General features: G+C 40.7%; 4 protein-coding genes across 4 annotated transcripts; all 4 read left to right on the top strand.

Moving 5' to 3' along the window:
• The first annotated feature begins 2725 nt into the window (after positions 1-2725).
• On the top strand, positions 2726-8862 carry LOC110487064 (galectin-3-binding protein A). Its single transcript, XM_036941838.1, has 6 exons — positions 2726-2889; positions 4354-4456; positions 5711-5920; positions 6617-6748; positions 6933-7221; positions 7514-8862. The coding sequence occupies exons 2-6, from the start codon at positions 4375-4377 to the stop codon at positions 8592-8594; spliced, it is 1794 nt and encodes a 597-aa protein (XP_036797733.1). The 5' UTR covers positions 2726-2889; positions 4354-4374; the 3' UTR covers positions 8595-8862.
• A 7102-nt stretch (positions 8863-15964) lies between these two features.
• LOC118938345 (metalloproteinase inhibitor 2-like) lies at positions 15965-20116 on the top strand. Its single transcript, XM_036941833.1, has 5 exons — positions 15965-16238; positions 17987-18057; positions 18871-18973; positions 19547-19671; positions 19818-20116. Exons 1-5 carry the CDS (start codon positions 16109-16111, stop codon positions 19989-19991), a joined length of 603 nt encoding a protein of 200 aa, XP_036797728.1. The 5' UTR covers positions 15965-16108; the 3' UTR covers positions 19992-20116.
• A 20614-nt stretch (positions 20117-40730) lies between these two features.
• LOC118938346 (metalloproteinase inhibitor 2-like) lies at positions 40731-44690 on the top strand. Its single transcript, XM_036941835.1, has 5 exons — positions 40731-40894; positions 41556-41626; positions 42207-42303; positions 44132-44253; positions 44430-44690. The coding sequence occupies exons 1-5, from the start codon at positions 40765-40767 to the stop codon at positions 44583-44585; spliced, it is 576 nt and encodes a 191-aa protein (XP_036797730.1). The 5' UTR covers positions 40731-40764; the 3' UTR covers positions 44586-44690.
• Positions 44691-55159: 10469 nt separating this feature from the next.
• LOC118936370 (metalloproteinase inhibitor 2-like) lies at positions 55160-59428 on the top strand. The gene is made up of 5 exons (XM_036941834.1): positions 55160-55475; positions 57296-57366; positions 58183-58285; positions 58859-58983; positions 59130-59428. The coding sequence occupies exons 1-5, from the start codon at positions 55346-55348 to the stop codon at positions 59301-59303; spliced, it is 603 nt and encodes a 200-aa protein (XP_036797729.1). The 5' UTR covers positions 55160-55345; the 3' UTR covers positions 59304-59428.
• Positions 59429-72089: the final 12661 nt, after the last annotated feature.

Raw genomic sequence — 72089 nt, 5'->3', positions numbered from 1 at the left:
GTATGTATGTATGTATGTATGTATGTATGTATGTATGTATGTATGTATGTATGTATGTATGTACTGTATGAACAGTTGAAGTCAGAAGTTTACATACACCTTTAGCCAAATACATTTAAACCCAGTTTTTCACAATTCCTGACATTAATTCTAGTGCAAATTCCCTGTCTTAGGTTAGTTAGTACCACCACTTTATTTTAAGAATGTGAAATGTCAGAATAATCGTAAAGATAATTATTTATTTCAGCTTTTATTTCTTTCAATCACATTCCCAGTGGGTCAGAAGTTTATACACACACTCAATTAGAATTTGGTAGCTTTGCCTTTAAAGTGTTTAACTTGGGTCAAATGTTTCGGGGAGCCTTCATCAAGCTTCCCACAATAAGTTGGGTGAATTTTGGCCCATTCCTCCTGACAGAGCTGGTGTAACTGAGTCAGGTTTGTAGGTCTCCTTGCTCGCACACACTTTATCAGTTCTGCCCACACATTTTCTATAGTATTGAGGTCAGGGCTTTGTGATGGCCACTCCAATACCTTGACTTTGTTTTCCTTAAGCCATTTTGCCACAACTTTGGAAGTATGCTTGGGGTCAATGTCCATTTGGAAGACCCAAGCTTTAACTTTCTGACTGATGTCTTGAGATGTTGCTTCAATATATCCACATAATTTTCCACTCCTCATGATGCCATCTACTTTGGGAAGTGCACCAGTCCCTCCTGCAGCAAAGCAACCCCAAAACATGATGCTGCCACCCCCGTGCTTCACTGTTGGGATGGTGTTCTTCGGCTTGCAAGCCTCCCCCTTTTTACTCCAAACGTTGCGTTTGGTGGTCATTATGGCCAAATTGTTTCATCAGACCAGAGGACATTTCTCCAAAAAGTATGATCTTTGTCCCCATGTGCAGTTGCAAACCATAGTCAGGCTTATTTTATGGCAGTTTTGGAGCAGTGGCTTCTTACTTGCTGAGTGGCCTTTCAGGTTATGTCAATCTAGGACTTGTTTAACTGTGGATATAGATACTTTTGTACCTGTTTCCTCCAGCATCTTCACAAGGTCCTTTGCTGTTGTTCTGGGATTGATTTGCACTTTTCGCACCAAAGTATGTTCATCTCTAGGAGACAGAACGCGTCTCCTTCCTGAGCGGTATGACGGCTGCGTGGTCCCATGGTGTTTATACTTGCTTACTATTGTTTGTACAGATGAACGTGGTACCTTCAGGCGTTTGGAAATTGCTCCGAAGGATGAACCAGACTTGTGGAGGTCTACTTTTTTTTCTGAGGTCTTGGCTGATTTATTTAGATTTTCCCATGATGTCAAGCAAAGAGGCACTGAGTTTGAAAGTAGGCCTTGAAATATATCCACCTCCAATTGATATAATTTTAGCATGGCACAATTTGTGGAATTGCTGGAAATGTGTTGTAAAATTGCAACATTTTCTCACTGACCCAAAATGTGTAGAACTGAAAAAAAAACTTGCTTTAAAGCTGCAATATGTAATTTTTGGGGCGAACCAATGAAATTCGCATAAAAATGTGTTATACATCTGTCATTCTCATTGGATGCAAGTTTAAGAGGCAGTAGATCTGCAATATGTCACTTTTTGGGCGACCTGACAAAATTCATTTAGAAATGTTTTACAGATACGTAATTCTAAATGAATGGAAGTTTAAGAGAAGGTAGATCTGTTCTATGTGCGTTATTTCTATGCTTTAGTTTTTGCGGCTTTTACTTTTGAAAATACAATATTTTTTCTTCTGGAAGACAATTCACCTTTAGGTTTAGATGGTAAAATGATTTTCTACACAATTGTTGGAGGAATTTAATTCCTATAAGTTCATTAACCAATTCAATTTTAACAAAGCAAAACACTTTGTCCGTTTCTAAGAATTTGTAAGTTTCTTATTTGCATAAAATAGACCAAGTTCAGTCTCAATATTAATCAATAGCATTTATTCCCGAGAGCTCTGGTCATAATACCATGTACATTGGTTCATATACCTCACATTTCGTCATAAATGTCCCTCCTCCTCTCAGATACAATGGCAATATAGTTCACAAGCCTTCTCACATTGTCTGCCACCTGTTAAACGATCTACGACAAGCCCAAGGTCTCTCCCCTCCCTGGGTGGGGACAGAATGTCCTGTAAGGAACACAGTATTCCAGCCGGTCTGACGATAGCTCCATTCGTTTTTACCAAGGAACAGAAAGTCCTTGTTCTAATTCTTGACTAAAACTACACACCTTATATTTAGCATTATGATTATAATAAGATTCATACATTCATACAGTAACAGAGTAGTATTCTGTTTAGTTATAATTCTAAGCTAAATGTATACATCATTTTGTCATTATTTATAAAAATCCCATAACAACAATACTCGCTTATTTTGTCACATGTTATATATACCTTGCTCACTCACACAACCTGTGCAACCAGTCCCTTTGTGATCAGGTTAACGTTAATTGTCATGAATCTTGCCCTCAAGGCAGAACTGAGCGATTTGCGCTAGATGTCCCTGCTGCAAAGTCCAAAGAGTTTGGCTATATCTAAAAATGAATGGAAAAAAGTGCTTTAAGGTTCGGCATTAAATTTAGCAGTGAGGTTAAGGTTAGGTTTACGGTTAGGGTTAGGTTTCAAATCTTTATTTTATGACTTTGTGGCTGTGCCAGCTAGTGTCCAGCTAGTGTCCAGCTGCCTCCAGGGCAAGATTCACGACAAGAAATGCTAACCAGACCCCCTTTGATTTCACAGGAAATGAAACATAGAGAATCCATTTGCAGAAGTGCAGTTTCCATTACATTAGCAACTACTTCCACCCCCGTGGCTCTATAAACTGTATAATTTCATAAGGGTTGTTAAAGAACCACGACACAGCAAGACACAAGAGGTAAGACGTTTGAGAATCAGAATGTCATCTCTGGAAACGCCTAATTAACTATTGTCCTCAGTGATGCATAAACAATACTGTTTGATTGTAATAGATATACTTGATAGTCTCTTGTACACATACATTTACTTTATGTATAGAAAATGGACTGCGTTAACAATCAACTAAATGTGATATGATTTCTTATCAATACAATGTATGGAGTGGAATAGCACAGTGCATTGTAGACTGTATGACTCAGTTGTCTTATTGAACGCAGGTATTTGACATGAAGCAGTAGATTTTTAGCAGATACAGCAATATAATTATGCTACTTTAGTACAAAAAAATGTATTGTAATTGTCATTCAGCTAAATGTATTGTATAAGCTAAAACTCAGCTAAACATGTATTGTATGAGCTAAAACTCAGCTAAACATGTATTGTATCAGCTAAAACTCAGCTAAACATGTATTGTATCAGCTAAAACTCAGCTAAACATGTATTGCATCAGCTAAAACTAATAATGGTGGTTGTTATTGTTGGGGAAGATGGTATAATATATAACGCTAACTTTAGACATTAAAGCTTTATGCCAATGGTGTTGCTCATGGACGTTGTGAGGTGGGCATATTTCACCATGAAACACTGAGAATCTCACTGCGGATAACAGTGGGAGGCCGCTCCTTCTCTTGCTAGAACAAAAGCGATACCTACCGTGTCGACCCGGTAGCGACGAACCTGACGTTTCTACTTGTCGAATCGCAATGATTGTCAGTCAGTGTCAAAACAACTTTTGCAAATCTCGTCAGTGTCAGACAACTTGACTTGGAGCCAATCAGAGAGTACGAACCCCTACGTGAGGGGACCAACAGAAGTGACAACAGGAAAAGGAGGGCATTTCTCCGTACATCCACGGTTAAATGTCATGATCCAGTCACACTTCATATACAGTGCTGTGAAAAAGCATTCTCTACTTTTGCATATATATTTTTTATAATCTTCAACTATAACCCAATATTAAATAAAGGGAAACTGAGTGAACAAGTAACCCAATAATTACATACTTATTTTATTTATTTAATAAACAAAAGCAATGCCCCTGTGTGGAAAAATAATAACTGGTTGTGCCACCTTTACATGCAATGACTCCAACCAAACGCTTCCTGTAGTTTTTGATCAGTCTCTCACGTTGCTGTGGAGGAATTTTGGCACGCTCTTTCCATGCAGAATTTATTTTAGATTTACTTAACCTTTATTTAACTGGGCAAGTGAGTTTTTAAGAACAAATTCTTATTTACAATGACGGCCTACACCGGCCAAACCCCGACGCCGCTGGGCCAATTGTGCGCCGCCCTATGGGACTCCCAATCACAGCAGGTTGGGATACAGCCAGGGATCGAACACTGTGATGCAGTGCCTTAGACCGCTGAGCCACTCAGGATGCCAAATGTTCCTATTGTTCTATTGCTTGTCTGTTTGTCAGTTTCCAAGCTGGTTGGTGAAAATGCAGAGTCGTGGAATCACTCTGTGGCTGCTGTTACTTCTCCATGTCCCTGGACTGGACTCTGCAACATGGAATCTATTCGGTGAGTTCCATTTAGCCTGGTTCGTACTGTGTTGTCAACTCCTACCGTCATTGTCATGCCAAAGGCCATGGTCACACAACACAAACAGATCTGGGACCAGGGTAAGTTCAGTTGGACAATGAAATCTGATATTCTCCCATCACTTCATCACAACTAAGTCATGTTAGTTTGAGAATGTCAATGACCTGATGTTTTTATAGTAGACTTTCCAATGAATCAGGCATCGGCCATTCAAGTAGTGTACTCCTCAAATTCCTGTCACAATTACTGCAACACACGTTTGTTTGTGAATGACATTGTTAGTAGGACAATGACCTGATGTTTTTATAGTAGACTTTCCAATGAATCAGGCATCGGCCATTCAAGTAGTGTACTCCTCAAATTCCTGTCACAATTACTGCAACACACGTTTGTTTGTGAATGACATTGTTAGTAGGACAATGACCTGATGTTTTTACAGTAGACTTTACAAGGAATCAGGAATAGTGTAGGGGTTGGGTCCCAAAGACCCTCCCCATTATTGATTAAGTGGACCTTAAGATTCCTATGTTTTGCTGCAGGCCTTATAATAGATACTGTTGCTATGTGTCTAAAAACTCTGTGCAAAAGCATCTATATTAGTCTTTGTGGTTAAGCCCTGGCTGTTGTGAGAGTGGGCTTGCAGGCTGGGTCTGAGCCAGACCGAAACTAGATAAAGAGAACTAACCACTGTCTGGTTTTGACATTTTGATCTTGTGTGACAGTGGACAATTCTAATAAATTCAGAGAAGCTACTGTACTAGGTTGCCTTATAAGGTAACCTCAGCTTATTGATACACACAGACATTGATGTAAGTGATCATACCACTAGGGAGTGATCACATGAATAAAATCAGCTGCGCCCTTAAGTGGGGTGCAGAACTTACTCTCAAACATGCGTGCTGTGTTTTCGTTGTCAACTTCTGTCTGCAATTGCATTAAATAAAGGTTTGATTGATTTACTTATAGAATATATTGTCTGACTGTTGAATTCACCAATAAGCCAAAGATTGACAAGGGACAAGGAACCTACCCCCCGAGACAATAGGCCAATCATGTAGCATTCTCCTCAAGTTCCTGTTTGCAAAACACAAACAAGTTGGTTCATGCTTTGTACTGCCGCCTAATAGAAATTTAAGCAAACAGCAAAGTTGCATAAATCCGTTGTCAGTTGAAGCTCATCAGTCCAATTTTTAAACTGACTAACTTAAATCCTCACCCTCTCTGTGCTCACAGGTAAGTCCTCGACAGAACCCACACAGGAGGGCGAGGTGAGGCTTGTTGGGGGTAAGCATGACTCAGAGGGTCGAGTGGAGGTGTACCACGAGGGGAAATGGGGGACCGTCTGTGATGATGGCTGGGACCTGGCCGAGGCTCAGGTGGTGTGCCGTCAGCTGAAGTTCCCTGGCGTTGTATCTGCTGTCACTGGAGGGACTTATGGAGAGGGTGAGTATCTTACAAGGGTCATGTTCATTAGGCACAACATGGAAGAAAATGGACTGAAACAGGGAGGGGATACCTGGGTCGTATTCACTAGGCACAACATGGAAGAAAATGGACTGAAGCAGGGAGAGAATACCTGGGTCGTATTCACTAGGCACAACATGGAAGAAAATGGACTGAAACAGGGAGAGAATACCTGGGTCGTATTCATTAGGCACCAAATGGAAGAAAATGGACTGAAACAGGGAGGGGATACCTGGGTCGTATTCATTAGGCACCAAATGGAAGAAAATGGACTGAAACAGGGAGGGGATACCTGGGTCGTATTCACTAGGCACAACATGGAAGAAAATGGACTGAAACAGGGAGAGAATACCTGGGTCGTATTCACTAGGCACAACATGGAAGAATAAAACAGTGCAACACAGAGTCAAATGGGTAGGCACTATCAGATCTTGTGCAATAAGGAACACTTTTGTAAAAGTATGAGAGGATTGAATAAGCGTTAGCAATATGACGACAAGGAATTTGGGATTCTTGGAGGGAGCAAGTTCAAATAGGTAGTGATTTGTGTGAATGGCAGGCAGCACCAGCAGAAAGAGTCAACTAACTTACTTTAATACACCACAATATAATATTTTTCTTATTTCTGCACATGATTCTGCTTGCTCCTTGTTTATCCTCTGTTGTGTATCCAAGGGTCGGGTTCAATCTGGTTGGATGATATGGACTGCAAAGGAACCGAGAAGTCCCTGTCCAGCTGTTCTTTCAAGGGCTGGGCGTTGACCGACTGTTCCCACAAGGAGGACGCAGGGGTCGTTTGTGAGAGAGGTACACTACTACACTGTGGGTGAATCTCAATAGTGTTTCCCCTGATTCCTTGGCTCCTCTCTTCTCGTCTCCTTCTGAAAAGTCATGTTGTTAAACTTCACCGAAACTAAAAGACACTATCAGCCCTACGTATTCCTACTCATCATGTACAGTCCTAATCACATGTATTCCTCATACTGTACAGGCACAGATTTGACCAGTGACACAGCACATTTCCTGGACCACAGTCTGGGCCTGTCAGATGACCTGGGCGAGCTGTTTGACCGTGGGGATGACTGTGACTTCCTCATCACAATCCAGAGCCCCACAGGAAACAGAGATGGGGAGGGGAAGTTGGAAGTGGAGGAGAGGAACATCTGCACCCACAAACTGATCCTCTCTCTCTACCCACACTTCAACATCACCAACGGGTCCAGTAACCTCTCCCTAGAGATGAGTCAAGCCTGCAGCCCCTGTGTCACCAGCTTCATCAGGTACTAGTCTGTGACCCTTAACAGGTGCTATTTAGATACACTTTATGTTTATTGGTTAAATACATACACGAGAATACAAATGTGTCAGATGATTTTAGACCTCAAATGTAGTCTGTCGAGATGAATCCACGTCTCCTTGCATCAATTGTGTAGATCCAGGGTGCCTTACTTAAAGCACAGTTTTTCTCTAGGTCCAACACCACTTGCTGAAGTTCCTTTTTAGCTATGGTATCTCCTAAACATGTTTGAATACAAGTGAATTTATTTAAATGTCCTTGCTCTGGTTCTCTAGGTACCTTTACACCCGCAAGATCGACGTGACCGTTTCCTCTGCCCAGTGCCTCCACAAGCTGGCCTCAAAGTTTGGGGTGAAACGGCTGATGCAGGACACCGGCAGGCTCTTCACCGTACTCCTCCCTGAGGACCCCTCCTTCTACACCCAGGTCTCCCTGTACCAGTACTCCGTCCAGACTGGGGACCTGCTGCTTCAGGAGAACTGCCTCCAGTACCTGGCCTGGAACTGCGAGGCTCTGATCAATTCCCCGGCCTGGAGCGACCTCTCCACAGACTTCCTAATGGCCCTCTTGGCGCGGTCTGACCTCGTGGTACCGGACGAGGGGTTCCTCCTGCAAGCTCTGGAGGGTTGGATCATAGAGAAGGGTGACTTGACCGGCACCGAGAGCCAGGCGACCCTGTTAGGCCACATCCGCTTCCCGATGATCCCTGCCGAGAAGCTCTACGATCTGCAGTTCACCTCAGAGCTCTACAGGAGCCACGAGAAGCTCTATCGTGTCAGCATGCTCAGAGGCTTCCAGTTCAACGCCTTGTCGTTCGACACTCTGAGGAAGCACAAAAGCAGTGAGAGTGAAGAAGAGCATGATTACCATCCCAGGATCTACACTGCTGAGCCATGGAGTGTCACCATCAACTCAACCAACAAAGAGCCACCACGCCAAGATATGCGATATGATTACAACAGGCGCTACAATAACTACCAACCTTATTACCCCACGCCAGAATATGGCAAGTCATTCACAACACCAAACCACAATAGTGTGATTTACCAGACCAAGGAAACCAACCCCATCAGTTGGTCAGCAAGAGTCTTTAAGAACCAACGAGAATGTTCCAGGTGTATTTCCTTCCCCACTGCCAGTCTCTCTCTCCAAAGCAGCCTCAGACAAAACCAGACCAACAGTGTTCACTTCAGCAACCGACTGCTCCTAACATGTGAGGGCAGGTATGTCTTTCACGTCCAGGACTTCAAGAACAACATGGCCCAGATCCCTACTAACAGCAGTCTGGCCCTGTCCTACCCCTGTCCTGAAGGCCAGTATGACTTTCGCTTTGTGGTGAGACCAGAATACATCTGATAGCACTGCCTGGCACAGATGCAACAACGCTCCTAACACACATCCACAAATCTAATAATGATGTCCCATTGCCAATCAATTGCTAATTTCTTTTATTCAAGAGTTTGAAATTATGGTAATGTGGTTTTAGAAATATGTGACTGATTTGATCATAACCCTTTGTTGATTTGCTGAAAGCATATCAACATGTAGCACTGCTCTTATGTAAGTATTAATCAAAAACTATAACATCTCTGCTTGCACTTGAATAAAGGCATTTGAACATGCAGGGATGTGGATGATGTTTTTTCCCCCAAATGGCGGCTAGTTCTTCCCATAGAAATAGCTAGAGGTCTCTTGTGCCCAAAAGCCAGTTTTGCCATGGCTAACGCCATTGAAGACTGTCACCATTTTGAAGTTGTCTACTGGGTGGGTGGGACTTAATATGGGTTAAGGAAGGATAACATAATTCCAATCGGGTCATCAGGAGGGATCATCCAATGAATTATAGTTCTGAGCAAAAATGTCCATAACTGCAGGTGGTAGTAAATCTCCAACCTTGCCTTTATACCTGTTCAAACCACACACTGCATGTGGCAGGATGCACCCTTTCAGTTTGTTTGCCAACTCATAGAAATAGTAGAAGAAGAAAATTGACTACTTCAAAATTGAGATGGCCTCAATGCTGCTGCCCATGCTCTCACAGACACCACAATAGGACAGATTCAAAGATCTGATGTCTATCTAGGTCTACTGTGTTTCTCTGTGTAGTACTTACCCTCCTCTAAAAGCCCTCATGAACCATGTCTATTATTCCTCCACTAGATGGGGTCGTTCCTTCAATCATATTCAGTTGTAAATACTCCATATGGAGGCTGAATTGGGTTAAACGGTATGAGTTCCTCTTTGGCCAAACTACTCTCTGACCTCTCTGAGACTTTACTCACTTTTTCAGGCAAGTGACCATAATCTTTGAGCAACCAATAAATACTGCTGACTTGGCCGATGGGAAAGTGCCTTTTAGACCTGAAAGTAAATATCTGGATAAGATATGACATAGTGATTAATCAGTTTTAAACTCCTGGAAAAACTCCTGGCCCTATAGGGAGGATGAAAACTCTGTCAAACTGCAGCAACATTCAAATCAAAGTTTATTTGGTCCTTTACACCGATTTGCAACGAAATGTATGTGTTTTCTAGCTCCAAAAGTGAAGTAATATCTATAAATTAAAAAACAACACACAAATAATCTAAAAAGTAAAACAATGAATAATTATCAGAACGAGCAATACCAGAGTCTGAAATATAGACAGTCTGGACAGTAAATGCATAGAAAAGGTGAGGAGAGCAGTAGCTATAGTAAAACCTTGTACTTGTTCATATGAATTATATTTTAAAAGGGGGTTCCGTTACACAGACAACTGTGATTAGACAATAGAATTAACAGGACTGAGCTTGCTTTAGGCAGGGTTGCATCATGTAGGCCCATGGATGGAAACAGCCAATGCCCCAAGTCCTTAAATTCCATCCCTGTGTAGGCCTATATACAGTTGTAATTAAGTGACAGGTCCATTTTGGATTAAAAAAGTTGATCACATTCACATTTTCTCATAAGACAAATACATTGTCTTAGGCTATAAATACATAACTTTCCTACTTTGTTTCCCCTGGCCAGATGCTTCTACACCTGCATTCCTTGATTTTTGGGTTTTCAGGTTGGGTTTCTGTACAGCACTTTGTGACATCAGCTGATGTAAGAAGGGCTTTATAAATACATTTGATTGATTGATTGATTGATGGGACAAGGCGTATAGAGGCCTACAGTTGATCAGACTGATACTGCAGGTCAGATCACTAATGTTAAGGTGTAGGCTGCTACAACATTTCTCTAAAGAGTTTTTGCTTGTGTCTTTCGGGAGTGAGTTATTTTCTGTTTGCTAAAATAATACCTTATGAAAGTGGAATGCGCACTCTGCTTTCTATAGACTTGTGCCATGCCTAATCTGCGATTTCTGGGAATCTGATTGGACACAGAGGTGGCAGTGGCCATTTTTTGACTCCTGATGGTAACCAGGTAACATTTTGGAACCTAGTTGTAGCAGGGGCCTTAACTCCTTAATCTGGTGAAAATTGGCCTGTATGGATTGAGAAACATTTTTATTTTGCCAACAGAAGAACTATTAAAAGCATATGCAAGACATGGTAGCAATTGGAAATGAACACCAAAGGTGAGGACAAACAGTTCACCTGACACAAGACTGAATCCAAACATTACACTGTTGAATTTATGTGCATTTTACATTTACTGCACTATTTACAGCATTTGTCAATAACGAAATCTGAAAATACTCTGTAAACGTTCAGTAACATAAATAAGAATATTCATTCACATTTTGGATTAGGGATGCTGGGTTCCCCTAAATGAAATGTATTTTTTGCCAAAATTATATAATTGCTCCTGTCTAAATAAAATAATTGAAAATACTTCACCAGAGACTATGACGTAACCATAGAGTATCATTAGCTTATTTATTTTTTAAAGAAGCTCTGTATTGTTTCAAATTACAAGTGTGTAGGCCAGGCCTATTTTATTGGGAAGCCCGAAATTGTGTTAGCACGCGTGGCAATATAAATACTTGATTATTGAGTTGTGACTGTCAGTGAAAAGCAACTAAAATATGTGTGAAGATAACGTGTTTTGAGTATAATTTAAAATATTGAGATGGAGAAGGGGAGGGGTGTGGCGGGGAGGGGTGTGTGGCGAGGATATGGCGCGTTTCAGTCCAGAATGCATGCACTCAGCTCTCTAGAATGTGCTCAGCTCTCCCAACAATTATTTCACATTCATTGTTTCATTGTGTAAATTGTTTGCCCTTTGTTAATTTTCATAAATTACCCATTACATATGTACCAGTAGGCCTAGTAATTGTACTGTTAATACCCATCGTTTGGTTACATAGATTTATGTTAATGCAGGTATTAATTACATTCATTTACCGTTCTCACTTTCCGAGTGGAAACATTATTTGCAGAGTTCAACCTGCTACACTTTATTTCATAACCATCATTTACGAGTTTTGTCATTTTCCCATTTACCTTTGTTTGGAGTGCCCGATGTGTGCAATGAGCATGTGTCTGGTTTCTCTCTCCTGATAATGTCGAGTGAGCGCGCACCTGAGCGTGCATAAAGTAAGCCGAACTGACCTGCTGTGGGCAAATGTAGGAAAGTGCCCATTAGGGGATTTCGGATTTCTGATTGTCTTAACTCATCACGTCCACCACTAACTAATAAGCTGAGCTTCTCAGTATTTGATTCTTCACCTCACACAGTAGACCTGAGTCAATGAAGTCTGCTTTATTTTAAAACATCCATTACAAATAATATTAGCTCCGCACAATATTTGAAAAATCTTTCCAACACCCGACAATCACCAAGCCTCGATGTGAAAATATCATGATCTGATGATCCAGCCATGGATGATCCCATATATCCAGTGCAAACGAAATGTAAAAACATCCGAGCTCACTGGTTCGGGATACTCTGAAGGCTCAGAATAAGCCTACTCTAGTTGATACAATGTTGCAAGTTCACTAGCAACAGCTTCAGCCCAAACCCAGTTGATTGATTTGGTAGCCTACAATGTTGCACTTCACCAGCGATGGCTCAAGTCAAGACAGATAGAAAGGGGGGCAGAGAGGCAGAGAAGATAGATTAATGTGATTGAAAGAACCTGCATTTTCATCAGGATATTTTCTTCTGTTTTTATTTGTTGGGTTTAGGACTATGTATTTGACTTAGTTGAAGATGGAAGTTACTGTATAGGCCTAATTTAGCATTGGCCTAAAGGCTATCTCTGAGTTCCATGCGTTAATTTATTTAGCCACCAATGAATGGATCACGGTGTATCAATGTGTCCATATGGCAGGGGCTAGTACTCTTGCATTAGGTGAATTTTAATTCAGATTTTTATGATTAACCAAGTAAAAAACATTTAGAAAAACAAAAAGGTTATTATTTAAATGAAACTGTTCCATGAAATGCTGTTATGAAAATAATCAACTGGTCGGCAGATCGGTAGTAATAGTAGGATAAGTTGTAAGCTTCCCCAAAATTGAAACTCACGAGCGGCCTATGGTCTTTACTCTTACACCCATTAAAAATGCGTGCCTGCATATAGAAATAAAATGCCTTTCCAACTGATTCCTTCTGGCGCTGGCCCTGCCACAACTTTATCCGAATGGTGCAGGATACCCAGCTAGCACGTTCTGAGAACCATATGTTTCTTAGGTGGAATTTCAGTACTTCCGCATAACGTTTCCTACGGGTTTGCTCATGGTTCTATGTAAAGTAATGTTCTCAAATTTTCCAGGGAACATTAAGAAACAACGTTCTTCTGTGGGAATTGCAGTACTTCAACATAACATTTTCGACAGGTATCCTTGTGGTTCTTTATAAAGTCATGTTCTCAGCACATTAAGAAAACATTCTATTAAAACCACAAGAAAACATTGGAAACGCTCAAAGAATGTTCTAAGAATGTTATTTAAAAACATATACATTCTGTTCTCAGCGTCAACAAAACTTCATCTATCCTGTTTGTGTCTTCAGGTGTGTTGCCCGTACCACACCTGATCTTAATGAGTGCTTTTTTCCTTTGAAATGGGGTCTGTTTGAACGGACTAAAATGAACAGCTTACGTATGAGTTAAAGATACATGGCATGCTAGCTCCATCCTGGTGGTGCAGTGGACTAATTCCATGGATAGAGAACAGAGCATGTGAGCGGAGCTGGAGCGGAGTTAGAGCGTTCTTAAATCTGACTGAAGCGCAGAGCATGTGAACGGAGCTGGAGCGGAGTTAGATCGTTCTTAAATCTGACTGAAGCGCAGAGCATGTGAGCGGAGCTGGAGCGGAGTTAGATCGTTCTTAAATCTGACTGAAGCGCAGAGCATGTGAGCGGAGCTGGAGCGGAATTAGAGCGTTCTTAAATCTGACTGAAGCGCAGAGCAAGTTGCCCAAAGGCTGGAGCATCGGTCTTCTCGACCGCCTCCAATATTTCTCCATTACCACTCCAGTAACGCTCACTTCACCAGCTCAGGGCATGCCCGGCCCAGCATGCATTTGTAGGCTACTTGTGTGCTGCTTTAGCCCCTTGCTTTAGCTACTGTCATGGAGTTCACTTAACATTTTCATAAAGACACTGATAAAACACACAGGTGTGAAATCAAGGTGACTTACAAAGATGAGGACCAAGAGAAAGAGAGGGAGTGCAGTGATGTAGTGTCCACAACTAAAGAATCATTGTGAAATCCGAAAAGACATCCCGAAAGCATGATGGTGTACTATGTGCACATTCTAACAGAAAGGAATGCGGTGGGTAGCTAGCTAAGTGTGTAATTATAGCAAAAATATTTATAAACTAAAAATAAGATCTCTTAAAAATGTATTTCATTTTTGTTCTATTATCTTTACTATAGGCTATAACTGGTTTTGGCCCAATAGACCTGACATGTTACCTCTTTCAATGAGCTTTCCATTTTGATATGGTTATTTTACCATAAAATCTTTAGGCCAACCTATAAAATAAAAATTTTAAAAATCTGCATCCCTGCCCAGCCTGGCAAGAGTGGCCCAAAAGGTGTTTAGCATCCTCATTGGCTCTGCAATGTCTGAGAGGGTATTCTCCACTGTTGGCCTGCTCTACCGGCACCATCACATGAGCCTGAAGCCACAGACTCTGGCCAAACTCGTGTTTCTAAAAGTTAATTCAAAGGCACTGTATACTGAGCCTAATAAGGCATTTTTTGTTTCATTTGTATTTAATTATAATAATACCTGTCTGGCTCCTGAAATATTTAATTGTTTTTGCGCTGTTTAATACTACATGTGGCCTATTTGAAATGATGAACGCTTCTTACAGTCACCTTTTCATGTTGTTTACTAGAATACTTTTCATTCCAATCATATGGTTTGGTTTTGATACGTCAAAACCAAATGGTAGGTCCAGGTAGTCACTAAAAATAGATGTGTTTTTGTGATTTTAATGAATGGAGCGAATTTAGAATTGAGGAGTGTTTTTTGGCACTCAATTCCACTCACATGCTCTGATAGAGAACAGAAGATGCCACATTGAAAAATAAATGTGTTTGTATGATTAATGCCTAAGCAAATTCATTTCCATGTGTCCTTTCTGTGTTTGGTTCAACAGTTAACCCAAACTAAGCTAGCAGTGATTTTAAAAATCGTATGGAAACATGTTCTCAGAATGTTCATTAATTACCTTTGAATAACCTAACATTTGCTTTCTCAGAACTTTAATAAAATCTTCCACGGCAAATGTTTTCAGAACCTCCCTGCAACCTAAAAAAATGTAATTCCCAGAACAGGTGAAATGTTCACTACCATTCTCAGACCGTGAAAAAAAAGATAACGGTCAGGAAAGTATGGTTTCGTTTCCAGAACCAATGGGAAACCAAAAACGTACATTCCCACAACTTCCAAGGAACCAAATGTCCTAGCTGGGAAGCTTTCAAAGGGCACTTCGGACAAACAGATTGCAATTTTGGTGCACACAGAATGGAGTCTTAAGTACATTCAAGTGCGTGTTCCATGGCAAATCTTCTGTTCAGGACAACCCAGGGCATAATGCATGTCACACTAGTAACTGTGGATTAAACATAGAGCTCATGAACTTTGGCACTGTAAATGACATGAGTTTTCAAATATGGAAATGTGAAGTGCACATTCGGATTCAAGGTGTGTGGTTTGCTTGTATGACATCAAAGCGGTATTTATTATGATCCTCAAGGTCTCATCTTTCAGAACACATCGACTCCTCTCGATTTAAAGCATTTCCCTCACTCATACAATAACAAATGTGCAAAAGTAGCCCAATAGCGGGGTATGGGGCATCTTCTTGTTGTGCACGGTGCTCAGGAGCATGCTAGTTTTCTGTTCTTCCTGATAATGAATTGCACCTACCTGGTGTCCCTGGTCAAAATCAGACCCTGATTAAAGGGGAACAATTAAAAAATGCAGTGGCGCTGGATTCACGTTGAGGTCCAGAGTTGAGTTTGAGGGGCCTAAGGGCAAGTGAACTGACCTGAGCAGTAGGGCAAGTTGAGCCTGCTTTAAAGTTGCACCAGGTGTTTAAGAAAAGGAATTCAAACAGGCATATCCTAAAATGGATATTTCTGGTTCATCACCATTGTTTAGGCGAAAGACAGATAATTTATGGCAACCGGGCAAATTGAGCCTGCTCTGAGATTGTCCCTTTTAAGGAGGGCATTTTTTTCCAATGGAGTTGCTTTGGTTCTGGATTAATAGACTTCTCAGCCTACCACTGGCTTGGTTCTGACTGTGGGAGGAGCTCACAGCCTGCAATAAAACGGGCTGATTACATCGAATGAAAACAGACTTCTAGGTGTTAGTCTGTCTGGGAACATCTTTGCATGTTCTAGTGTAGTTTACAATACAACAGTTCTTTAGCTCCTCGAGTAAACATTTTATCTTACGCTATAGATATATTTTCCAAGATGCCTTGGTCTGTAAGCAGTTGTTTCATCACTCTGGTCGTTTTGTTCCTTTGGCGGATCGAAGACATTGCAGAAGCTTGCAGATGCGCTCCTGTGCATCTTCAACAGGCTTTTTGCAACGCAGACGTCGGTAAGGCAATTTTGGCAATATTTCTGACATCTCAGGTTCTCAACTCCGGTCCTCGAGTTACTCAAACGGTACACATTTTTATTGTAGCCCTGGACAAGAACACATGATTCAACAATCATCAGGCCCTCAATGAGTTGAATCAAGTGTTTTTGTCTGGGGATATAACAACGTTCTGTTTGGTATACTCGAACGCTGGAGTTGGCGAACACTGGGCTACTACACAATCAATGCGCAACATGCAAACGTTAAATTCTGTGGATTTAATAATTACCATGACATGATCATTGTATTTACATAAGTAGGCAACAGTAAGATGGGCTACAGCCAAGGCTCCCCAACCCTCTTCCTGGAGAGCTGCCATCCTGTAGGTTTTTGATCCCACCCTAATTTGCACACCTGATTCTAGTAATTAGCCGGTTGATGAACTGAATCAGGTTCGTTACAACTAGGTTTGGATTGAGAACCTGCAGGAGGGTAGCTCTCCAGGAACAGGGTTTGAGAGCCCTGGCTGTAGCACTGGCTGTGACTCCTGCTACACCAAGTGTTATATTTGCCTCTAGGCCTACACATTATGCCTACAGTTGAATGCTAAATTATATACACCAAGTTAATACTCTTTCTACATTTAACCCAAGGCACTCAGTTGTAGTGTAGACTTATTTATATCGAATAGTGGTAGGCTACAGATGCCGTGACTTAATTTGAGCCAGTTTCTCACCGGGAACTTAGTCCTGCAGCAATGTGTATTGTTATGTGGCGTAATATATATTTTTCATTTGTGCAAAGCAAGTCTGGCATTTAAGTGAACTTTTTAGGTGGCTTTTTAAACCTTGAATAAATAAGTTTGCAGTTTATGCAATGGGATTAAATTAAGATTTGGCCACTGTATATCACTTACCTTGGACAGTTAATTTCTTACATGTGCTCCTTAAAAGGAATGTTTTCAACCTGAATTGTACTTGACTTAAGGGCACACTTTTCTCTGCACAGCTGTGGTGCCATCTTGAGGTCTGAAACATCTGCCAAATGTGGCTTTTGTAGTGTAACGTCCCTTAACTGGTACAGCTGTTAGTAAAAACCTTTTCTACTATAGTTTCATTAGATCAGGATGTCTGCAGAAACTGTAATTCCAGTGATAAAAGCAACACGTACATCTGTGGTGTACTGGTCCTAATGATAGACAGCTGTGGTGTACTGGTCCTAATGATAGACAGCTGTGGTGTACTGGTCCTAATGATAGACAGCTGTGGTGTACTGGTCCTAATGATAGACAGCTGTGGAATAGAGGGAACTTAACCTTACAGGAGTAGTTCATCTGTTTGGCAAGGATGAATCATTTGAATATCTTCTGAATCAGACTGAAGTGAAGAGGTTGTCGCTGTCAGCACCTTCTACCCAGACAGGTGGGCGGAGGAGGAGCTGGTGTCATAAGGTCTGTGCCTCAGTCTTCCTACCAGCACCTGGTTGGCACCTGAACATCTGCAGACCAGGCGGGGTTTAGTTAAACTAGGCATGTTGAATTAAAGGCAGACGACTAGAGCTAGGAATCTAGGACCTGGAGGGATAATGGACTTGTCTGTTGAGCCCAAACAGGGTGAACTTATGCACAACATTTTTAAGACTGTAATATCTTGTCTGTGACGTGTTCTGTTGTCGTAGATCTCATAACGCCCTTAAACCATCGGTGTCTAACTGACCATTGAAAGGAAAATGGGGCTTGTCAGTTAAACCACGTTTCTCTCTTCCAGTGATCAGGGCAAAGGTGGTTGGTGTGGAAGTTGTGTCTGGTAACACCAAGTATGACGTCAAACAGATCGAGGTATGATCAGCCTTTTTATCAAGTGGTTGTTCCTTCCTGCACTGACACATTGAAGCCCCCTGAACCCCAGTCTGACAGATGGCCCCAGTTCTCTCCTTTCCCCTTCAGTGTTTGCAGATCTGGGTTGGCATAAACAGTGCAGTTGTGGAGCTTCCACCATATAAAAAGGAGCTTCAGTAGAAATGCCTCTTGCTGGAAAGCACATTATTCAGTTGCTGTTCCTACCAGTCCTAGACTATGGTGACATCATGCACTGCACTTTATTACTGGGGGGGGGGGTTTGGTACTCATCCCTGCATTCTCTACCAGGAAGTTGGCTGGCTCTTTGTTACTTTAGTTGATAAATTGCCAGATTTTCTTTTATAAAGCACTTTTACTAACTCTCACTGTACCTAACATTATTACAGACCTTTAGACATTATAGTTAGTCTCTCATATCAGGGGTGTTTAACTCTGGATATTCCATTGGGCTCTCCTGAGTTGGATGAATCTGCTTGAAATATTTTTGGGGAACGATCTTAAATGTTCTAAATGTGACTTGTAGTTGCCTTTAGGGCGACTCAGAATTGTTTTGGACTCTTCTGCTTACATTTTGTGTTTTTGGAGTTCGGGCATCTGTGTAAAAAAAAAAATACCTTGGTCTCTGTATGACACCCTGATAAAAATGAAGGTTAGATTTTTGATCTGCAAACATCCGGATGGGGTATAGGGAGGGAATTAGGATAGACATAGTGCCTGAGAGCTGTAGTCATTAAGGTTAAACTGTATATTTAGATGTTTGACAGATCCTCTGTTCTCCTTGTGATTGGTTAGATGTTCAAAGGTCCTGATCGGGTTATCCACGCCATCTTCACTTCATCCTCCTCAGCCTCGTGTGGTGTGACCCTGGAAATCAACAAGGAGTATCTCTTCACAGGTGTGGTTCTCACTGTTACCCAAGTTCATTGTTATCACTGGTTAACCTGCTCAGCCTATGCTTGCAGCATCATGGCCTATTCTGAACTATTGACTTCATCTTGTACAAGTCAAGTGCTTCAGAAAAAATACTTTTTTAATTTAAAGTTTATTTAACTAGGCAAGTCAGTTAAACATTCTTGTTTGCAATGACGGCCAAACCCTGACGCCGCTGGGCCACTTGTGTGCCGCCCTATGGGACTCCCAATCACGGCCAGATGTGATACAGTCTGGCTCTTCCAGTTACACTTTATAATACCTAATGTTAAGAATTTAAATGTTTAATGCTTATAAATGTTTACAACTAATGCATCACTTATTTATTATGCTAAATGCTAGTGTTCCAGGCTGCATCAATATGTCTTCCTGCTCCAGGGTAAAGTTACCCCCAGGGACAGATCTACGATCTGTTTCACCCTCCCCAATTCTAATCTTAACCATTTGTGGGGGAAAGAAGGGGAAACTTATCCAATATCAGCATCTGGGGGTTAACTTTTACCCCACAGGTTGTTGACTCGCTGTCGTCTGTCTTCAGGCAGCCTAAATACTGATGGGAGGATGCATATAGTCACCTGTGACTTTATTCAGTACTGGGACGACTTGAATGGCACACAAAAGAAGAGCTTGACTCAACGCTACCGAACCGGCTGTGCTTGCACGGTGTGTGACAGGAATTATAGTAAAATTACTTTACACCACTTGTTAAATTTTTACTTTGTCACATTGGCTAAACACAAGAGCTATAGTATTGGGGTAATGATCAGTTGGTGATCTGGGTCTTTCTCTCTCCCTGCTCTGAGCTACAGATCATCCGCTGCTCTTCCCTCCCCTGTCCCGTCAGCGCCCCAGATGAGTGCCTTTGGACAGACTGGTTGTTGAACGATGGCCAAAGCGGACCCCAGGCCAAGTACTCTGCCTGTCTCATGAATTTTGATGGGTCCTGTGCCTGGTACAGGGGGATGACTCCATCCAAGAAGTAGTTCCTGGATATTGACTACTCCATAGTAACTCCACAGGCCTTCCACTCACTGCTCAGTGGCTAAATATGCCTGCAATTTAAAAGCTGGTCACTTGTGCAATAAAAATAAACTACTCCTCAAATATAGTGCTCCAAGTATTAATTTGTGTCATTCATCAGTTTAAGCTGGAACCAAAGGTGTTATTGAAACTCAAAAGTGTCTGTTTCTGACTAGAACATTTTTCCTGAAATACCATCCTAAAGCCTGGGTTGTGTTCAGCTGGACACAATATTGTAGAATTAATGTTTTTTACATGGTCTTCCTTGACAAAGAAATGCAGGTGTGGTTCCCTTCTGCACGTTGAATGCATTTGAATGAAATTGCTGAGAACACTCACACTTGCTGACAAAGATTGAGTTTTCAGAACCTTGATTCTTAAGTTGTCACTAAGTTTGTTCTTAAATGTTTCAATATTGTCTCGACTCACTACCCCCCTGGGCAATGTATTCAACACTTGTTGCATCAAAGTGAAACTAATTTTGGATTAAAGTAGTTCAATCCTTTATTTGATATCTAGACATTGAACTGACATCTGTGCTGAGTGGGTAGACTATGGATAACCATTCAGAATATTTTTCTAAGCTATGTAATGTATTTAACTAGGTGCGCCAGTAAGAACAAATACTTAATTGCAATGACGGTGTAACCTGGACAATGCTGGGCCATCAAACCGGGGTCTGTAGTGACGCCTCTAGCACAGATGTAGTGCCTTTAGATCGCTGCGCCACCCGGGAGCCCCCAATGCATGCATATTCACCTCCTTTTCAGCACCAATTGGTAATATGCAAATACTCGTGTATTTAAAATTTCTAATAGGAAACTGGTTTAGACTATTGGTGAAATAAAAATACTGTTCTGGATTGACTGACCATGTCTAAAAGTAATGGACTATCGTTTCTCTAATTTGAGCTGTTCTTGCAATATTTTTTCTGTATACCACCCCTACCTTGTCACAACTGATTGGCTCAAACACATTGAGACATTCCACAAATTAATTTAAGGCACACCTGTTAATTGAAATATATCATGAAGCTGGTTGAGAGAATGCAAAGCTGTCATCAAGGCAAAGGGTGGCTACTTTGAAGAATCTCATAAAAAATATTTGTTTAATGCTACTTTTTTTTGGTTACATGATTCCATATTTGCTATTTCATAGTCTGTCTTCTGAAATATTCTACAATGTAGAAAATAGTAAAAATAAAGAAACCCTGGAATTAGTAAGTGTCAACTTTTGACTGGTACTGTACAATTGAAAGATAGCCAGCTATATGTTAAGTCAAAATTGTCCAAACCGAAACTCTCACAACTGCAACAATTGACACCATAAAGATAGTAGATATATGCTGAGTATACCCAACATTAGGAACACCTTCCTAATTTTGATTTCCACCCCCCTTTTTTGCCCTCAGAACAGCCTAAATTCATGTGGGCATGGACTCTACTAGGCGTCAAAAGCGTTCCACAGGGATGCTGGCCCATTTTTACTCCAATGCTTCCCACAGTTGTGTCAAGTTGGGTGGTGGACCATTCTTGATGCACACGGGAAACTGTTGAGCATTAAAAACCCAGGAGTGTTGCAGTTCTTGACACAAACTGGTGCGCCTGGCACCCACTACCATACCCAGTGGAGAGTATTGAGATGCATAGACAGCAGGGGGGATTCCAACCCTCCAAGAGCCCAAACGTTTAAATGTATTTGGCCAAAACATAGAAATCTATAACGTGCCATACAGTACTGGAATATACTGTACTGTGCTCTACTTTAGTGTACTGTACTTTTGCATACTGCAACTCTGATGCACATGGGAATATCTTTGGTTTGTCTCTGACATTCAGAAGCTGAGCTACGACCTGAAGAATCGAAGAAATTGGATGTTGCTTGGGAAGTATGCCACTTCCACATTCAGTCAGAACTAGCAAAATCTGAAATATCCAACTTGCTAATTCGTTGAACGCGGCACGTGATTAACTACAACCAGATAGCAAGTCAATGTCAGTTTCCTAGTTCTGACTAGCATGTGAACATGGCATCAATCTTCTACAATGTGTGACTATGTTGCTATCAATTGATCTGTTCACTTTCTGTCTAATAAAATACAGTATGTATGATTCAGATAAATGACCATAAAACATATTTGGGGAAATCGGGTCGAGAATTTATTTTCCCATATCCATCATCATTATTAAATAGCCTATCTAAAATATGTTAGGAGTCTTGTTAAACTATGTCGAAATGCAGGAAATAAGCTTCAAAACAACATTTTCCTAGGTCCCTCAAATTGAACAAAATCATGCTGGTGTTGTAATTAATATAGGCTATCTCAATATGTGAAAAGGCAGACCCTGGGGAATAAACCCCAGCTCTACTGTACTGTACCCTACACTGCTGTACCCTACTCTACTGTAGCCTACTCTACTGTACCCTATTCTACTGTACTGTACCCTACTGTACTCTACACTGCTGTACTGTACTCTACACTGCTGTACCCTGCTCTACTCTACTGTAGCCTACTGTACTGTACTGAACCCTATTCTACTGTACCCTACTGTACTCGACTCTGCGGTACTGTACCCTACTGTACTCGACTCTGCGGTACTGTACTCTACTCTGCTGTACTCTATTGTACCGTACCCTACTGCAACAAACATTAAGGATGTATGGAAGGATGCGACTGGAAGGATGTATGTAACATTGTGTGGCTATAATCAGCCCTGGGAGGACTTTAGTGCCGCGCAAAAGAAGAGCTTGACTTGCCGTTACCAAAGAGGCTGCAATTGCAAGGTGTGTGTGTGTGACCAATATACTGTACACCTTATACTTTACAGGCCATTTGCTTTGTTATTTAAAGATGCCTGCAATTAATTTAATAAAAATATTATGATTTATATGAAATAAAAGTGCTTACTGGTCACTTCTAAAAATGCAATAAAATAAACTACAAATGAATTATAGGGCTCCAAGTGTTCATTTCTTCTGCCGCTCATTTGTTACAAGTTTTTTAAACGAACAAAAGGTGTTATTGAAACCCAGAATGGTTCTGTGTTGTTGGCCCATGTGGTTGTTTCTAAATAGAACAGTTCCTGAAAAATGCCATCCTAAATCCTGGGGTGTGTTCAACAGCGCACAATGTAGAAAGTTCAGATGAATAACAAACGGTCTTCTCTGACAGGAAGAAAGGAATCATGTCGGCTCTAATGGCATTTCTATCAGCAACGTTCAACATTTGTCTACTGATTGTGGCCCTTTAGTAGTTTGGGTCTAAACCAGGGCTTTAGCTATGTAATGACATTGACCAAATTAAACCACTTTGATTCTTTCTTCCTTGCTTTATAAGCCAGAACATTATTCTTGGTGTATATTCTTCAGTGGATGAATATTCTGTTCATTCTTATGCACAATGGTATGTTCCTGTGCTAATCGAATTAGGAAACTGAGGATGTCTTGCAAACTGGTTGTTATACAATTGCCATATTCAGCCAGTTGGATTATTATTTGATTAGCACAGGAGTGGTAAAAGTGCCACACTGACTGACATCACTGGGTTGAATTCACTATAACTGCTTTATTCAATTGAATGGCTTCTCTGCTTATCTTACTACGGACAAAAATATTACATTTCTCTGCAACGTAGATGGTAAACCTGGTTGATTTGGTTCACAGTGCAGGTTAGCGCTTCTCGTCAATCTTGTACTGGAGTCCACATTGCAGATGGGCACAGGCATAAAATCAGATTTTAAACTTCACTTTCACCACACTGCTAACCTTAAATTAAGATAAAAAAGCAAATTTCCTTAATGAATTGTTATAATTATGACTGTGCAGCTGGCCTAAGGGGAAATCGCCCAGGTCTGCCTCCAGGACAAGACTCATGACAAACATCAACCTGTTCAGTGTAATGTTTACAGTGGGTATTCATTCACCACCCCTTGGATTTTTTTATTTTTTTTTAGCGGGATTGAAATCGATTTTGAAAAAAATAGGGATCCCCCCCAAAAAATACAGACAAATGAATAAAAAATAGGGACCCCTCCCCCCAAATACAGACAAATTAACAAAAAATAGGGATCCCCCCTATTGGACTGAAATAGTGGTTTACATGATTTTTGAGTGACTACCCTTCCTCTGTTCCTTATACATCTGCAAGGTTCCTCAAAGACCAGGGAGCATTTTGAAAGGCTTATAAAGAAGGGCAGTGATTGGTAGATGGGTAACAAAGTTAACAATTATGCTGTGGATTATGTATAACACCACCCAGACATAAAAGATAGTCGTCTTTCTGAACTGAGTTGCAGGACAGGAAGGAAACTGCTCAGGGGTGTCACCACAAGGCCAATGGGGATATTAAAATGACTACGGACTTCAATAGCTGTGATGGGAGAAAACTGAGGATGGATCAACATCGTAGTGAATCTACAATAATGACCTAAATGACAGTGAAAATAAAAATATTCCAAAACATGCAACAAGGCACCAAAGTAATACTGCAAAAACATCTTGAATGATCACACTTTTTGGTTTAAATACAAAGCATTATGTTTGGGGCAAATCCAACAACATATCACTGAGTAACTGCCTCCTTATTTTCAAGCATGGTGGTGACTGCATCATGGTATGTGTATCCTTGACCTTGGCAAAGGATAAAAAGATACAGGATGGAGCTAAGCACAGGTAAAATCCTAGAGGAAAACCTGCTTCAGTCTGCTTACACCAGACACTGGGAGAGGAATGCACCTTTCAGAAATACAATAATCTATCAGTTTTGACTGAAATGTCCTTGAAAATTGCTGTCTAGCAAATATTGGGCAAATATTGCCCAATCTAGGTGTGCAAAGCTCTTAGAGACTTAGGGATCTATTCAATCAGATCCTCTTTAGCCAACATCCGCATAGCAGTTGTTTTGGCGGTGTCTGAGGTGGAACCGTGTTAGAGCTGTCAAATCCACAAGTGGCTCCTGGAATTATAGCTAAAACAGATATGGCCGTTGACTGCACGGAGTTGCATTAAGAGAAAACCCTGTAATCTTGTTTAAAAGTTTCAACCACCCCAAAATATCTCACTATAAAGAACACATAGCCTATAAAACACTATATTACTACCATTACTACTGCCATCACTACCAATACTACTACTACTACTTCACAATAAGTACTACTTCACAATAAATACTTCTAGACTAGCAAGCATACCACATTTACTTCCGTAAATGTCCTTTTCTAGTTGTTTTAATACATTTCATAGGTGTTCTGATTAGACAAACTCTGTTCTCATTATGGCCCATATAAAACCGTTGTGCAACTGATGAATCACTGTCTTACCCTACACAGAGATTGATAAGGTCTGAAAGGGACATCCCCATTGGCCAAGCCTGCAGTCTTTATTGGTTAACTGATGATTTTGGTAACTTGCCTGAAAAAGGAAAAATTGTTGTTTACACACAGAAATGCCAGAACTTGTCGGTCTCTTAATTAAACAACAGGAAAGAAGCTGAAAAATCTAGTTTTCTGACAATGTGTAGCACTACCTAGCATGCTTGCTAGCTTGTTATCACCCACATGAGGGCGAAGCTGGTGTGGTTAGGCTGGTTAGTTACCGCTAAATAGTGTATCTCGGCCAGAGTAATAGGATAAATGTGTCTCTGCTCGCCCTGACTAAAAGTTACACTTCCAGTGTAGCAGGCTTAAAAAAAAAAATTATTTTGTGACGCCCCTGGAATTCTTTGCAGTTTGGTTGTTTTCTGTTAAAAATTCCCTGCCTAATGGGACAACAACAGAGCAGGCTCAACTTGCCTAGCTGCCATGATGGACATAAATTGTCCATCTTTCACTTAAAAAATGGGTATAAACCAGAAAGATCAGTTTTTTTACTGGAATTCCTTACAATTTTGTGGTTTTCTGTAGAAGAAAACACTTGGGTCAACTCTAACCCTGTAAGCCTTAAAGTCCCTGCATCAGCTCTTGGACCAACAGGCTCTGAGACAGCTTCTACCCCCAAGTCATAAAACTGCCTAATAGGCATAAGACGACTAAATAGTAAATTAATTGGTGACTCGGACTACATGCATTGACCCTATCTTACAATGACTATATTCACACCCACACGACTCCAAATAAATACACAGTACATACTGTACACGCACACTGAACGTACACTCTCACACAAAACCCACACATGTTGACATACACAACACACACACACTTTTACACATCCTATACTGCTGCTACTCTGCTCTATATTTCACTATTATTATCATCTATCCTGATGCCTAGTCACATTGCCCTGCCTTCATGTACATATCTACCTCAAATACCTTATTATTATCTATCCTGATGCCTAGTCACATTACCCTGCCTTCATGTACATATCTACCTCAAATACCTTATTATTATCTATCCTGATGCCTAGTCACATTACCCTGCCTTCATGTACATATCTACCTCAAATACCTTATTATTATCTATCCTGATGCCTAGTCACATTACCCTGCCTTCATGTACATATCTACCTCAAATACCTTATTATTATCTATCCTGATGCCTAGTCACATTACCCTGTCTTCATGTATGTACATAAATACCTTGTACCTCTGCACATTGATCTGGTACTAGTACCCCTGTATATAGCTCCATTCTTGTGTATTTTATTCCTTTTGTGTTATTATTTTCATAATAATTGTTATACTCTGTTTTGTTGGGAAGGGCTCGTAATCAAGCATTTCACGGTAAAGTTGATCCCCGTTGTATTCAGCTCATGTGATGAATAACATTTGATTTGACTTGAAATGAATAGGAGTGTCTGACGCTCGGCAAAAGTATTTAGTATTTAGAGTATTTAGCAGCTCTTCTTCCTGGGGTCCAAACAGGAACAAAACAATTACATCACAACAAAACAATTACATCACAACAAAACAATTACATCACAACAAAACAATTACATCACAACAAAACAATTACATCACAACAAAACAACAGCCTACATCATAAATAAACCAATACATCATTCAATAAATTACTACGTTATTACTCTAATATTACACATTTACAATATATAATGTACAATACTACAATCTTAGTGTGTGTGTGTGTGAGAGAGAGTGTGTGTGTGTGTGTCTGTGCACGTGTGTCCTCACAGCACGTCAATACCTCTCACAAAGACAAGTTGTGATGCAGTCAATCTCTCCTCTACTAGATTGACATGCACGTTATTGATATTAGCCCTTTGTGTACATTTAAGGGGGAAAGGCACTCAAAATGTATGGCACTGAAACAAATGAATGATGATTGGCTGAAATTAATTGATAATAATAAGATTGTGGGAGCGTTTTGGTTGAACAGTGCAGCTTATTACATTATCAATTAGTCTGGTGTTATAAAAAACATATGTGTTATGTCTTTACATTATCTGCCATATCGTGGATTGAGAGTTAGCTGTCTAATAGAACACAGCCTGTTCTTTAATGGATGCCTCTCTAACATAAACCAGGTAGAACTAAACATCATCTAAAACCCTAAACTTAATCTAAATACCTGAACCTCATCTAAAACCCTAAACCTCAACAAAAACCCTGAAACCTCATCTAAATACCTGAACCTCATCTAAAACCCTAAACCTCAACAAAAACCCTGAAACCTCATTTAAAACCCTAAACCTCATCTAAATCTTGTCATGAATAATGTGGTAATTGAGCAAGTTGAGGAGTCTAAACTGTGTGGTGTAATCATAGATTGAAATCTGAAATGGTCAAAACATGTTGATGCAACAGTAGCTAGATGGGGAGAGGTCTGACCTTGATAAAGGGGTGCTCTGCTTTCTTGATATCACATCAACAAAACACGTCCTAGTTTTATCACACCTGGACTACTGCCCAGTGATATGCTCAAGTACCACACAGAAGGACATAGGCAAATTACAGTTGGCCCAGAACAGTACAGTATGGCTGGCCCTTACCTTCCCTAAAGGAGCATCTTGGTTTCAAGGTCCTAGCTTTGAGAAAAGAATAATTGTGAGGTATCAGTCAGTCACATGCAGGAACCACTGTTAACAAGAGATAATGAATGTCAATCATGCTTATATGACTTGTTTGTGTAGCATTATATAAGGACTGAAAGGTAATGCCTTAGTTTTCATCAAGCTTGGATTGAGTTTGTGAACCTCTCCGGCTGTGATAATAAAGAGTGATTCCTAAAATTGACTTCAAGTGTCCCTTCAATTTCTCCACAATCTTGGCATCAGTGAAGGTCTGTGAGGGAACACTGGTGGCGCATTCCGTGTGACAGCGTGAGGGAGATTCCTGTCTGACCAAAGACGACCTGGACCCGCCCAGACCCGACTTTTACTGAAAGGTGCCCGGGGGAAGATACCTGATCCAGCAAACATCTGAGGGACACGTCTACTGAATTTCAGTAAGTCAACTGTCACGCCCTGACCATAGAGAGCTGTTTATTCTCTATATTGGTTGGGACGTGACAGTGACTAGGGTGGGTTATCTAGGTGATTAATGATCAATGTTGGCCTGGTATGGTTCTAAATCAGAGGCAGGTGTTTATCTGTCTCTGATTGGGGATCATATTTAGGCAGCCATTTCCCCATTGTGCTTTGTGGGATCTTGTCTAGGTATAGTTGCCTGTGAGCTCTACTTTGAGCTTCACGTTTAGTTTTTTTCGCTTTATTGTTTTTTCCTTTGAGTTTCTCTTCCAAATAAAAAGGATGGAAACATACCACGCTGCATCTTGTTCCTCTCCTTATAACGATCGCGACAGAAGATCCCAAAAACAACGGACCAAGCAGCGTGCCCAGGAGGAAAGCCAGCAGTGGAGGACATCGTGGAAGTGGGACGAGATTATGGCACGAGACAGAAGCCTGCCATGGAAGCAGGCGGAGGCAGCGAGGGAACAACAACGACAACACCGGGGTTCGCATCCACAGCGGAAGCCCGAGAGACTGCCCCCCAAAAATTGGTGGGGGCACACGGAATGGTCGGTGACGCTGAGGGGTGAGTCAGAGACCGAGGAGGAATATTGGGACAGATTGAGCGAGGAGTGGGCGGTGAAAGTTGAGGGGAGTGAACCAGAAACTGTCAGTGAGTTGAGGGAGAATGTGGAGGAGAGAGAAATGAGAGTTATTGAATTGGAGGATGCAAGACATTTGCCCTAAGGAGCGTGTTATCGATTTAAAGCCACCTGAGTCAGCTCTCTGTACTCATCCTGAGAAGTGTGTTGAAGTTCTGGTACAAGTGATGCTGGCTATACGCACCAGGTCTCCACTACGCCTTCCCAGCCTAGTACGTCCTGTGCCAACTCCCTGTACTCGTCCTGAGAAGTGTGTTAAAGTTCCGGTACAATTGATGCCGGCTATACGCACCAGGTCTCCAGTGCGCCTTCAAAGCCCAGTACATCCTGTATCAACTCCTCGTACTCACCGTGTGAAGAGTGTCATCGTTCCGGTAGAATGTGTGCCAGTTCTACGCACTGTATCTCCAGTGCGCCTCCACAGCCCGGTACGTTCTGTTCCTGCTTCTCGCACTCTCCCTCAAGTGTGCCTTCCCAGTCAGGTATGTCCTGTACCTGCTCCTCGCAATTGCCCTGAGGTGCGTATCACCAGCCCGGTGCCACCTGTACCGGTCCCACGCATCAGACCTCCAGTGCGCCTCCACAGTCCAGTACGTCCTGTGCCTCCTCCCCGCACTCGCCCTGAGTTGCATGTCACCAGCCCGGTGCCACCTGTACCGGCCCCACGCATCAGGCCTCCAGTGCGCCTCCACAGTACAGAGCTTCCGGCGACAGTTCCCAGTCCAGAGCTTCCGGTGACGTTTCACAGTCCGGAACCCCCGGCGACGTTTCACAGTCCGGAACCTCCTGAGACGGCCCACGGTCCGGAACCTCCTGAGACGGCCCGCGGTCCGGAACCTCCTGAGACGGCCCGCGGTCCGGAACCTCCTGAGACGGTCCACCTTCTGGAACCTCCTGAGACGGTCAAAGGTCTGGAACCACCCAGAGACGGTCAGCAGTCCTGAGCCTCTAGCGACGGTCTGCGGTCCAGAGCCTCCAGTGATGGTCTGCGGTCCAGAGCCTCCACTCTCCCACTGGGTGAAGGCGTCTTTGCTGAACCTGGCAGGTGGACCTGGGCACTGTTTGATCCCAGGTGATCTCGTGGTGGTCAAAGACTTCAGGAGAAAGAGTTGTCAGGACCCCTGTGGGGGGGTCGTACCAAGTTCTTCTAACCACACCCACTGCGGTGAAGGTGAGAGAGATGCCTGGATCCACGTGTCACACTGCAGATGATCCAGGAGAAGATGGGGCCTCGCCAGTTACGGTGGTGCAGTGTGGCCCCCTGCATTAGCACAGGAGTGCTAATTAGTACAACGGTACAAGTACTGTATCATCGCCAACCGGCATGAAGGCAGTCAAATTAGACTTCTCCAAGCACTGATGCTGCTGATGGTCATTAGTAGACTACCACACTTGCTAACTGCCTGGTACTCTGCAATATATTGTCCCTCTAATCACTCTGACATCAATGCAAGTGTAATCGAAAATCTAATCAAACACTTCATGAGAGCCCATGAGCTCATGTTACACAACATTTCTATAGGATATACAGTTGCACATGAAAACATGTAATGGCCTCTATTAAAAAGAGGAGGTTCCCATCAGGTTTCTATAGGTTAGGTCTACTATATTTATTTCTCAACTTTCCTAATATCAAGCAATAATTAAGCACTTTGCTTATCTTTACAACAGGAGTATAGCCTACCTGGCTGGCATGAAAATGGACGACAGGAAAAGCGTCCTCCGTTTGCTATTTAAGTGAACTCACTACAGTAATTGTCCAGCTTACAAAGTGGCTCAGTGACTCGTGTTTGCATCTCAATGTGAAAAAACCTCTTTGCATGTTCTTCACAAAGAGGGCAACATATGCTATTGAACCAGATGTATATGTGTCAGGCGAGAAACTCCAGGTGGTATCTGATTGTAGGTACCTTGGCATCATACTTGATTCCAACCTCTCTTTTAAAAAGCATGCGAAAAAGGTCATTCAGATAACCAAATTCAACCTAGCTAAATCTTGTGCAATACACCGACACATGTCTTGTATTCAAGATCCTAAATGGCCTGGCTCCCCCTCCACTCAGTATTTTTGTTAAACAAAAAACCCAAACATACGGCAGCAGATCCACAAGGTCTGCCATGAGAGGTGACTGTATAGTTTCCTTATGCTACGTCTTGCTTGTCCTATGTTGCTCTGTCTGTATGCTACGTCTTGCTTGTCCTATGTTTCTCTGTCTGTACGCTACGTCTTGCTTGTCCTATGTTGCTCTGTCTGTATGCTACGTCTTGCTTGTCCTATGTGGCTCTGTCTGCATGCTACGTCTTGCTTGTCCTATGTTGCTCTGTGTGTGCTCACTGCTCAATGATTGTCTATATTGTAATTGTTTTTAATAACCTGCCCAGGGACTGCGGTTGAAAATTAGCCGGCTAGTTAAAACCGGCACTTTTACTGAAACGTTGATTAATGTCCACTGTCCCTGAAAAAATAAAATAAACTCAAACTCAACTGCAGAGATGTATTTTTTCCCCTGAACTTGTTTCGAAACAGGTGCATGAAAATGGTCCAAATCAAAACAAATGTCACACATATATTTAGTATATGTAAAGACAAGATCAAATCAAGAATAGTCTGATGGGGGACAATATTAGCCTATCACTTGTGAATGATTTATTATCACTTGTGAATGATGCCCAGCTTAAGGCAAGAAACAATGCCTTATAAGGAGTGGACCAAGATGCAGCGTGGTATGTTTCCATACTTTTAATTAGGAAGAGAAAAACTAAAAGACCAAAAACAATAACGCGCACTAACGAAATGTGACGCTGATACTGGCACCACTGGCAACTATACCTAGACAAGATCCCACAAAGCACAATGGGTAAATGTCTACCTAAATATGATCCCCAATCAGAGACAACGATAATCAGCTGCATCTGACTGGGAACCATACTAGGCCAACATAGAAATATAATTAACCTAGATACCAACCCTTAATCATACCCTGAACTAACCAACATAGAGAATAAAAGCTCTCTATAGTCAGGGCGTGACAGTAGTAGCCTAGCACATAGGCCTATATATTTTGACAAGGTTTGTATCACAACTAAAGTGGCCCAAAAATGTCTAAAATTAAGCACATTAATTCGATTTACAACGAGTGTAGAGCCTAACTGGAATACATACTGTATGCAGCGCGTGAGTTTCAAGATTGGGGAAGATCATTTCACCATAAAAATGCACCTTTATAATAAAAGCTTTAAACGCATAAATGCATTTGTGGTCACTTTTAAGAATTGTGTTTTCCGCTAATGGAACGTTTGCGCTTAAAGCATACTGCCGTGTGCACATTGCTGCACTTATAATGTGAATAAATAGCCTAATAGTTTATCAACATTTAAGCAAAACACTCTTGTGCTGGGTCAGCCTCATTGCGTAAAAACTTTGTTTTATTTATGCTTGTGGTAGTACTGATTTGGGATCTATATCGCATTCCACAACTGTCCCAGACTGTGTTTGGAATATTTATGTATAGCACAGAATAGAATAGGTAAACTGTTGTACTATGGGGGATAGTAGATTGACAAAGGCTAGTGCTTTTGCTGTTCGTTAGGCCTACTCATCTTGCTGGCTGACGAAAAGTAAATGTGGACAGTTGTTCCAATATCTTCAATATGCACCTCGGAATTGGATAAGGACGTGAACAGTTGCGTCCCCGATGTGTCTGCCTTCGCCTGTATCCTGTGAGAAAGACCCGATCATTTGATGGAGAGCCGTGTGAATGAGAGGTGCTTCAGAGCGGGCAGCATTTAGGGAGAAGGGCTGTAAAAGACATGGATATTTTAGGGTGCATTATGGCCACACAAAGGGGATGCCTCTGGGAAATTTAAGGCATTATCTATAGCTTCTCAAATTGTGAACGAGAGAGTGACGAAGTGTTTACAGCCTGCGCAACAAAACAAAGCAGATCTCATGCCTTTCAAGCGACTTTTTTCAAATCATCATTAGAGTTGCATCATGCAAGCTTACAATGTATTAAAAATCAAAACATATAGCCCAACGTTTGTTGAACAACTACAGTTTCATTAATACCTCTAAATTAAGTATATAGGAGTACCTATTTCTTTGTTGACCGCTCAAGACAGAATAGCCGCACGTGCGCACTCAAATCGTTTGGAGAAAATATCCTTTCTATTTTATTCAGCTTTGTTAAATTTGATTCTTTATACTATAAAATAATATAAAATAATGCCACGGAATTCTAAGCAAATCTTGTCTGCTAAATGAACTATTGAGCCCACAACCATATGGCATAGCCAGATCAGGACCTGACATAAGGACAACTCAGTATGCTGCACTGTTCTTCTGAAATATACTAAATTTTCTTAATTTCATGTTACTTTAGACCTATCTAAAATAAATGATGTATTTAATGTGAAGGTGTAGCCTATATTACATGGATGTATTATGCTTTTTCTAATGTAAATGTTCAAAGAGCTGTGGCTTGTAGGCTATATGTGGAAGCCAGGAGATGGTGAATGTGTTCATGTTAATTAAGTTAACTCGTTAACAATGCCCTCCAAACATGGCAACTTTCTCATTATTGTTTTATTTTTAAAAGCAGAACATTGTTTGAGAGTGATCTGTGTGTATTATCAGTAGTGGTTGAGGGTTTCCCTGCAAGAAAGAGTAGAAGGGTCCTAGTTGAAAGTAATAAAGACAATCAGTTGACGTCCAATTTCCTCAGTGTTGACAGTATGTGTTATTAGTGGCTTTCAGATAGCACTCTAATAATGCAATATTTGAGTAATTTGAAGAATCTAAGGTTTCAATACAAGGCCACATGATGAACAGAGAGAGGGATTGAGCCTTGCGACTGATATTAAATGAAAGGCTGCCATCTGGTGTTTAGGGTAAAAGATACACCTGCTTGTGTTAAGAGCTATGGAAACAATGATTAAACATTGAGAGATTTATTTACCTCTGAGTCTACGGATCCCTTGTGTATGTGTGTGTGTTTTTTTAATAGATTCACTCCTGTTGATAGAAGTACAAACTTGCCTGTAGATTTGACCTTCATTATGATGATAGTATTTCCATAAATTAAATTGTGTAATGAAGCATGTGTGTAACTGATTGACTTACTAGAATTAAGGGTTTGAAAGGATAAACTATCTGGTTTTATATGTTGATTTAACTTACTTTAATAGAAGTATTGCGATAGAACCTCATTTGATAGTTTAAGCCATAAATTAATGATTACCTTAAAATGTTACAATCGTTACCACAGAAGTCGTAAAAGGGGGGAGCGTGAGGGAACATTTTATTATCTGCAGAGATAGCCTTGAATTGGACACAGCATTCCTCTCACTCTATCTTGCTTCGTGCAGTTGACTGTGACCTCTTCAGACCAATTGGCAGTACGCCCAGAACATTGTAAACGCAACACAGTACGCCCAGAACCAAAAGGATTATCTCAGTTTCAAGGTCTCAGCTTTGAGAGAAGAAGCCTTGTGAGTTGTCACTCAGTCACATGCAGGAACCACTGTTAATAATAAATAATGTAAATTGTTCTTGTATGACTTGTTTGTGTAACATTACATAAGGACTGAAAGGGAACACCCTTGGCAGAGTTTTCATCAAGCTTGGATTGTGAACCTCTCTGGACATCATAATAAAGAGTGATTCATTTCATATTGACATCAGGTGTCCCTGGTGTTGAATTTCCACCACGCCATGCAAATAAACTGATATCTCTAGCTTAAACAGACAGATTTTGATGGAGATTTGTGTATTATGACAATTAGATTTCCAAGGGGCGTGGTCATCAATTGAAACGTTCTTTAAGGTGTAGGCTGCTACAAAATATGTTCCACACCCGACCAACATGACCTGTGATTTCCGTGAATCTGATTGGTCAAGGAGGTGGCACCACAGGACCCAGAGTGTTTTTTTTTCTCCTGCTCTAGTGATTTCTATTTTACTGAAAACAACAACAATGTAAGTAATTCTAGTAGGCGTAGCCTAAAACAGATATGTCTGGTTCATCCCCATTGTTTAAGTGAAAGACGGACAGTTTATGACATGTATGGCAGCCGGGCATGTTGAGCCTGCTGTGTGGTTGTCCCATTAGGCAGATTATTTTTAAAACTGAAAACACCCGAACTGTAAGTCATTTCAGTAGGAGCTTCGCAAAATATATATGTTTTACCTGTTACACTGGAAGTGTAACTTTTAGTCAGGGCGAGCAGAGCGTGAACCACTTTATCCTGCTACTCCAGCTGAGATACACTATATAGCGGTAACTCACCTAGTCATGCTAGCTTCGCCCTCATGTGGGTGCTAACAAGCATGCTAAGCAGTGTTAGGTATCAACAGCCATTGTCAACCAATCAAGTAGGGGTTGGAAGCTCTGGTGAGGTTCGATTGGTTACGCAAACAATATCACCAAATATTTGCTTGATGATCAGCTTTGCCCAACTTTAGTCCCGCCCTGTTCAGCTCCCTCTCCCATGCTGCATCTCCCAATGGTCCCTGGCCACTCTGCTTCTCACTGCTTTACATTCATTGAAAATGAATGGGAAGCTGTTGTTTCACCATGTGATACAGTCTCTAGTGTATACGACCTGTCAGACGTGAGCTGCACGTTGAAATCTTGAACTCACGCTCTGCAAAAGTTTGTAGTATGTGTCCGATGTAGCAGGCCAGAAAAACAGATTCTCTGCTTCCTCCCTGTTGTTTAATTAAGAGACCGACAAAATCAAATCAAATCAAACTTTATTTGCCACATGTGCCGAATACAACAAGTGTAGACTTTACCGTGAAATGCTTACTTACAAGCCATTAACCAACAGTACAGTTTAAAAAAAAGAAAATATTTCTCAAGTAGGCTAAAATAAAAAGTAATAATAAAAAGTAACACAATAATAATAACAATAACGAGGCTATATACAGGGGCACTGGTACCGAGTCAGTGTGGAGGCTATATACAGGGGGCACCGGTACCGAGTCAGTGTCCAGGGGTACAGGCTAGTTGAGGTAATCTGTACATGTAAGTGAAGTGACAAGTTCTGGCATTTCTGTGTGTAAACAACTATCGGGTTAGTGACCATAATCTTCAGCAACCATAAAATACTGCTGATTTGGCTGATGGGAAGGTGCCTTTCAGACCTTAAAGTCAATCTCTGTGTGTAGGGTGTGACATAGTGATGAATCAGTAGCAGAATGGTTTTATATGGGCTATGGTGGCCTTTTCTAATCAGGTCACACAGATTTAAACTCCTGGAAAAACTCCTGGCCCTTTAGGGAGAATGAAAACCCTGTCATACTGCAGCAACCTTTCTCATATGAATTATATTTTAAAACTGGAATAACAGGGGAGTTTCCCTTACACAGACACAGAGACAACTGTGAATAGACAATACAACTAACAGGACAGAGTTTGTTTTATGCAGTGTTGCATCATGTAGGCCCAGGGATAGAAATGGCCTGTGTCCAAAATCGTTAAATTCCATCCCTGTGTATTCATACCACTTGACTTATTCCACATTTTGTTGTGTTATAGTCTTAATTCAAAATGTATTACATTTATGTTTTTTCTTCACCCATCTATACAGAATACCCCATAGTGAAAACCCGTTTTTACATAAGTTTTCACACCCCTGAGTCAATATTTTGTAGAAGCAATTTTGGCAGCGATTACAGCTGTGAGTATCTCTGGGTAAGTCTCTAAGAGCTTTCCACACCTGGATTGTACATCATTTACCTATTATTATTTTCAAAATGCTTCAAGCTCTGTCAAATGTGTTGTTGATCATTGCTAGACTATTTTCAAGTTTTGTCAATGATTTTCTAGCAGATTTAAGTCAAAGCTGTAACTCGGCCACTCAGGAACATTCACTGTCTTCTTGGTAAGAAAATCCAGTGTTGATTTGGCCTTGAATTTTAGGCTATTGTCCAGCTGAAAATAAAATGAATCTCCCAGTGTCAGGTGGAAAGCCTGTGCTGTGCTAAATTTGGTTTCTTTTTTTTTATCCCAAAAACTCCTCAGTCCTTAATGATGACAAGCATACCCATAACATGATGCAACCACCATTATGCTTGAACATATGTAGAGTGGTACTCAGTAGTGTATTGTATTGGATTTGCCCCAAATGTAACACTTTGTATTCAGAACAAAAAGTGAATTGCCTTGTAACATTTTTAGAATAATTACTTTATTGTAAAATGGATGCATGTTTTGGAATATTTTTTATTCTGTACAGGGTTCCTTCTTTTCACTCTGTCAATTAGGTTAGTATTGTGGAGTAACTACAATGTTGACCCATCGTCAGTTTTCTCTTATCACAGCCATTAAACTCTGTTGCTGTTTTAAAGCCACCACTGGCCTAATAGTGATTAAAGTCACCACTGGCCTAATAGTGATTAAAGTCACCACTGGTCTAATAGTGATTAAAGTCACCACTGGTCTAATAGTGATTAAAGTCACCACTGGTCTAATAGTGATTAAAGCCACCACTGGCCTAATAGTGATTAAAGTCACCACTGGCCTAATAGTGATTAAAGCCACCACTGGCCTAATAGTGATTAAAGCCACCACTGGCCTAATAGTGATTAAAGCCACCACTGGTCTAATAGTGATTAAAGCCTCCACTGGCCTAATAGTGATTAAAGTCACCACTGGTCTAATAGTGATTAAAGTCACCACTGGTCTAATAGTGATTAAAGTCACCACTGGTCTAATAGTGATTAAAGTCACCACTGGTCTAATAGTGATTAAAGTCACCACTGGCCTAATAGTGATTAAAGCCACCACTGGTCTAATAGTGATTAAAGTCACCACTGGCCTAATAGTGATTAAAGTCACCACTGGTCTAATAGTGATTAAAGTAACCACTGGTCTAATAGTGATTAAAGTCACCACTGGCCTAATAGTGAAATCCCTGAGCGGTTTTCTTCCTCTCCGCCAACTGAGTTAGGAAGGATGACTGTATCTTTGTAGTGACTGGGTGTATTTTTTTATTTTTTTTTATTTTTTATTTCACCTTTATTTAACCAGGTAGGCAAGTTGAGAACACCTTTATTTAACCAGGTAGGCAAGTTGAGAACAAGTTCTCATTTACAATTGCGACCTGGCCAAGATAAAGCAAAGCAGTTCGACAGGTACAACGACACAGAGTTACACATGGAGTAAAACAAACATACAGTCAATAATACAGTATAAACAAGTCTATATACGATGTGAGCAAATGAGGTGAGATAAGGGAGGTAAAGGCAAAAAGGCCATGGTGGCAAAGTAAATACAATATAGCAAGTAAAACACTGGAATGGTAGATTTGCAATGGGAGAATGTGCAAAGTAGAAATAAAAATAATGGGGTGCAAAGGAGCAAAATAAATAAATAAATAAAATACAGTAGGGAAAGAGGTAGTTGTTTGGGCTAAATTATAGGTGGGCTATGTACAGGTGCAGTAATCTGTGAGCTGCTCTGACAGTTGGTGCTTAAAGCTAGTGAGGGAGATAAGTGTTTCCAGTTTCAGAGATTTTTGTAGTTCGTTCCAGTCATTGGCAGCAGAGAACTGGAAGGAGAGGCGGCCAAAGAAAGAATTGGTTTTGGGGGTGACTAGAGAGATATACCTGATTGATTGATATTGATACACCACCCAATGTATATTCAATAACTACACCATGCGCAAAGGGATATTCAATGTCTGCTTTTTCTCCCATCTACCAATGGGTGCCCTTCTTTGTCATGCATTGGAAAACCTCCCTGGTCTTTGTGGTTGAATCTGTGTTTGGAATTCACTGTTTGACTGTGGGACCTTACAGATAATTGTATGTGAGGGGTACAGAGATGAGGTAGTCATTCAAAAATCATGTCAAACACTATTATTGTACACAAAGTGAGTCCACGCAACTGACTATGTGACTTGTTAAGCACATTTTTACTACTGAACCAATGAGTGCTTGTTTCCTTGGAAATGGGTGTGTTTGAATAGACTCACATTAACAGCTTCATATGACTTAGCATGCTAGCTCCATCCTGGTGGGACAGTGGACTATTTCCATGGATAGAGAACAGAAGATTCAACGACAAAAAATGAATTCCAAAGCAAATGAATTTCCATGTGTCCTGTCTGTGCTTAGAGTTGGAAACAGTCAACCCAAACTAAGCTAGCAGTATTATTAAAAGTCTTATGTGAAACATGTTCTCAGAATGTTATTGAATTATCTTCAAATAACCTATAATTTCTGTTAATAGAACATTAATGAAACTACCCAGGAAAACTTTCAGGGAACCATAGTAAAACATTTTCAGTTTTCACTTCAGCTCTCAGAATGTTTAAAAAACAATACGTTTTACCAGTCAGGAAACTGAGGGCTTTGTTCCCAGAACAGGTGAAGTTTTCACTTCAGCTCTCAGAATGTTTAAAAAACAATATGTTTTACCAGTCAGGAAACTGAGGGCTTGTTCCCAGAACCAATGGGAAACCAAAAACCTGCATTCCCACAACCAAATGTGCTAGTTGGGAGGCTTTCAAACAGCACTTCACACAAACAGATTGTATTTTTGGTGCGCATAGAATGGTATCATGAGTGCATTCAACTGTATGTTCTGTTGCTATTTTTCTTCACAATATGACTCAGATAGGCTCATTCTGTTCAGGACAACCCAGGCTACAGCGGATGTCATCCCTGTGGATTAAAAAAAGAGATCATCAACATTGATACGGTAAATTACATTAATTTTTAAATATAGAAATGTGTGTGGTTAGCTTGTATGACATTAAAGTGGTATTTATTATAATCCTTAATGTCGTATCTTTCATAACACATTGACTCCTCTCAATTTAACGCATTTCCCTCACTCAGACAACAACAAATGTGCAAAAGTAGCCCAACTAGAGGGAGGGATGGTGTTATCTTCTTGTCTCTTGTGGTGCTCAAGTTTAACGGCTGTCAGTCAAAACAAATACCAGTGCTGTGAAGTGGAGAACCTGAGCTCTTATGTTATGTATAGCGTGTTACTGTACTTATCAACAACAACAATCTGCCATTTTCATCTCATATATGGGGTGACAGGGGCAAGTGAACTGAGCAGTTGGGCAAATTGAGCCTGCTCGGAAATTTCCCGAGGTGTTTTTTAATTTTTTTTTACTGAAACTACAACTTTAAGGAATTCCAGTAGGCTTAGCCAATTTCTTTCTATTGAACCTTTATTTAACTAGACAAATCAGTTTAAGAACAAATTCTTATTTACAATTACGGCATACCCCTAGCCCTGATAATGCAGTGCCTAAGATCGCTCCGGAGCCCCCAAAAAACAAAAACCGAGCTTTCAGTTTCATTCACAATTTATGGCATTTATGGCAGCCGGGCATGTTGAGCCTGGTCTGCGGTTGTCTCGTTAGGCGGAGGATTATTTTTTAATTGAATGGTTACTGTTCTGGAGTAATAGAATGCTCAGCCTACCACCGGCTGGGTTCTGGCTGGAGGAGGAGCTCACAGCCTGCAATAAATAGCGGATGATTACATTGAAGGGAAAATATTTCGAAGAGTTATCCATCGGTCTGGGAACAGTCTCGAAGGAAATAGAGTCGACTAGAGTCGAATAGAGTGTACTTTACGCCTCACGCTTTCATTCGTCAAATCCTTTTGTGATATTTTGGCTACCCCGTAATTCGATTCCAAATGACTCGGTATGTAAGCAGCTGTTTCATTACTCTGGTCGTTCTGTTCCTTTGGCGGGTCGAAGACATCGCAGACGCTTGCAGATGCCTCCCTCAGCATCCTCAACAGGCTTTTTGCAATGCAGAAATCGGTAAGGCAATTTGGCAACATTTTACTTTTCAGGTGAGAGCTATCAATACGCAACATGAGAACACTTTATGGATTGTCTGTGGTCGTAGGCTTAATGATCATGTCCAAATCATTTATACTATCTACATCTTCTCACAGTTCTTTACGTAGTTAAGTAGGCGACAGTAAGATGGTTTACAGCCAGGACTCTCCAACCCTGTTCCTGGAGAGCTGCCTTCCTGTAGGTTTTCAAGCCAACCCCTAGTTGTAATAAACCTTGTTCTGTTTATCAACCAGTTAATTATTAGAATTAGGTGCGCTAGCTTAGGGTTGGAGGAAACCTACAGGACTGCAGCTCCCCAAGAACAGGATAGAGCCCTGCTACACTATTTTGCTTAAGGTATGAAGTGTGCCTACAAATTAATTATTTGAGATGTATGTGTTTACATAACATTAAGGATACCTGCTCTTTCCATGACATGGACTGGCCAGCTGTAAACTATGATCCCTTATTGATGTCACCTGTTAAATCCTCTTCAATCAGTGTAGATTAAGGAGAGGCAGGTTAAAGAAGCCTTCTACACTGTTCTCTCTCCATATCACCCTTAAACCATCAGTGTGACTGACTAGTATACCGGAATAGATTTCAATAACGTTAGATAAACCATGTCTCCCTCTTCTAGTGATCAGGGCGAAGGTGGTTGGAAAGAGAGCGGTGTCTAACGCCATCAAGTATGACATCGAACAGATCAAGGTATGATTCTCCTTTTTTTTAAGTGGTTCTATAAAATGTATGTTTCTAAATGGTAATGTAATTATTCAGTCGCTCTTCCTACTGGTCCTAGACTATGGTGACATCCCCTATGAGCTCAGCTGCTACTTCGTTAAAGATATCACTACATGCTCTACCAGAGTTGGTTGGCCCTTTAACTAAGACTTCCACTGCCTGACATCATTAGTAAGACATAAGTTAGCCATGCCTGAGACTGGTAACTGGAAGTTCCTTATGGAGTAAGGTAAACTAGCTTTTATTGTGTCTTTTTTGCACCTGATTTGTGGAGCCTTGTTAAAATATTTTACATTTTGGAAGAAAATGCATACAAAGGAAGCTGGTCTCATTTCAGAGTTTCTTATTTTGAGTTCTTTGTTTATTTTATAATTCAGGGCTCATCTGTAAAATAGATCTGGGTTAAATAATGATTGCTTGCACATTACAGATCTGTTGACATTAAAGGGTAAAGACTGACAGTGCCTGAGTGGTGCAGTCAGTGAGGTTCCAAACTATATATGTAGCTGGTTGACAGATCTTCCTTTCTCTCCTTGTGATTGGCTAGATGTTCAAAGGTTGTGACCAGGTTATCCACGCCATCTTCACTTACACCACTTCGTGCAGCGTGACTCTAGAAATCAACAAGGAGTATCTCTTCACAGGTGCGGTTCTCACTACGTTACCCAAGTTCAATAGCCAGCACTGGTTAACCCTATCAGTCCTGAGACCCCAGCAGAGATCAGCTCTTCATTTATCTGCATGTTCAGCCCTGACTTTTTGCCTTAGTGTTTTACCATTTTTCTTTCCAGGACAACCAGGGCTACAAGTAAACCACAAAAGAAGTTGACAAACGGTTACATGCGTTTTATTAATAAATGTTAACATGAGGCAAATACTAGCTAAAAATGAATTTATATGAATGCTGTACATACAGAAATGGTTTGCTCGGTGATAAATGAATATCCAGTTAATCAGTGACAACTGTTAGTTTGTAAACAGCTATGTAAGCGTATTACATTACTAAAGACATTATGTTCTCTGATTTCCTACCTTCTCTGGAGAGGAACCCCGTTACCTTCATGACTCTTGATTAGCTTGTGAGTGTCATAGACTAAAACATGTTCGTGAGTCTCGGCTTTTCATAAATTACTTAACAAAAAGATAATCCAACAATTCCAAAGATTGTACTTTGTTACAGTTCGTATAGTAAGGAAATCGGTCAATAGAAATATATTAATTAGGCCTTTCTCTAGGGATTTCACATGACTGGGAATAAAGATATGCATCTGTTGGTTGCAGATGTACGTTTACAAAAATGTAGGGCCGTCTGTATCTGTTCCAACCATTTTCCCTGTGCAGCGCAACACATCTCCTTCGCTTAGTAGTTTAGACTGTTGAATGTTGTCTCGTTCCTCTTCAATGGCTGTGAAGTTGCTGGATATTGGCAGGAACTGGAACATGTTGATCCAGAGCATCCCGAACATGCTCAATAGTGTCTTGAGTATACAGGGTATGGGAGAACTGGACATTATCAGCTTCCAGGAATTGTGTGAAGATCCTTGCGCCATGGGGCTGTGCATTATCATGCTGTAACATGAGGTGATGGAGGTGGGTGAAAAGTATCGCTGTGCATTGAAATTGCCATTGATAAAATGCAGTGTTCATTGTCCGTAGCATATGTCTGCCCATAGCGTAACCTCACTGCCTCCATGGGGCACTCTGACCATAACGTTTACATCAGCAAATCGCTTGCACACAATGCCATACACGTGGTCTGCCGTTGATCGGTTTGGAGGTACTGCTAAATTCTCTAAAATGGGGGTGGCTTATGGTAGAGAAATTAGCATTCAATTCTCTGGAAACCGCTCTGGTGGACATTCCTGCAGTCAGTATGCCAATTGCACGCTCCCTCTACTTGAGATCTGTGGCGTTGTGACAGAACTGTGCATGTTATTGTCCCCAGCACAAGGTGCACCTGGATAATGATTATTCTGTTTAATCAGTTTCTTGATATGCCACACCTGTCAAGTGGATGGATTATCTTGGTAGAGAAGTGCTCACTAACATGGATGTAAACAAATTTGTTCACAATTTGAGGTAAATAAGCTTTTTGTGTGTTTGGATAATTTCTGCCATCTTTTATTTTGGCTCATGAATCATGGGATCAACACATTACATGTTGCGTTTTTATATTTTTGTTCAGTGTAAATGCATGAGACGGACACAACAATGTGACAAGTTCAAGGGGCTTAGACTTTCTATAGGCACTGTAAATGTATACAACTAATGCATTAGTTAATACGTGTGTGTGTACACTTATGATGATAAATCTGTTCTGGGCTGCATCAGTGTCTTCATGCTCCAGGGTGATGTATCCTAACCATTAGTGGAGCAAATGCTAAACTGAGCCAAGATAGCATCTAGGGGCAACTGTACCCTACACCATGTTTTCCCCACAGTACAATGACTATCTATATGTCTTGTCTGTAGGCAAGCTGAAGACTGGAAGGATGTCTATAACACTGTGTGGCTATAATCCACCCTGGGAGGACTTGAGTGCTGCACAAAAGAACAGCTTGACTCACCGCTACCAAAGCGGCTGTGATTGCAAGGTGTGTGTGTGTGTGCTGGGAATTATAGTAATTACTATACACCAGTTTAGTTAAATAGTTACATGGCACATTTTCTTCAAGGGAGTATACTATTCTGGTCACATTTGCAAATGCTTGAGTATTGGGGTAATGGACAGTCAGTGATCTTGGTCTTATCTCTCTACTCTGACCCACAGATCATCCACTGCACTTCCCTCCCCTGTCCAATCAGCACCTCGGATACATGCCTGTGGACATACTTGGGAACCGACAATGGCCAAAACCTTGCCTGTATCAAGAGGCAAGATGGGTCCTGTGCCTGGTACAAGGGGATAGGACTACCCAAGAAGTAGTTCCTGGATATTGGAGACTCCTAAACTCTACAGGCCATCCACTCACTGCTCAGTGACTAAAGATGCCTGCAATTAATACATGAGTAAACACACCTACAAATGCAAGTTGTTGTGATTTTTAAATTGTTTACTGGTCACTTCTACAAGTGCAATTTAAAATAAATATATATATATATATATATATATATATATATATATATATTTATTTTAAATTGCACTTGTAGAAGTGACCAGTAAACAATTTAAAAATCACAACAACTTGCATTTGTAGGTGTGTTTACTCATGTATTAATATATAGCACTCAAGCTAATTTCTTATGTCATTCATTTGTCGCTTGTTTTTAAACTGGAACCAAAGGTGTTATTGAAACCCCAAATCGTTTTCGATATGCTTGTCTGTAAATGGAACAGTGTTCCTGAAATACCATAAAGCCTGGGACACATTGAACAGGGTGTAATGTATACATTTCAGATGGTATGTTCTATACATGAATAACAGTGTCTTCTGACATGAAAGGAATCATGTCGGTTTGAATGGAATCTCTAACATTAAACATTTGTCTACTGAATGTGGCCCTTCAGCAGTTTGGGGTCTAAACCAAGGCTTCAGCATTGTAATGTCATTGACCAAATAAAGCCACTTAGCTTCTTTCTTCCTTGCTTTATAAGTCAGCTAATGTTGTCCTTCAGTGGAAAATGTTCTGTACATTTCAATAATTTAGCAGACGCAGTTATTTAGAGCCACTTAAAAAAAAAATATCACCTTACTGGACCCAAGTGGGAATAAAACCCACAACCCTGGTGTTGCCAGAACCCTGCTCTACCAACTGAGCCACGTGTCCAACCCTATTGACAAAACCCTTTGATTTATTGGCAATGGAGATGGTAAACTCGGCTGCTGTGGTCCACAGTGAAGGGTAGTGGTTTTTGTCATGACTCTTGTTCTGGAGGCCACACTGCATATGGGCACAGTCATAAAATCTGAATTTAAACAACTTAAACTCAACTTCTAATACATATGAATATTTAATGTATAACCAGTTATTTTTTGGGGTTCCTAAAATGTTTAACAAAAACCTTAAACTAAAATGGCTATAAGTATCAACCCACTTTGTTTAGGTAAGCCTAAATTAGTTAAGGAATAAAATGTGCCTTAAATCACAAGTTACATGGACTGAAATAATGGGGGTTGACATGATTTTTGAATGACTACCCATTTGTCTGTCCCCCATGAATCTGTAAGGTCCCTCAAAGACCAGGGAACTTATTGAAAGCCTTCTAAAGGGCTACTTGGTAGATGGTTAACAAATCAGACTTCTCTTTAAACATGGTAAAGTTAATAATTAGGTATGAAACCACCCAGACATTATGCGTACCCACCATGGTATTGGGCAGCTGCTGACATTTCATAACTTATCTGGTTTAGAAATTAAACTGGTCATCTAATTGCAGAGAACATATACATTTTGGCCAGCTTTTTTTGTTAAGATTGTATTACAAGGTATGCTATATGTGTAAGATATGCCATGTTAGTATATGCAGCTGTAGGTTTTAAACCCCATTCTAGGCTGTTACATTTCTGTAAAGAGTTTGTCTATCGGGAGTGAGTTTCCGTTAAAATGATACCAGCGCTCTGCTTTAGACGTTCCATGCCCGACCCACACAACCTGTGATTTCCTTGAATCTGATTGGACAGAGGTGCCACCACAGGTCCCATAGTGGCGGGGCAATTATTTTTATCCTGATTGTAACAAAGTTCAGGTTTGCCCCCCCCAACATTTTTTTAATTGTAATTTACACCAGATATGTGTTTTTAGAAGGTCAGTTGTATTAGTATGCTTGTCCCTGGAGCAAATTGGAGGCAAGTGCCATGTACAAGGGCACACAGACTGCTCAGTTATTCCAACCAGCAATATTTTGGTTACTGGCCACACTAACCACTAGGCCAGTGTTCCCAACAGTACACATTTGTTGTAGGCTGTCAGGAAGTCCTGGATCCAGTTGCAGAGGGAGGTGTTTAGTCCCAGGGTCAGCTTAGTGATGAGCTTTGTGGGCACTATGGTGTTGAACACGGAGCTGTAGTCAATGAGCAGCATTCTCACATGTGTTCCTTTTGTCCAGGTGGAAAAGGACAGTGTGGAGTGCGATTGCGTCATCTGTGGATCTGTTGGGGCGGTATGCGAAATGGAGTGGGTCTAGTGTAACCGGAATGATGCTGTTGATGTTAGCCATGACCAGCCTTTCAAATCACTTCATGGCTACTGATGTGAGTGCTACAGGGCGGTAATCATTTTGGCAGGTTACCTTCGCTTCCTTGGGCACAGGGATTTTGGTGGTCTGCTTGAAAGATGTAGGTATTACAGACTCAGTCAGGGAGAGATTGAAAATGTCAGTGAAGACACTTGCCAGTTGGTCAGCGCATGCTTTGAGTACACGTCCTGGTAATCCGTCTGGCCCCGCGGCTTTGTGAATGTTGACCTGTTTAAAGGTCTTGCTCACATCGGCTACCGAGAGCGTTATCACACAGTCGTCTGGAACAGCTGGTGCTCTCATGCATGCTTCGGGGTTGCTTGCATCGAAGCGAGCGTAAAAGGCATTTAGCTAGTCTGGTATAATTTCATAGAAGTGTCCGGATTAGTGTCCCGCTCCTTGAAAGTGGCAGCTCTAGCCTTTAGCTCGATGCGGATGTTGCCTGTAGTCCATGGCTTCTGGTTGGGATATGTACTTACTGTCACTGTGGGGACGACGTCATCGATGCACTTATTGATGAAGCTGATGACTGAGGTGGTATACTCCTCAATGCCATTGGATGAATCCCTCATGAACCATGTCTATTATTCCTCCACTAGATGGGGTCATTCCTTCAATCATATTCAGTTGTAAATGCTACTTGTGGAGACTGAATTGGGTTAAACGGTATGAGTTCCTCTTTGGTCAAACTACTCTCTGACCTCTCTGAGACTTTACTCACTTTTTCGGGCAAGTGACCATAATCTTTTAGCAACCAATAAATACTGCTGACTTGGCCGATGGGGAAAGTGTATTTTAGACCTGAAAGTAAATCTCTGGATAGGATATGACATAGTGATTAATCAGTTTTAAAACTCCTGGCCCTATAGGGAGGATGAAAACTCTGTCAAACTGCAGCAACATTCAAATCAAAGTTTGTTTGGTTGTGTACATCGATGTGCAGCAAAATGCTTGTGTTTTCTAGCTCCAAAAGTGAAGTAATATCTATAAATTAAAAAACAACACACAAATAATCTAAAAAGTAAAACAATGAATAATTATCAGAACGAGCAATACCAGAGTCTGAAATATAGACAGTCTGGACAGTAAATGCATAGAAAAGGTGAGGAGAGCAGTAGCTATAGTAAAACCTTGTACTTGTTCATATGAATTATATTTTAAAAGGGGGTTCCGTTACACAGACAACTGTGATTAGACAATAGAACTAACAGGACTGAGCTTGCTTTAGGCAGGGTTGCATCATGTAGGCCCATGGATGGAAACAGCCAATGCCCCAAATCCTTAAATTCCATCCCTGTGTAGGCCTATATACATTTGTAATTAAGTGACAGGCTAGACTGTGTTAATGGACCTATGTCATCACTATTTGAATTTTGGATTAAAGAAGTTGATCACATTCACATTTTCTCATTAGACAAATACATTGTCTTAGGCTATAAATACATAACTTTCCCACTTTGTTTCCCCTGGCCAGATGCTTCTACACCTGCATTCCTTGCTGTTTGGGTTTTCAGGTTGGGTTTCTGTACAGCACTTTGTGACATCAGCTGATGTAAGAAGGGCTTTATAAATACATTTCATTGATTGATTGATTGATGGGACAAGGCGTATAGAGGCTTACAGTTGATCAGACTGATACTGCAGGTCAGATCACTAACGTTTAGGTGTAGGCTGCTACAACATTGCTGTAAAGAGTTTTTGCTTGTGTCTTTCGGGAGTGAGTTATTTTCTGTTTGCTAAAATAATACCTTATGAAAGTGGAATGCACACTCTGCTTTCTATAGACTTGTGCCATGCCTGACCTGCGATTTCTGGGAATCTGATTGGACACAGAGGTGGCAGTGGCCATTTTGTCTCCTGATGGTAACCAGGTAACATTTTGGAACCTAGTTGCAGCAGGGGCCTTAACTCCTTAATCTTGTGAAAATTGGCCTGTATGGATTGAGAAACATTTTTATTTTTCCAACAGAACTATTAAAAGGATATGCAAGACATGGTAGCAATTGGAAAGGAACACCAAAGGTGAGGACAAAACAGTTCACCTGACACAAGACTGAATCCAAACATTACACTGTTGAATTTATGTGCATTTGACTGCACTATTCACAGCATTTGTCAATAACGAAATCTGAAAATACTCTGTAAACATTCAGTAGCATAAATAAGAATATTCATTCACATTTTGGATTAGGTGCAAGAAAAGAAAGAATGATTACAAGGGTTTGAGTGAGAGGTCCCACTGGTGTCTCCAAGTGGCAACACAACTCTCCAAACTCTAGACCGTTCCTAAATCATTTCAATGCTCTATTATGACTCAAGAAAAGAGCCTTAAACTATAAGGCGCTTTTTTGAGCACTCCTAGCTTTGCCATTGAGGAACTGAATCAAGCACACTTGTAGTTTCCAATCCAAAAACATTCCATTATAAATCGCAATCTGGGTTAGGTATGTGTGCATCATTTGAAAGGTATTCTATTGCCAACAAGGCAGTGTTAGCCCAGCTAGCACATAACATTCTGAGAACCATTTCTTTCTTAGAGTTATAAATATTAAAATATTGATAATTTATTTGACAGACATGCATGCAGATAGAAAGATGTATCTGACGTCTGGACAAAAATAGTACGGCATGTCATACTATTTCTGGCCAGACAGCATCAGATACATGGGTCACATATAGTAAGACAGAGTGGCGCTGTTTTGCTCGCACAGATGTTTTCAATTTCAATTAAATTCAATTCAAGGGCTTTATTGGCATGGGAAACATGTGTTCACATTGCCAAAGCAAGTGATGTAGACAACATACAAAGTGAATATATAAAGTGAAAAACAACAAAAATTAACAGTAAACATTACACATAGAGGTTTCAAAACAGTAAAGACATTACAAATGTCATATTATATATATATATATATATATATATATATATATATATATATATATATATATATATATATATATATATATATATATATATATATATATATATACAGTGTTTTAGCAATGTACAAATGGTTAAAAGACACAAGATAAAATAAATGGTATGACATTTTCAGCAGAGAGGAAGAGTCGAAGCGAGAGGACACACTCTCACAAAAAGATCTGTGCAGAATGAGCCCAGTGCGTTTCTATGGGCATTAAATGCAGAACTAAGCTTGTCGCCTGCCTTTGCAACGACTCCTATTGTTAGGGCGGAGACATGAGCATCTCGTCATTATAACAGATATCTAGTTTCAGTACAGTTGCGAATTGGGAAGGAACGTTGGTGGGTGCACAGTGCACTGTTCGGATGCTGGGTTCCCCTAAATGAAATGTATTATTTGCCAAAATTATATAATTGCTCCTGTCTAAATAAAATAATTGAAAATACTTCACCAGAGACTATGACGTAACCATAGAGTATCATTAGCTTATTTATTTTTTAAAGAAGCTCTGTATTGTTTCAAATTACAAATGTGTAGGCCAGGCCTATTTTATTGGGAAGCCCGAAATTGTGTTAGCACGCGTGGCAATAGAAATACTTGATTATTGAGTTGTGACTGTCAGTAAAAAGCAACTAAAATATGTGTGAAGATAACGTGTTTTGAGTATAATTTAAAATATTGAGATGGAGAAGGGGAGGGGTGTGGCGGGGAGGGGTGTGTGGCGAGGATATGGCGCGTTTCAGTCCAGAATGCATGCACTCAGTTCTCTAGAATGTGCTCAGCTCTCCCAACAATTATTTCACATTCATTGTTTCATTGTGTAAATTGTTTGCCCTTTGTTAATTTTCATAAATTACCCATTACATATGTACCAGTAGGCCTAGTAATTGTACTGTTAATACCCATCGTTTGGTTACATAGATTTATGTTAATGCAGGTATTAATTACATTCATTTACCGTTCTCACTTTCCGAGTGGAAACATTATTTGCAGAGTTCAACCTGCTACACTTTATTTCATAACCATCATTTACGAGTTTTGTCATTTTCCCATTTACCTTTGTTTGGAGTGCCCGATGTGTGCAATGAGCATGTGTCTGGTTTCTCTCTCCTGATAATGCCGAGTGAGCGCGCACCTGAGCGTGCATAAAGTAAGCCGAACTGACCTGCTGTGGGCAAATGTAGGAAAGTGCCCATTAGGGGATTTCGGATTTCTGATTGTCTTAACTCATCACGTCCACCACTAATAAGCTGAGCTTCTCAGTATTTGATTCTTCACCTCACACAGTAGACCTGAGTCAATGAAGTCTGCTTTATTTTAAAACATCCATTACAAATAATATTAGCTCCGCACAATATTTGAAAAATCTTTCCAACACCCGACAATCACCAAGCCTCGATGTGAAAATATCATGATCTGATGATCCAGCCATGGATGATCCCATATATCCAGTGCAAACGAAATGTAAAAACATCCGAGCTCACTGGTTCGGGATACTCTGAAGGCTCAGAATAAGCCTACTCTAGTTGATACAATGTTGCAAGTTCACTAGCAACAGCTTCAGCCCAAACCCAGTTGATTGATTTGGTAGCCTACAATGTTGCACTTCACCAGCGATGGCTCAAGTCAAGACAGATAGAAAGGGGGGCAGAGAGGCAGAGAAGATAGATTAATGTGATTGAAAGAACCTGCATTTTCATCAGGATATTTTCTTCTGTTTTTATTTGTTGGGTTTAGGACTATGTATTTGACTTAGTTGAAGATGGAAGTTACTGTATAGGCCTAATTTAGCATTGGCCTAAAGGCTATCTCTGAGTTCCATGCGTTAATTTATTTAGCCACCAATGAATGGATCACGGTGTATCAATGTGTCCATATGGCAGGGGCTAGTACTCTTGCATTAGGTGAATTTTAATTCAGATTTTTATGATTAACCAAGTAAAAAACATTTAGAAAAACAAAAAGGTTATTATTTAAATGAAACTGTTCCATGAAATGCTTTTATGAAAATAATCAACTGGTCGGCAGATCGGTAGTAATAGTAGGATAAGCTTCCCCAAAATTGAAACTCACGAGCGGCCTATGGTCTTTACTCTTACACCCATTAAAAATGCGTGCCTGCATATAGAAATCTTTCCAACTGATTCCTTCTAGCGCTGTCCCTGCCACAAGAATTTCAGTACTTCCGCATAACGTTTCCTACGGGTTTGTTCATGGTTCTATGTAAAGTAATGTTCTCAAATTTTCCAGGGAACATTAAGAAACAACGTTCTTCTGTGGGAATTGCAGTACTTCAACATAACATTTTCGACAGGTATCCTTGTGGTTCTTTATAAAGTCATGTTCTCAGCACATTAAGAAAACATTCTATTAAAACCACAAGATAACATTGGAAACGCTCAAAGAACGTTCTAAGAATGTTATTTAAAAACATATACATTCTGTTCTCAGCGTCAACAAAACTTCATCTATCCTGTGTGTGTCTTCAGGTGTGTTGCCCGTACCACACCTGATCTTAATGAGTGTTCTTTTCCTTTGAAATGGGGTCTGTTTGAACGGACTAAAATGAACGTATGAGTTAAAGATACATGGCATGCTAGCTCCATCCTGGTGGTGCAGTGGACTAATTCCATGGATAGAGAACAGAGCATGTTGTTTTTTTTTTTTTTTTTTTTTTTTTTTTTTTTTTTTTTTTTTATACCTTTATTTAACCAGGCAAGTCAGTTAAGAACAAATTCTTATTTTCAATGACGGCCTGGGAACAGTGGGTTAACTGCCTGTTCAGGGGCAGAACGACAGATTTGTACCATGTCAGCTCGGGGGTTTGAACTCGCAACCTTCCGGTTACTAGTCCAACGCTCTAACCACTAGGCTACCTACCCTGCCGCCCCGAGCGGAGCTGGAGCGGAGTTAGAGCGTTCTTAAATCTGACTGAAGCGCAGAGCAAGTTGCCCAAAGGCTGGAGCATCGGTCTTCTCGACCGCCTCCAATATTGCTCCATTACCACTCCAGTAACGCTCACTTCACCAGCTCAGGGCATGCCCGGCCCAGCATGCATTTGTAGGCTACTTGTGTGCTGCTTTAGCCCCTTGCTTTAGCTACTGTCATGGAGTTCACTTAATATTTTCATAAAGACACTGATAAAACACACAGGTGTGAAATCAAGGTGACTTACAAAGATGAGGACCAAGAGAAAGAGAGGGAGTGCAGTGATGTAGTGTCCACAACTAAAGAAGAGAGGGAGTGCAGTGATGTAGTGTCCACAACTAAAGAAGTGAGGGAGTGTGGTGATGTAGTGTCCACAACTAAAGAAGAGAGGGAGTGTGGTGATGTAGTGTCCACAACTAAAGAATCATTGTGAAATCCGAAAAGACATCCCGAAAGCATGATGGTGTACTATGTGCACATTCTAACAGAAAGGAATGCGGTGGGTAGCTAGCTAAGTGTGTCATTATAGCAAAAATATTTATAAACTAAAAATAAGATCTCTTAAAAATGTATTTCATTTTTGTTCTATTATCTTTACTATAGGCTATAACTGATTTTGGCCCAATAAACCTGACATGTTACCTCTTTCAATGAGCTTTCCATTTTGATATGGTTATTTTACCATAAAATCTTTAGGCCAACCTATAAAATAAAAACTTAAAAAATCTGCATCCCTGCCCAGCCTGGCAAGAGTGGCCCAAAAGGTGTTTAGCATCCTCATTGGCTCTGCAATGTCTGAGAGGGTATTCTCCACTGTTGGCCTGCTCTACCGGCACCATCACATGAGCCTGAAGCCACAGACTCTGGCCAAACTCGTGTTTCTAAAAGTTAATTCAAAGGCACTGTATACTGAGCCTAATAAGGCATTTTTTGTTTCATTTGTATTTAATTATAATAATACCTGTCTGGCTCCTGAAATATTTAATTGTTTTTGCGCTGTTTAATACTGCATGTGGCCTATTTGAAATGATGAACGCTTCTTACAGTCACCTTTTCATGTTGTTTATTAGAATACTTTTCATTCCAATCATATGGTTTGGTTTTGATACGTCAAAACCAAATGGTAGGTCCAGGTAGTCACTAAAACTAGATGTGTTTTTGTGATTTTAATGAATGGAGCGAATTTAGAATTGAGGAGTGTTTTTTGGCACTCAATTCCACTCACATGCTCGGATAGAGAACAGAAGATGCCACATTGAAAAATACATGTGTTTGTATGATTAATGCCTAAGCAAATTAATTTCCATGTGTCCTTTCTGTGTTTGGTTCAACAGTTAACCCAAACTAAGCTAGCAGTGATTTTAAAAATCGTATGGAAACATGTTCTCAGAATGTTCATTAATTACTTTCGAATAACCTCAAATTTGCTTTCTCAGAACTTTAATAAAATCTTCCACGGCAAATGTTTTCAGAACCTCCCTGCAACCTAAAAAAATTTAATTCCCAGAACAGGTGAAGTGTTCACTACCATTCTCAGACCGTAAAAAAAAGATAACGGTCAGGAAAGTATGGTTTCGTTTCCAGAACCAATGGAAAACCAAAAACGTACATTCCCACAACTTCCAAGGAACCAAATGTCCTAGCTGGGAAGCTTTCAAAGGGCACTTCAGACAAACAGAACGCAATTTTGGTGCACACAGAATGGAGTCTTGAGTACATTCAAGTGCGTGTTCCATGGCAAATCTTCTGTTCAGGACAACCCAGGGCATAATGCATGTCACACTAGTAACTGTGGATTAAACATAGAGCTCATGAACTTTGGCACTGTAAATGACATGAGTTTTCAAATATGGAAATGTGAAGTGCACATTCGGATTCAAGGTGTGTGGTTTGCTTGTATGACATCAAAGCAATATTTATTATGATCTTAAGGTCTCATCTTTCAGAACACATTGACTCCTCTCGATTTGAAGCATTTCCCTCACTCATACAATAACAAATGTGCAAAAGTAGCCCAATAGCGGGGTATGGGGCATCTTCTTGTTGTGCACGGTGCTCAGGAGCATGCTAGTTTTCTGTTCTTCCTGATAATGAATTGCACCCACCTGGTGTCCCTGGTCAAAACCAGTCCCTGATTAAAGGGGAACAATTAAAAAAATGCAGTGGCGCTGGATTCACGTCGAGGTCCAGAGTTGAGTTTGAGGGGTTTAGGGCAAGTGAACTGAACTGAGCAGTAGGGCAAGTTGAGCCTGCTTTAAAGTTGCCCCAGGTGTTTAAGAAAAGGAATTCAAACAGGCATATCCTAAAATGGATATTTCTGGTTCATCACCATTGTTTAGGCGAAAGACAGATAATTTATGGCAACCGGGCAAATTGAGCCTGCTCTGAGGTTGTCCCTTTAAAGAGGGCATTTTTTTCCAATGGAGTTACTTTGGTTCTGGATTAATAGACTTCTCAGCCTACCACTGGCTTGGTTCTGACTGTGGGAGGAGCTCACAGCCTGCAATAAAACGGGCTGATTACATCGAATGAAAACAGAGTTCTAGGTGTTAGTCTGTCTGGGAATATCTTTGCATGTTCTAGTGTAGTTTACAATACAACAGTTCTTTAGCTCCACGAGTAAACATTTTATCTTACGCTATAGAGATATTTTCCAAGATGACTTGGTCTGTAAGCAGTTGTTTCATCACTCTGGTCGTTTTGTTCCTTTGGCGGATCGAAGACATTGCAGAAGCTTGCAAATGCGCTCCTGTGCATCTTCAACAGGCTTTTTGCAACGCAGACGTCGGTAAGGCAATTTTGGCAATATTTCTGACATCTCAGGTTCTCAACTCCGGTCCTCGAGTTACTCAAACGGTACACATTTTTATTGTAGCCCTGGACAAGAACACATGATTCAACAATCATCAGGCCCTCAATGAGTTGAATCAAGTGTTTTTGTCTGGGGATATAACAAAGTTCTGTTTGGTATACTCGAACGCTGGAGTTGGCGAACACTGGGCTACTACACTATCAATGCGCAACATGCAAACGTTAAATTCTGTGGTTATAATAATTACCATGACATGATCATTGTATTTACATAAGTAGGCAACAGTAAGATGGGCTACAGCCAAGGCTCTCCAACCCTCTTCCTGGAGAGCTGCCATCCTGTAGGTTTTTGATCCCACCCTAATTTGCACACCTGATTCTAGTAATTAGCCGGTTGATGAACGGAATCAGGTTCGTTACAACTGGGTTTGGATTGAGAACCTGCAGGAGGGTAGCTCTCGAGGAACAGGGTTTGAGAGCCCTGGCTGTAGCACTGGCTGTGACTCCTTCTACACCAAGTGTTATATTTGCCTCTAGGCCTACACATTATGCCTACAGTTGAATGCTAAATTATATACACCAAACAAGTTAATACTCTTTTTACATTTAACCCAAGGCACTCAGTTGTAGTGTAGACTTATTTATATCGAATAGTGGTAGGCTACAGATGCCGTGACTTAATTTGAGCCAGTTTCTCACCGGGAACTTAGTCCTGCAGCAATGTGTATTGTTATGTGGCGTAATATATATTTTTCATTTGTGCAAAGCAAGTCTGGCATTTAAGTGAACTTTTTAGGTGGCTTTTTAAACCTTGAATAAATAAGTTTGCAGTTTATGCAATGGGATTAAATTAAGATTTGGCCACTGTATATCACTTACCTTGGACAGTTAATTTCTTTCATGTGCTCCTTAAAAGGAATGTTTTCAACCTGAATTGTACTTGAATCTTGAGTTAAGGGAACACATGCTCTGCACAGCTGTGGTGCCATCTTGAGGTCTGAAACATCTGCCAAATGTGGCTTTTGTAGTGTAACGTCTCTTAACTGGTACAGCTGTTAGTAAAAACCTTTTCTACTGTAGTTTCATTAGATCAGGATGTCTGCAGAAAAACTTTAATGCCAGTGATAAAAGCAACACGTACATCTGTGGTGTACTGGTCCTAATGATAGACAGCTGTGGTGTACTGGTCCTAATGATAGACAGCTGTGGTGTACTGGTCCTAATGATAGTCAGCTGTGGTGTACTGGTCCTAATGATAGACAGCTGTGGTGTACTGGTCCTAATGATAGACAGCTGTGGTGTACTGGTCCTAATGATAGACAGCTACGGAATAGAGGGAACTTAACCTTACAGGAGTAGTTCATCTGTTTGGCAAGGATGAATCGTTTGAATATCTTCTGAATCAGACTGAAGTGAAGAGGTTGTCGCTGTCAGCACCTTCTACCCAGACAGGTGGGCGGAGGAGGAGCTTGTGTCATAAGGTCTGTGCCTCAGTCTTCCTACCAGCACCTGGTTGGCACCTGAACATCTGCAGACCAGGCGGGGTTTAGTTACACTAGGCGTGTTGAATTAAAGGCAGACGACTAGAGCTAGGAATCTAGGACCTGGAGGGATAATGGACTTGTCTGTTGAGCCCAAACAGGGTGAACTTATGCACAACGTTTTTAAGACTGTAATATCTTGTCTGTGACGTGTTCTGTTGTCTTAGATCTCATAACGCCCTTAAACCATCAGTGTCTAACTGACCATTGAAAGGAAAATGGGGCTTGTCAGTTAAACCACGTTTCTCTCTTCCAGTGATCAGGGCAAAGGTGGTTGGTGTGGAAGTTGTGTCTGGTAACACCAAGTATGACATCCAACAGATCAAGGTATGATTAGCCTTTTTATTAAGTGGTTGTTCCTTCCTGCACTGACACATTGAAGCCCCCTGAACCCCAGTCTGACAGATGGCCCCAGTTCTCTCCTTTCCCCTTCAGTGTTTGCAGATCTGGGTTGGCATAAACAGTGCAGTTGTGGAGCTTCCACCATATAAAAAGGAGCTTCAGTTGCTGGAAAGCACATTATTCATTTGCTGTTCCTACCAGTCCTAGACTATGGTGACATCATGCACTGCACTTTATTACTGGTGATGGGGGGGGGGGGGGGGGTTTGGTACTCATCCCTGCATTCTCTACCAGGAAGTTGGCTGGCTCTTTGTTACTTTAGTTGATAAATTGCCAGATGTTCTTTTATAAAGCCCTTTTACTAACTCACTGTACCTAACATTATTACAGACCTTTAGACATTATAGTTAGTCTCTCAGATCAGGGATGTTTAACTCTGGGTATTCCATTGGGCTCTCCTGAGTTGGATGAATCTGCTTGAAATATTTTTGGGGAACGATCTTAAATGTTCTAAATGTGACTTGTAGTTGCCTTTAGGGCGACTCAGAATTGTTTTGGACTCTTCTGCTTACATTTTGTGTTTCTCGAGTTTTGGCTTCTGTAAAAAAAATACCTTGGTCTCTGTATGACACCCTGATAAAAATGAAGGGTAGATTAAGCAATATTTTTTGATCTGCAAACATCCGGATGGGGTACAGGGGGGAATTAGGAAAGACTTAGTGCCTGAGAGCTGTAGTCATTAAGGTTAAACTGTATATTTAGATGTTTGACAGATCCTCTGTTCTCCTTGTGATTGGCTAGATGTTCAAAGGTCCTGATCGGGTTATCCACGCCATCTTCACTTCATCCTCCTCAGCCTCGTGTGGCGTGACCCTGGAAATCAACAAGGAGTATCTCTTCACAGGTGTGGTTCTCACTGTTACCCAAGTTCATTGTTATCACTGGTTAACCTGCTCAGCCTATGCTTGCAGCATCATGGCCTATTCTGAACTATTGACTTCATCTTGTACAAGTCAAGTGCTTCAGAAAAAATACTTTTTTAATTTAAAGTTTATTTAACTAGGCAAGTCAGTTAAACATTCTTGTTTGCAATGACGGCCAAACCCTGACGCCGCTGGGCCACTTGTGTGCCGCCCTATGGGTCTCCCAATCACGGCCAGATGTGATACAGTCTGGCTCTTCCAGTTACACTTTATAATACCTAATGTTAAGAATTTAAATGTTTAATGCTTATAAATGTTTACAACTAATGCATCACTTATTTATTATGCTAAATTCTAGTGTTCCAGGCTGCATCAATATGTCTTCCTGCTCCAGGGTAAAGTTACCCCCAGGGACAGATCTAGGATCTGTTTCACCCTCCCCAATTCTAATCTTAACCATTTGTGGGGGAAAGAAGGGGAAACTTATCCAATATCAGCATCTGGGGGTTAACTTTTACCCCACAGGTTGTTGACTCACTGTCTTCTGTCTTCAGGCAGCCTAAATACTGATGGGAGGATGCATATAGTCACGTGTGACTTTATTCAGTACTGGGACGACTTGAATGGCACACAAAAGAAGAGCTTGACTCAACGCTACCGAACCGGCTGTGCTTGCACGGTGTGTGACAGGAATTATAGTAAAATTACTTTACACCACTTGTTCAATTTTTACTTTGTCACATTGGCTAAACACAAGAGCTATAGTATTGGGGTAATGATCAGTTGGTGATCTGGGTCTTTCTCTCTCCCTGCTCTGAGCTACAGATCATCCGCTGCTCTTCCCTCCCCTGTCCCGTCAGCGCCCCAGATGAGTGCCTTTGGACAGACTGGTTGTTGAACGATGGCCAAAGCGGACCCCAGGCCAAGTACTCTGCCTGTCTCATGAATTTTGATGGGTCCTGTGCCTGGTACAGGGGGATGGCTCCATCCAAGAAGTAGTTCCTGGATATTGACTACTCCATAGTAACTCCACAGGCCTTCCACTCACTGCTCAGTGGCTAAATATGCCTGCAATTTAAAAACTGGTCACTTGTGCAATAAAAATAAACTACTCCTCAAATATAGTGCTCCAAGTATTAATTTGTGTCATTCATCAGTTTAAGCTGGAACCAAAGGTGTTATTGAAACTCAAGTGTCTGTTTCTGACTAGAGAATTCTTCCTGAAATACCATCCTAAAGCCTGGGTTGTGTTCAGCTGGACACAATATTGTAGAATTAATGTTTTTTACATGGTCTTCCTTGACAAAGAAATGCAGGTGTGGTTCCCTTCTGCACGTTGAATGCATTTGAATGAAATTGCTGAGAACACTCACACTTGCTGACAAAGATTGAGTTTTCAGAACCTTGAGTCTTAAGTTGTCACTAAGTTCTAAAATGTTTCAATATTTTCTCGGACTCACTACCCCCCTGGGCAATGTATTCAACACTTGTTGCATCAAAGTGAAACTAATTTTGGATTTGAGTAGTTCAATCCTTTATTTGATATCTAGACATTGAACTGACATCTGTGCTGAGTGGGTAGACTATGGATAACCATTCAGAATATTTTTCTAAGCTATGTAATGTATTTAACTAGGTGCGCCAGTAAGAACAAATACTTAATTGCAATGACGGTGTAACCTGGACAATGCTGGGCCATCAAACCGGGGTCTGTAGTGACGCCTCTAGCACAGATGTAGTGCCTTTAGACCGCTGCGCCACCCGGGAGCCCCCAATGCATGCATATTCACCTCCTTTTCAGCACCAATTGGTAATATGCAAATACTCGTATATTTAAAATTTCTAATAGGAAACTGGTTTAGACTATTGGTGAAATAAAAATACTGTTCCGGATTGACTGACCATGTCTAAAAGTAATGGACTATCGTTTCTCTAATTTGAGCTGTTCTTGCAATATTTTTTCTGTATACCACCCCTACCTTGTCACAACTGATTGGCTCAAACACATTGAGAAGTTCCACAAATTAATTTGAGGCACACCTGTTAATTGAAATATATCATGAAGCTGGTTGAGAGAATGCAAAGCTGTCATCAAGGCAAAGGGTGGCTACTTTGAAGAATCTCAAATCTATTTGTTTAATGCTACTTTTTTTGGTTACATGATTCCATATTTGCTATTTCATAGTTTGTCTTCTGAAATATTCTACAATGTAGAAAATAGTAAAAATAAAGAAACCCTGGAATTAGTAAGTGTTGACTGGTACCGTACATCTGTCCAATTGAAAGATAGCCAGCTATATGTTAAGTCAAAATTGTCCAAACCGAAACTCTCACAACTGCAACAATTGACACCATAAAGATAGTAGATATGCTGACTATACCCAACATTAGGAACACCTTCCTAATTTTGATTTCCACCCCCCTTTTTTGCCCTCAGAACAGCCTAAATTCATGTGGGCATGGACTCTACTAGGCGTCAAAAGCGTTCCACAGGGATGCTGGCCCATGTTTACTCCAATGCTTCCCACAGTTGTGTCAAGTTGGCTGGGTGTCTTGGGTGGTGGACCATTCTTGATGCACACGGGAAACTGTTGAGCATTAAAAACCCAGGAGTGTTGCAGTTCTTGACACAAACCGGTGCGCCTGGCACCCACTACCATACCCAGTGGAGAGTATTGAGATGCATAGACAGCAGGGGGGATTCTAACCCTCCAAGAGCCCAAACATTGAAATGTATTTGGCCAAAACATATAAATCTATAATGTGCCATACAGTACTGGAATATACTGTACTGTGCTCTACTTTAGTGTACTGTACTTTTGCATACTGCAACTCTGATGCACATGGGAATATCTTTGGTTTGTCTCTGACATTCAGAAGCTGAGCTACGACCTGAAGTCGAAGAAATTGGATGTTGCTTGGGAAGTATGCCACTTCAACATTCAGTCAGAACTAGCAAAATCTGAAATATCCAACTTGCTAATTCGTTGAACGCGGCACGTGATTAACTACAACCAGATAGCAAGTCAATGTCAGTTTCCTAGTTCTGACTAGCATGTGAACACGGCATCAATCTTCTACAATGTGTGACTATGTTGCTATCAATTGATCTGTTCACTTTGTCTAATAAAATACAGTATGTATGATTCAGATAAATGACCATAAAACATATTTGGGGAAATCGGGTCGAGAATTTATTTTCCCATATCCATCATCATTATTAAATAGCCTATCTAAAATATGTTAGGAGTCTTGTTAAACTATGTCGAAATGCAGGAAATAAGCCTCAAAACAACATGCTGGTGTGTAATTAATATAGGCTATCTCAATATGTGGAAAGGCAGACCCTGGGGAATAAACCCCTGCTCTACTCTTCTGTACCCTACACTGCTGTACCCTACTCTACTGTAGCCTACTCTACTCTACTGAACCCTATTCTACTGTACTGTACCCTACTATACTCTACACTGCTGTACTGTACTCTACACTGCTGTACCCTACTCTACTCTACTGTACTCTATTGTACCATACCCAACTGTACTGTACCCTACTCTACTCTGCTCTACTGTACTCTACTCTGCTGTACTGTACCCTACTATACTCTACTGTACTGTACCCTACTCTACTCTGCTGTACTGTACCCTACTCTACTCTGCTGTACTCTACTCTGCTGTATCCTACTCTACTCTGCTGTACTGTACTGTACCCTACTCTACTCTGCTGTACTGTACTGTACTCTACTCTACTCTACTGTCCTGTACCCCACTCTACTCTGCTGTACTCTACTCTGCTGTGCTCTACTGTACTCTACTTTACTCTGCTGTACTGTACTGTACTCTACTCTGCTCTACTGTACTCTACTCTGCTGTACTGTACCCTACTCTACTCTGCTGTACTCTACTCTGCTGTGCTCTACTGTACTCTACTTTACTCTGCTGTACTGTACCCTACTCTACTCTGCTGTACTCTACTCTGCTGTGCTCTACTGTACTCTACTTTACTCTGCTGTGCTGTACTGTACCCTACTCTATCTCAATATGTGAAAAGGCAGACCCTGGGGAATAAACCCCTGCTCTACTCTACTGTACCCTACACTGCTGTACCCTACTCTACTGTAGCCTACTCTACTCTACTGAACCCTATTGTACTGTACTGTACCCTACTGTACTCTACACTGCTGTACTGTACCCTACTCTGCTCTGCTGTACCCTACTCTACTCTGCTCTACTCTACTCTGCTGTACTGTACCCTACTCTACTCGGCTGTACCCTACTCTACTCTGCTATACTCTACTCTACTCTGCTGTACCCTACTCTACTCTGCTATACTCTACTCTGCTGTACTGTACCCTACTCTACTCTGCTGTACTGTACTCTGCTGTACTGTACTCTACTCTACTCTGCTCTACTGTACTCTACTCTGCTGTACTGTACCCTACTCTACTCTGCTGTACTCTACTCTGCTGTGCTCTACTGTACTCTACTTTACTCTGCTGTACTGTACCCTACTCTACTCTGCTGTACTCTACTCTGCTGTGCTCTACTGTACTCTACTTTACTCTGCTGTACTGTACCATACTCTACTCTGCTGTACTGTACCCTACTCTACTCTGCTGTACTCTACTCTGCTGTGCTCTACTGTACTCTACTTTACTCTGCTGTACTGAACCCTACTCTGCTGTGCTGTACTGTACCCTACTCTACTCTGCTGTGCTGTACTCTACCCTACTCTACTCTGCTGTACCCTACTCTGCTGTACTGTACTGTACTCTACTCTGCTGTGCTGTGCTGTACTGTACCATACTCTACTCTGCTGTACTGTACTGTACTTTACTCTACTCTGCTGTACTGTACTGTACTCTACTCTACTGTACCCTACTCTGCTGTGCTGTACTGTACTGTACCCTACTATACTCTGCTGTACTCTACTCTACTCTAATGTACTTGAGTTTCTTACAATTGAAGAAAGGGCCCATGGACTGTTGATCGAGTGGTCTTGGTCTTGAGACCACATCAATTCAGTCTTTAACTTTTCATGGTCTCAACTTATTGGGTCTGGGTCTTGGGACAAATGTCCTGGTATAAATCTTTGTCTTAGCTCCTGGATATTATCTTAGTCTTTGGTTTACAAACCATAGGCAACCCAATTTGAAGAAGACAATACTTTCTGATCATAGGCTGATTACTCCCAACCCATAGGAATCCCCACCCAGTTGACCACTTTTAAATGGGGGAAGCCCTCGATGGCAATGTCTTTCCCAAAATGAGTTATATCCATCTAGAGTCCTCCATTTATCTCTATGATTGACACTTGACACCGAAATGCAAATTAACACACAATAGAGATTATACTTCTCTAAATGAAATGTAAAGGATTTGAAAATCAGGTTAAAAATCATGTTTTTAATTTGGTATGTTAATATATTTTTATATGTTCATCTGTAATAGAAGGTTAATTAAAAGGAACTCTACTGTATGTGGTTCTTCCTTTATTGCAACTTTTTCACTATGTTTCAGTAGTGACACATTGAGTGGGGTGGTAGGGAATTCAGGTAAATATTTCAAATCTGCAGTAGGTGTGTGAATAATATACTGTATATTCCTATTGGAAGACATATAGTGGGGCAAAAAAAGTATTTAGTCAGCCACCAATTGTGCAAGTTCTCCCACTTAAAAAAAATGTATTTGCAAATTATGGTGGAAAATAAGTATTTGGTCAATAACAAAAGTTTATCTCAATACATTGTTATATACCCTTTGTTGGCAATGACAGAGGTCAAACGTTTTCTGTAAGTCTTCACAAGGTTTTCACACACTGTTGGTGGTATTTTGGCCCATTCCTCCATGCAGATCTCCTCTAGAGCAGTGATGTTTTGGGGCTGTTGCTGGGCAACACGGACTTTAAACTCCCTCCAAAGATTTTCTATGTGGTTGAGATCTGGAGACTGGCTAGGCAACTCCAGGACCTTGAAATGCTTCTTACGAAGCCACTCCTTCATTGCCCGGGCGGTGTGTTTGGGATCATTGTCATGCTGAAAGACCCAGCCACGTTTCATCTTCAATGCCCTTGCGAATGGAAGGAGGTTTTCAGTCAAAATCTCACGACACATTCATTCTTTCCTTTACACGGATCAGTCGTCCTGGTCCCTTTGCAGAAAAACAGCCCCAAAGCATGATGTTTCCACCCCCATGCTTCACAGTAGGTATGGTGTTCTTTGGATGCAACTCAGCATTCTTTGTCCTCCAAACACAAGTTTTTACCAAAAAGTTATAAAAGAAAGTTATATTTTCTCCAAACACAAATAAATTGTCTTAGGCCATAAATACATAATGTTACCACTTTGTTTCTTCTGGCCAGATGGGACAGGGCGTATAGAGGCCAATAGTTGATCAGACTGATACTGCAGGTCAGATCACTAATGTTTAGGTGTAGGCTGCTACAACATTTCTCTGAAGACTTTTTGCTTGTCTATTGGGAGTGAGTTATTTTCCTGTTTGCTAAAATAATACCAGTGGGAAGATGGTGGCACATGTCTATATAAATCAGAGCGCACTCTGCACAACCTGTAATTTCTGTGAATCTGATTGGTCAAAGAGGTGGCACCACAGGTCCCAGAGTGGTGAGGACATTTTTTTTCTTCTGCTGTAAAGTTACCCCAGGATATTTTTTTCCCCTGAAAGCAACAAACTGGAAGGATGTATGTAACACTGTGTGGCTATAATCAGCCCTGGGAGGACTTGAGTGCCGCGCAAAAGAAGAGCTTGACTTGCCGTTACCAAAGAGGCTGCAATTGCAAGGTGTGTGTGTGTGACCAATATACTGTACACCTTATACTTTACAGGCCATTTGCTTTGTTATTTAAAGATGCCTGCAATTAATTTAATAAAAATATTATGATTTATATTAAATAAAAGTGCTTACTGGTCACTTCTAAAAATGCAATAAAATAAACTACAAATGAATTATAGTGCTCCAAGTGTTCATTTCTTCTGCCGTTCATTTGTTACAAGTTTTTTAAACGAACAAAAGGTGTTATTGAAACCCAGAATGGTTCTGTGTTGTTGGCCCATGTGGTTGTTTCGAAATAGAACAGTTCCTGAAAAATGCCATCCTAAATCCTGGGGTGTGTTCAACAGCGCACAATGTAGAAAGTTCAGATGAATAACAAACTGTCTTCTCTGACAGGAAGAAAGGAATCATGTAGGCTCTAATGGCATTTCTATCAGCAACGTTCAACATTTGTCTACTGATTGTGGCCCTTTAGTAGTTTGGGTCTAAACCAGGGCTTTAGCTATGTAATGACATTGACCAAATTAAACCACTTTGATTCTTTCTTCCTTGCTTTATAAGAGAACATTATTCTTGGTGTATATTCTTCAGTGGATTAATATTCTGTTCATTCTTATGCACAATGGTATGTTCCTGTGCTAATAGAATTAGGAAACTGAGGATGTCTTGCAAACTGGTTGTTATACAATTGCCATATTCAGCCAGTTGGATTATTATTTGATTAGCACAGGAGTGGTAAAAGTGCCACACTGACTGACATCACTGGGTTGAATTCACTATAACTGCTTTATTCAATTGAATGGCTTCTCTGCTTATCTTACTACGGACAAAAATATTAAATTTCTCTGCAACGTAGATGGTAGACCTGGTTGATTTGGTTCACAGTGCAGGTTAGCGCTTCTCGTCAATCTTGTACTGGAGTCCACATTGCAGATGGGCACAGGCATAAAATCAGATTTTAAACTTCACTTTCACCACACTGCTAACCTTAAATTTCCGCAAATTTCCTTAATGAATTGTTATAATTTTGACTGTGCAGCTGGCCGAAGGGGAAATCGCCCAGGTCTGCCTCCAGGACAAGACTCATGACAAACATCAACCTGTTCAGTGTAATGTTTACAGTGGGTTTTCATTCACCACCCCTTGGAGTTTTTTCTTTTTTTTTTTGCGGGATTGAAATCGATTTAGAAAAAAATAGGGATCCCCCCCCAAAAAAAATACAGACAAATTAATAAAAAATAGGGATCCCCCCCCCAAAAAATACAGACAAATTAATAAAAAATAGGGATCCCCCCCCCAAAAATACAGACAAATGAATAAAAAATAGGGATCCCAACCAAAAAATACAGACAAATTAACAAAAAATAGGGATCCCCCCCCCAAAAAATACAGACAAATTAATAAAAAATAGGGATCCCCCCCCCAAAAAATACAGACAAATTAATAAAAAATAGGGATCCCCCCCCCAAAAATACAGACAAATGAATAAAAAATAGGGATCCCAACCAAAAAATACAGACAAATTAACAAAAAATAGGGATCCCCCCCAAAAAAATACAGACAAATGAATAAAAAATAGGGATCCCAACCAAAAAATACAGACAAATTAACAATAAATAGGGATCCCCCCCAAAATACAGACAAATGAACAAAAAATAGGGATCCCCCCCCCAAAAAATCCAGATAAATGAATTAAAAAATAGGGATCCCCCCCAAACACTACAGACAAATGAACAAAAAATAGGGATCCCCCCCAAACACTACAGACAAATGAACAAAAAATAGGGACCCCCCCAAACACTACAGACAAATGAACACAAAATAGGGACCCCCCCAAACACTACAGACAAATGAACAAAAACTAGTTGTAAAGTATTAACTGCCTTTAGGCCTAAATTAGGTTAAGGGAAAGCATTTGGCTTAAATCACATAAATGACATGGACTGAAATAGTGGTTTACATGATTTTTGAGTGACTACCCTTCCTCTGTTCCTTATACATCTGCAAGGTTCCTCAAAGACCAGGGAGCATGTTGAAAGGCTTATAAAGAAGGGCAGTGATTGGTAGATGGGTAACAAAGTTAACAATTATGCTGTGGATTATGTATAACACCACCCAGACATAAAAGATAGTCATCTTTCTGAACTGAGCTTCAGGACAGGAAGGAAACTGCTCACGGGTGTCACCACAAGGCCAATGGGGATATTAAAATGACTACGGACTTCAATGGCTGTGATGGGAGAAAACTGAGGATGGATCAACATCGTAGTGAATCTACAATAATGACCTAAATGACAGTGAAAATAAAAATATTCCAAAACATGCAACAAGGCACCAAAGTAATACTGCAAAAACATCTTGAATGATCACACTTTTTGGTTTAAATACAAAGCATTATGTTTGGGGCAAATCCAACAACATATCACTGAGTAACTGCCTCCTTATTTTCAAGCATGGTGGTGACTGCATCATGGTATGTGTATCCTTGACCTTGGAAAAGGATAAAAAGATACAGGATGGAGCTAAGCACAGGTAAAATCCTAGAGGAAAACCTGCTTCAGTCTGCTTACACCAGACACTGGGAGAGGAATGCACCTTTCAGAAATACAATAATCTATCAGTTTTGACTGAAATGTCCTTGAAAATTGCTGTCTAGCAAATATTGGGCAAATATTGCCCAATCTAGGTGTGCAAAGCTCTTAGAGACTTAGGGATCTATTCAATCAGATCCTCTTTAGCCAACATCCGCATAGCAGTTGTTTTGGCGGTGTCTGAGGTGGAACCGTGTTAGAGCTGTCAAATCCACAAGTGGCTCCTGGAATTATAGCTAAAACAGATATGGCCGTTGACTGCACGGAGTTGCATTAAGAGAAAACCCTGTAATCTTGTTTAAAAGTTTCAACCACCCCAAAATATCTCACTATAAAGAACACGTAGTCTATAAAACACTATATTACTACCATTACTACTGCCATCACTACCAATACTACTACTACTACTTCACAATAAGTACTACTTCACAATAAATACTTCTAGACTAGCAAGCATACCACATTTACTTCAGTAAATGTACTTTTCTAGTTGTTTTAATACATTTCATAGGTGTTCTGATTAGACAAACTCTGTTCTCATTATGGCCCATATAAAACCGTTTTGCAACTGATTAATCACTGTCTTTCCCTACTCAGAGATTGATAAGGTCTGAAAGGGACATCCCCATTGGCCAAGCCTGCAGTCTTTATTGGTTAACTGATGATTTTGGTAACTTGCCTGAAAAAGGGAAAACTGTGGTTTACACACAGAAATGCCAGAACTCTTCGGTCTCTTAATTAAACAACAGGAAAGAAGCTGAAAAATCTAGTTTTCTGACAATGTGTAGCACTACCTAGCATGCTTGCTAGCTTGTTATCACCCACATGAGGGCGAAGCTGGTGTGGTTAGGCTGGTTAGTTACCGCTAAATAGTGTATCTCGGCCGGAGTAATAGGATAAATGTGTCTCTGCTCGCCCTGACTAAAAGTTACACTTCCAGTGTAGCAGGCTTAAAAAAATATATTTTGTGACGCCCCTGGAATTCTTTGCAGTTTGGTTGATTTCTGTTAAAAATTCCCTGCCTAATGGGACAGCAACAGAGCAGGCTCAACTTGCCTAGCTGCCATAATGGACATAAATTGTCCATCTTTCACTTAAAAAATGGGTAGAAACCAGAAAGATCAGTTTTTTTTACTGGAATTCCTTACAATTTTGTGGTTTTCTGTAGAAGAAAACACTTGGGTCAACTCTAACCCTGTAAGCCTTAGAGTCCCTGCATCAGCTCTTGGACCAACAGGCTCTGAGACAGCTTCTACCCCCAAGTCATAAAACTGCCTAATAGGCATAAGACGACTAAATAGTCAATTAATTGGTGACTCGGACTACATGCATTGACCCTATCTTACAATGACTATATTCACACCCACACGACTCCAAATAAATACACAGTACATACTGTACACGCACTCTGAACGCACACTCTTACACAAAACCCACACATGTTGACATACACTACACACACACACTTTTACACATCCTATACTGCTGCTACTCTGCTCTATATTTATCTATTATTATTATCTATCCTGATGCCTTGTCACATTACCCTGCCTTCATGTACATATCTACCTCAAATACCTTATTATTATCTATCCTGATGCCTAGTCACATTACCCTGCCTTCATGTACATATCTACCTTAAATACCTTATTATTATCTATCCTGATGCCTAGTCACATTACCCTGCCTTCATGTACATATCTACCTCAAATACCTTATTATTATCTATCCTGATGCCTTGTCACATTACCCTGCCTTCATGTACATATCTACCTCAAATACCTTATTATTATCTATCCTGATGCCTTGTCACATTACCCTGCCTTCATGTACATATCTACCTCAAATACCTTATTATTATCTATCCTGATGCCTAGTCACATTACCCTGCCTTCATGTACATATCTACCTCAAATACCTTATTATTATCTATCATGATGCCTTGTCACATTACCCTGCCTTCATGTACATATCTACCTCAACTACCTTATTATTATCTATCCTGATGCCTTGTCACATTACCCTGCCTTCATGTACATATCTACCTCAAATACCTTATTATTATCTATCCTGATGCCTAGTCACATTACCCTGCCTTCATGTACATATCTACCTCAAATACCTTATTATTATCTATCCTGATGCCTTGTCACATTACCCTGTCTTCATGTATGTACATAAATACCTTGTACCTCTGCACATTGATCTGGTACTAGTACCCCTGTATATAGCTCCATTCTTGTGTATTTTATTCCTTTTGTGTTATTATTTTCATAATAATTGTTTTACTCTGTTTTGTTGGGAAGGGCTCGTAATCAAGCATTTCACGGTAAAGTTGATCCCCGTTGTATTCAGCTCATGTGACGAATAACATTTGATTTGACTTGAAATTAATAGGAGTGTCTGACGCTCGGCAAAAGTATTTAGTATTTAGAGTATTCAGCAGCTTCCTGGGATCCAAACAGGAACAAAACAATTACATCACAACAAAACAACAGCCTACATCATAAATAAACCAATACATCATACAATAAATTACTACGTTATTACTCTAATATTACACGTTTACAATATATAATGTACAATACTACAATCTTAGTGTGTGTGTGTGTGAGAGAGAGTGTGTGTGTCATGTATTGTCATGTTGTGTCTTTCTGTCCTTTCCTTTCACCCTGTCTCCCTCTGCTGGTCGTACTAGGTTACCGTTTCTGTCCCTCTTTCCCCCAGCTGTTCCTTGTCTTCTCTGACTACCTCATTCACCCCTTTTCCCACCTGTTCCCTTTTTCCCTCTGATTAGGTCCCTATATCTCTCTCTGTTTCTGCTCCTGTCTTTGTCGGATTCTTGTTTGTGTGTCTCATGCCTGAACCAGACTATCATCGTGTTTGCTGCAACCTTGTCCTGTCCTGTCGGAATCTACCTGTCCATCTGAGCCCACGTGTGTTCATCATTAAAGAAACTCTGTTTGTTAATTCGCTTTTGGGTCCTCATTCACGCACCTGACAGTGTGTGTGTGTGTCTGTGCACGTGTGTCCTCACAGCACATCAATACCTCTCACAAAGACAAGTTGTGATGCAGTCAATCTCTCCTCTACTAGATTGACATGCACGTTATTGATATTAGCCCTTTGTGTAAATTTAAGGGGGAAGGGCACTCAAAATGTATGGCACTGAAACAAATGAATGATGATTGGCTGAAATTAATTGATAATAAGATTGTGGGAGCTGTTTTGGTTGAACAGTGCAGCTTATTACATTATCAATTAGTCTGGTGTTATAAAAAACATATGTGTTATGTCTTTACATTATCTGCCATATCGTGGATTGAGAGTTAGCTGTCTAATAGAACACAGCCTGTTCTTTAATGGATGCCTCTAACATAAACCATGTAGAACTAAACATCATCTAAAACCCTAAACTTAATCTAAATACCTGAACCTCATCTAAAATCCTAAACCTCAACAAAAACCCTGAAACCTCATCTAAATACCTGAACCTCATCTAAAACCCTAAACCTCATCTAAATCTTGTCATGAATAATGTGGTAATTGAGCAAGTTGAGGAGTCTAAACTGTGTGGTGTAATCATAGATTGAAATCTGAAATGGTCAAAACATGTTGATGCAACAGTAGCTAGATGGGGAGAGGTCTGACCTTGATAAAGGGGTGCTCTGCTTTCTTGATATCACATCAACAAAACACGTCCTACAGGCCCTAGTTTTATCACACCTGGACTACTGCCCAGTGATATGCTCAAGTACCACAAAGAAGGACATAGGCAAATTACAGTTGGCCCAGAACAGTGCAGTATGGCTGGCCCTTACCTTCCCTAAAGGAGCATCTTGGTTTCAAGGTCCTAGCTTTGAGAAAATAATCATCGTGAGGTATCAGTCAGTCACATGCAGGAACCACTGTTAACAAGAGATAATGAATGTCAATCGTGCTTATATGACTTGTTTGTGTAGCATTATATAAGGACTGAAAGAGAATGCCTTAGTTTTCATCAAGCTTGGATTGAGTTTGTGAACCTCTCCGGCTGTGATAATAAAGAGTGATTCCTAAAATTGACTTCAAGTGTCCCTTCAATTTCCTCCACAATCTTGGCATCAGTGAAGGTCTGTGAGGGAACACTGGTGGCGCATTCCGTGTGACAGCGTGAGGGAGATTCCTGTCTGACCAAAGACGACCTGGACCCGCCCAGACCCGACTTTTACTGAAAGGTGCCCGGGGGAAGATACCTGATCCAGCAAACATCTGAGGGACACGTCTACTGAATTTCAGTAAGTCAACTGTCACGCCCTGACCATAGAGAGCTGTTTATTCTCTATATTGGTTGGAACGTGACAGTGACTAGGGTGGGTTATCTAGGTGATTAATGATCAATGTTGGCCTGGTATGGTTCTAAATC

Source organism: Oncorhynchus mykiss, chromosome 13, assembly GCF_013265735.2.
Source record: "Oncorhynchus mykiss isolate Arlee chromosome 13, USDA_OmykA_1.1, whole genome shotgun sequence".
Taxonomy (NCBI): Eukaryota; Metazoa; Chordata; class Actinopteri; order Salmoniformes; family Salmonidae; genus Oncorhynchus; species Oncorhynchus mykiss.
The sequence above is the reverse complement of the archived record's forward strand: the minus strand, read 5'-3'. Positions and strand labels throughout refer to the sequence as shown.

What these genes read in the sequence shown, in the direction of transcription:
- LOC110487064 (XM_036941838.1), top strand. Translation starts at nt 4,375, where the DNA reads ATGCAGAGTCGTGGAATCACTCTGTGGCTGCTGTTACTTCTCCATGTC. An exon ending in TGCAACATGGAATCTATTCG is followed by an intron (nt 4,457 to 5,710) that starts GTGAGTTCCATT and finishes CTGTGCTCACAG; the next exon opens with GTAAGTCCTCGACAGAACCC. An exon ending in TGTGTCACCAGCTTCATCAG is followed by an intron (nt 7,222 to 7,513) that starts GTACTAGTCTGT and finishes CTGGTTCTCTAG; the next exon opens with GTACCTTTACACCCGCAAGA.
- LOC118938345 (XM_036941833.1), top strand. Translation starts at nt 16,109, where the DNA reads ATGCCTTGGTCTGTAAGCAGTTGTTTCATCACTCTGGTCGTTTTGTTC. An exon ending in ATGACGTCAAACAGATCGAG is followed by an intron (nt 18,058 to 18,870) that starts GTATGATCAGCC and finishes GTGATTGGTTAG; the next exon opens with ATGTTCAAAGGTCCTGATCG. An exon ending in CAAGGAGTATCTCTTCACAG is followed by an intron (nt 18,974 to 19,546) that starts GTGTGGTTCTCA and finishes GTCTGTCTTCAG; the next exon opens with GCAGCCTAAATACTGATGGG.
- LOC118938346 (XM_036941835.1), top strand. Translation starts at nt 40,765, where the DNA reads ATGACTCGGTATGTAAGCAGCTGTTTCATTACTCTGGTCGTTCTGTTC. An exon ending in TTTTTGCAATGCAGAAATCG is followed by an intron (nt 40,895 to 41,555) that starts GTAAGGCAATTT and finishes TCCCTCTTCTAG; the next exon opens with TGATCAGGGCGAAGGTGGTT. An exon ending in CAAGGAGTATCTCTTCACAG is followed by an intron (nt 42,304 to 44,131) that starts GTGCGGTTCTCA and finishes TCTTGTCTGTAG; the next exon opens with GCAAGCTGAAGACTGGAAGG.
- LOC118936370 (XM_036941834.1), top strand. Translation starts at nt 55,346, where the DNA reads ATGACTTGGTCTGTAAGCAGTTGTTTCATCACTCTGGTCGTTTTGTTC. An exon ending in ATGACATCCAACAGATCAAG is followed by an intron (nt 57,367 to 58,182) that starts GTATGATTAGCC and finishes GTGATTGGCTAG; the next exon opens with ATGTTCAAAGGTCCTGATCG. An exon ending in CAAGGAGTATCTCTTCACAG is followed by an intron (nt 58,286 to 58,858) that starts GTGTGGTTCTCA and finishes TTCTGTCTTCAG; the next exon opens with GCAGCCTAAATACTGATGGG.